We start from the raw sequence: 72,089 nt of genomic DNA on the forward strand, positions 1-72,089 counted from the left end.
CCTCCAGTGGTCCTGCTCTTCGTCCCTGACGCCCACCACCACCACACTCTTCTTCAGCACGCTCTCCTCTTCTTCCGTCGCCCTCCGCCGTTCGCTCACCTCCGGTAGGATCTGGAAGGTCCTCTTGTCCTGTCAGGACCAACCATTGGGGGCCAGATTGATGAATGTGTATTGTGGTGGCAGAAATGTATAGCTTACCAACTATATGTATCATGTACTTGTTTGAACAAACTGCCTTTTGGCTCAGAGGCTTTCAGCCTTCAGGAAGTAACCAAAAATACACACATATTTACACAAATGTGCACATTTGGGGGTCTCTTATAGTAATGTTAACTCCATAGACACATACAAAAAAAATCACACCCAATGTGAAGTGAGCGGTGGTTGTGCTTGCATAACGTCTTCAGACTAGGATTTGAGTCTAGGATGTACAGGCTATGCTACACACACACACACACACACACACACACACACACACGTTTTGCTATGGCAAAACGCTGAGGAAAAAGGCTACAGACACACACCCTGCCACTCTATGGAGCGGTTTACCACCGCTCAAAAAGTACAAAACTATGGCACCACATCTTTAATGAGTCAGTCGTGTAGGGCAAAAGAAAATAAGAAAACTACCGTGCAAAAGAGGGGCACGGCACGTCTACTCCTGAGTTTTAGCCTTCATCTTCTTCTTCTTCTTTCGTGTAGCCATGGTTCTCAGTTCCCACCTGAGGTCGTGTGGGAGCTCCGACTGCTCCAGACCGTACTGAATAACTGCCAGCTTGCATAACGTCTTCAGACTAGGATTTAAGTCTAGGATGAACAGGTCATAAGTGAGTGTGTGGGTGGTCGTGTGCTGTCCATCAAATGTCGGGTTGGTCCCTCCAACAATGATGATACGATCTCCCACCATGCAACAGCACATGGAATACGTCTGAGGTGGGCATTTCCCCTTGGTCTCAACCTTATTCCAAGAGAAGGTCTCCGGATTGAATTTCCACATATCAAATGTCAGGTTAATGTTGTCACCGCCAAATATGTACAGCTCTCCATTATAGGCAAAGGCTGAATGACCTCCGCGTCGTACTGGACCAAGCTGTGAAGAAGGTGTGCTCAGCCAGCAGTTGGTCTCTGTGTCAAATACTCTGACGCTGTTGTTCCCCTGGTTACCAGAGCCCCCAAATACAAACATCTTTTTCCCGATGATGGTGGAAGAATGACGTCCTGAAAGAGGTGGCTGAGGGCCTCTGCTGTTAATTAGAGACCAGACCATTGTGCTGGTGTCTAACTTGTAGATGTCGTTAGTCCATCTGGTTTGGGTCCATCCTCCATGGATGAACATGACCTTCACAAGGACACAGGCTGAGTGCTCATCCCTTGCTTCTGGTACAGTCCCAGAAACCTTGGGTTTGAACCATCTGTGAGCGTCGACATCAAATGCATGAAGCACATTGTAGTATTGACGTAGCGAGTATTGGTCGCTATACCCTCCCCAGATGTAAACGACATCTTCTATCAGCACAGCTGTGTAGTCCATGAGCCTGTTGGGAATCTCAGTGTCCCCACTGGTCACCGGGGACACCTTCCTCCAAAGCAAAGACACTGTGTTGAAGATGTACACTTCAATATGATCACTGCTGGGGTACCCGCACCCTGTGAAGGCGTACAACTTGTTTTCAACTACCACAGCAGAGTTGTAATTCCTACGTCTCCCTTTCAGATGTACTGTCCAACGAAACATTATTAGAATGCCGATCTCTTGCTCCAAACCGCTAAATGCTGTTTAGTTTCTTGTACAGTCCTTTTTAAGGACAACGACATGGTTTTGGTGATGTTGTGATGTCGTTACGTGACTGTGTCATTGTGTAGAGCTAGGACGCTCCCCAAGTCAGGCCTCTTCGGTCATTGACCATGTTGTAGAAACGCCTGGAAAAGCACTTTGATCTAGCCAATAAGCTTAGCTTAGCTAATAATAAATAATAAATAGAAATACCGTTCCTATGAAACAGTGTGGGCTCGCAAGCCTCACATGTAATACCATGTATGGGCACAAAGATCTACCCTTTGGCTGCACCTCATTGGCTAAGGGCCTGTGTACAGTCGGTACAAAGGCAGTGTCTTACGTAATTTTTGAGGAGAACTTGACTGATAGATTACATCATTTTTGAGGAGAACTTGATAGTATAGATAAATAATGAAGATAACATACGTGTACTTGCTTTCAGCGAGCCCACAATAAACCAACAGCACACACGTGGCACCAAGCACATTAACATTATATGATCTCTTCCAAATGGAGCCTGCGGTAGTTCTTTTATTTGTGGAAGGCAGGATGTGTTGTTGCTATCTCCCTGGACCCAGTCTTCATTAAGCAGTCAATTCATTCACACCCCCACAGAGCAGTCCGTCCCCTCATGTTCATTCTCATTGGCTACAAGCTTAATTCTCATACGCCCTCTTACCCACAATGCAATGCACAATGCATCACATTCTATTTAAGTAACTTCCTGTTCTATGTTCATTCTAGAATGTTTAGCTGTACTACTGGTTGTGCAGCTGTGTGTGTTAAAAAATCCCTCCACCTCCCCGTCCTCCTCCCTGTATATGTAGTTACTCATGTTATATGTATGGTTTACAGATTGTTCTGTGTTTTATGGATTATGTATAATCTCAGTACTGTGTTCTATGGATTATGATGTGATCTCAAAACATGTTATGGATTATGATGTGATCTCTTGAATCATGTAAATGTAGTCATGTTATATGTATCGTTACAGATAGTACTGTGTTCTATGGATTATGTATAATCTCAGTACTGTGTTCTATGGATTATGATGTGTAATCTCTTAAATCATGCAACTGAAGGTTCAATGTTATGTGCATGTTATCTGTATATCATGCTTTGCTCTGGGGGAGTTTGATATATCAGATTATGGCTCATGTTCGAGCAGATAATTTGATTATCACAGCAGAGCTACATCGCCAAACTAAGGTGCAATATCATTGCATAACTGGTTATATCATTGCAATAAATGGTATGGTTAATATTAACTTGTGTTGTTCATCCTGAGCTGAAACATATAAAAGAACTTCTAATTAGGTCTCTTCCCTAACGCCTGGCACAAATGTCACACAAACCCCGGCATCACTCAAGGTGTCTGGTAGACCAGACTACCAGAGGAAGAGATGCCTCCACCCCAGACTTGTGTTTCATATCCTGTGCGTCCTCCTCAGTCCCTCTTTTTGAGCTGTGATAACCGCTCCTACATCTGGCTTTGTCTGTACGTACGTACCTACCAGTCAAACGTTTGGAAACAGCTTCTCACACACGTTGAACAGAAGCTGTGTCCAAACTTTCGACTGGTAGGTATGTCCCACCCTATCCCACATTGGCCAAGCCTCACAGACGCTTTATGAAATGCACTCATAAATAACACCGCTCACTTCACTCTGTGTGTGATTTTTCTTTCTTCTAGTTCATAAAATTATAGTGAAATTCTGCACTTTCAACCTGGCATCCGTTTTGTGTGCACGACACGTCGTAGGTAAACAAAGCAGACCTGCAAGGTCACATGCACCACGTCACAACGTGACCTTGTAAAATGTAGATCTGCTATACTGTATATCTCTGCTGTCGGGCCGAAACCTCCTAACTCCAAAATGTTCCTTTTTGGGAAAATGGAGTTAGCATGTTTTGACCGGAGGGCTTTTTATTACTTTTCATTGGTTCAATATAATTGGTTATGTAATACAGGCTACAGACACACGCACATTGCTATGGCAAAACGCTGAGGAAAAGTGGCTACAGATAGTGGTTACAGATAATTGGTGATGTAATATGGCTACGCACACACACATATTGCTATGGCAAAACGCTGAGGAAAACACATTGCTATGGCAAAACGCTGAGGAAAAGTGGCTACAGACACACGCACAGCCACTTAGGAGCGGTTTACCACCGCTCAAAAAGAGAGGGCCAATCAGGTGGAGCTGGTTTGGCAGAAAGGGTGGAGTTAGGAGGTTTTGTCCCAAGCACTTTTTACTACTTTCCATTGGTTCAATATTATTTTAACCAACACTCAGATGTAAAGGGTGTTCAATAGCCCTGATTTATGCCAAAAAAATCAAAAACCTCAAAACTGGAGTTAACACATCTGTTGCCATGGCTTATTTCTGTCTGTACTGTGCTCTTGCCATGTTTTTGACCAACTTCGAAGACAGCCTCAGCATTCAGTTTTATCGTGACAAAATCACACAACACACCGAATGAAAGAGGAGATTCTCTAGTTTCACCCGGTCCAAGAACCATGTTTCTACGATGTTCGCTTCTGTATTTATAGGCCAGACAAAAAAAAAAAAGCGGCCAAAAATGACCCCTTTTTAGACCTTGTTTTGAGAAAAACAGCTTTTAGTGAATGATACTGTATCAGGCTGAAAACTCACTTGATCTTTTTAGCTTTGACTTCAATGACTTCAATATTGTATTTACAGTATTTTTCCTTCAAAGAAATACAAAAGAATAAGACAAATAAGTGTTTTTTATTTTGTTTCTTTACCGTTTTCAATCAAGTGTATTCTTGCTAGTTCAGTGTTTCTCTGGCTTGTTCACATTGTTTCTCACATTGTGCGTGTGCGCGCGTGCATGCGTGCGCCTGTATGTGTGCACGTTCACAGTTCAGAGTCTGCATGCGTGCTTGTGTGCGTGTGCATGTTCACAGTTCAGAGGCTGCGTGCGTGTTCACAGTTCCTCCAAAGGGAAGTCAGTAGGCTCCTCTGCACGAACCACTACCTATAAATATAGAAAAATAAAATCCATTTACAATACAATGTGTCTCACACGCACGCGCGCGCACACACACACACACACACACACACACACACACACACACAGACACACACACACAGACACACACACACACACACACACACACACACACACACACACACACACACACACACACACACACACACACACACAACAATACATGTTCTCTATCCCTCTCTCTCTCTCACACAATAAAATACATTTCCTCTATCCCACACACACACACACACACACACACACACACACACACACACACACACACACACACACACACACACACACACACACACACACAATACATTTTCTTTCTATCCCTCCCTCCCTCCCTCTCCTTCATTTATCTCCTCCCTCCCTCTTTCTCTCTCTCTCACACACACACACACACACACACACACACACACACACACACACACACACACACACACACACACCCCAAGAGAAAACATTTTCTCTCTCTCTTCCTCCCCCCTCCTCTCTCTCTCTCTCACACACACACAAACCACAATAACCGTTTTACTAAACAATAATCTTACCTTCAGGGGCATCACGTGACACATGATGGTCATCATCATTATCTCCAACAGTATCGTCTGATTCTGAGTCTAAATAAATAACAGATGGGAGGGGGAGAAAAGCACAAATCAATTTACACCTTTAGCCTAAAAGTTTTAGGGGTTTAGAAGACACATTTATCCTACCCAGAGCAACTTAGATTATAAAACATACATTGATTCATCTGACGATTATATATAGGCTATATATATATATATATATATATATATATATATATATATATTCTGAGAGCTGAATGGACTCTCCGACATCTGTGAATGATTGAATAGATACATTCTAAATGTAATCGTGGATCACTACTATACCGGCAGTTCGCGATACAAATACAACTTCAGAAACAGAAGGGGGGGGGGAGAAAGAAAGAAACATTTACCTAACGAGCTGCTGGTTTGGCACGTTCACGACGGGGCCTGTGTGTGGGCTGCGGGCCGTCCCCGCAGCCAGCTGGGGAGAAGCGACCGGGTCCGCCTCTGGTGGTTCTGGCTCCGGTTCTGGCTCACAGAAACCTCCGACTCAGTGTCAGGCCTCGGAGCAGAATGCTGTATTGGCTGTATAGGGCTCTCTCATAGGGCTCGATCATCATGTCCACTCGTCCAGGGCTCAGTGGGTCAACCCGCGGTCGCGGTGTTGCGCTGTTGCGCTGAGTCGGATTACCTCCGTAGTTGAAGTTGGAACCAGACAAGAACGCGATCCACAGTGAGGAGAGGCCGCCGTCCGATGGCTCCACTATGGACGCGTACATATTGCATTCTGCTCCGAGGTCTCTCGCTCTCTCTCTCTCTGTGACAAATGTCCGACTACAACTCGCTCAAACAGGTATGTTTTAGACTCCATTATATAGGTTCAGGCGATGGATTCTTCCTTTGATCGTGGCTGTTTGTTTTGTATTCCAGGGTCGAAGGAACGCAAAAGTAGATTGTCTAGCTGCTGCTGTAGCGCCACCGTCTTTTGACATTGTTGTGATGACTGATGAAGTAGAAAATGTTTGTCACAGTGACCCACTAATGCCAGGACATTCACAGCAGCCCGTGATAGCACTAGAGTTAGTTGTGATGACGATGATTATGAGGAAGAATATGTTGTTTGTCACCGCGACCGACTAATTCCAGGGCTGCATAGCAGCCCGTGATCTAGAGTTATTGTTTTGACCTGGGGGAAACACCCTGGCTCCAATCCATTGGTTTCACACAACAGGGCTTCCACTAATCTGACAATAGCGCCATCGTGTGTAATAAAGGTGCAATTGACTAGCCTAATGCACGGAAAGCAGTTCAAAGCAGTGAAATGCATTTCTGGTTTAGAGTGAGTAATGAAGTTAGATATTTGAGCCATTTGAGCCATAGTTTAGCAATATTGTGGTTCATGGGAAGCATTTGTATTTGTTTTTGCTCACATCACTTGTTGAATATGTGATTTCTGACTTTTTTTTTATCACAGAAGCACCAAACTTTGTAACAAGATGGGGGAGAGTGTAATTAACCTAATTAAGTAATTAAACCCAAACTCGGGAAACTCGGGGTTGGCACAGCGGTCTATTTGAAATCAAACTCGGGAAACTCGGGGTTGGCACCATATGTGTTAAGAGGTTTTGGCCAGACATTAACAATACGCTATGTTTAAACGGTTTAAACTGCTCTGCATCTGCACTGCTATGACACAAACGTCTAATCTCTCTTTTGGGTCTCGAGCTAAAACGTTTGGGAACCACTGATTTAAAGTTATTTTCAGTCAGTTCTAAACAAAATGGCTGTTATCTCAACGTTTTCCTCACAACATAATCACTAAAATATGCTATAAATATAAGGTGCTGGGAGTGAAAATTATGAATATCGTCGCTGTCAGGCAAAAACCTTGTATCTCCAAGTTTCAAATGTGTATGTATTTTTTTGGTAAAGTAAAAGCCCTACTTCATCATACAAAAGTGTCACACAAGTAGTGAAAATAGCCGATCTACAAGCACACCGCGAGGTGTGCTTGTTTTCACTATTTTAAATTGTTTTTAAAAATAATAACACAAAAAGAGAAGACATACAAGGTTTCCACCCGACAACGACGATATAATGTAGTCGTGCCTCGGATTTAAAAATATATATATTCATGGGGTGCCCTGAGACAAAAAAAGTTTGGGAACCCCTGATCTATTGTGTATGTTTAATCATTTAACTGAATTCACTACTCTGTGAATTAAATTGATTTCACAGCAGCTGATGTAAGTAATGTCTGTCTGTCTGTCTGATCACCTTATCAGAGTTGACAGTCTTCATCACGGGGTGATGATGATGATGAGGCAGAGAGTTAGAGATCACCACATGCTGGAGTCTTCTCTGGGACGTTTGGTTTTTGTTGTCCTAAAAAACACAAACACACACACACACACACACACACACACACACACACACACACACACACACACACACACACACACACACACACAGTAGTGAAAACAGCAGATCTACAAGCACAACGCCTCGCGGTTCGAGGCATTGTGTGCTTGTAGATCGTCCGTTTTCACTAGTTCAAATCATTTTTAAAATGATAAATACAATACTGGCTTTCAAGCAGTTTCAAGGGGCACACTTGACCCTTCTCAGGGGCACACCAAAGGTCCCCAGGCACAGTGGTTGAGAAACACTGATCTAAATGACAATACTTGTTTCTGATATTTAAACATGACATTACTTGATACACAGATGTTTCTATCAAAACCAGATTACATTATGTAATAGAATTAACACTATGTACAGATGTTATTATCTAAACATTACCTGATGAACAGATGTTATCATCTAAACATTACCTGATGAACAGATGTTATCATCTAAACATTACCTGATGAACAGATGTTATCATCTAAACATTACCTGATGAACAGATGTTATTATCTAAACATTACCTGATGAACAGATGTTATTATCTAAACATTACCTGATGAACAGATGTTATTATCTAAACATTACCTGATGAACAGATGTTATTATCTAAACATTACCTGATGAACAGATGTTATCATCTAAACATTACCTGATGAACAGATGTTATCATCTAAACATTACCTGATGAACAGATGTTATCATCTAAACATTACCTGATGAACAGATGTTATTATCTAAACATTACCTGATGAACAGATGTTAACATTACCTGATGAACAGATGTTATTATCTAAACATTACCTGATGAACAGATGTTAACATTACCTGATGTACAGATGTTAACATTACCTGATGAACAGATGTTATTATCTAAACATTACCTGATGAACAGATGTTAACATTACCTGATGAACAGATGTTAACATTACCTGATGAACAGATGTTAACATTACCTGATGTACAGATGTTAACATTACCTGATGAACAGATGTTAACATTACCTGATGTACAGATGTTATTATCTAAACATTACCTGATGAACAGATGTTATCATCTAAACATTACCTGATGAACAGATGTTATCATCTAAACATTACCTGATGAACAGATGTTATCATCTAAACATTACCTGATGAACAGATGTTATTATCTAAACATTACCTGATGAACAGATGTTATCATCTAAACATTACCTGATGAACAGATGTTATCATCTAAACATTACCTGATGAACAGATGTTATCATCTAAACATTACCTGATGAACAGATGTTATCATCTAAACATTACCTGATGAACAGATGTTATCATCTAAACATTACCTGATGAACAGATGTTATCATCTAAACATTACCGGATGAACAGATGTTATTATCTAAACATTACCTGATGAACAGATGTTATTATCTAAACATTACCTGATGAACAGATGTTATTATCTAAACATTACCTGATGAACAGATGTTATTATCTAAACATTACCTGATGAACAGATGTTATCATCTAAACATTACCTGATGAACAGATGTTATTATCTAAACATTACCTGATGAACAGATGTTATTATCTAAACATTACCTGATGAACAGATGTTATCATCTAAACATTACCTGATGAACAGATGTTATTATCTAAACATTACCTGATGAACAGATGTTATTATCTAAACATTACCTGATGAACAGATGTTATCATCTAAACATTACCTGATGAACAGATGTTATTATCTAAACATTACCTGATGAACAGATGTTATTATCTAAACATTACCTGATGAACAGATGTTATTATCTAAACATTACCTGATGAACAGATGTTATTATCTAAACATTACCTGATGAACAGATGTTATCATCTAAACATTACCTGATGAACAGATGTTATCATCTAAACATTACCTGATGAACAGATGTTATCATCTAAACATTACCTGATGAACAGATGTTATTATCTAAACATTACCTGATGAACAGATGTTAACATTACCTGATGAACAGATGTTATTATCTAAACATTACCTGATGAACAGATGTTAACATTACCTGATGTACAGATGTTAACATTACCTGATGAACAGATGTTATTATCTAAACATTACCTGATGAACAGATGTTAACATTACCTGATGAACAGATGTTAACATTACCTGATGAACAGATGTTAACATTACCTGATGTACAGATGTTAACATTACCTGATGAACAGATGTTAACATTACCTGATGTACAGATGTTATTATCTAAACATTACCTGATGAACAGATGTTATCATCTAAACATTACCTGATGAACAGATGTTATCATCTAAACATTACCTGATGAACAGATGTTATCATCTAAACATTACCTGATGAACAGATGTTATTATCTAAACATTACCTGATGAACAGATGTTATCATCTAAACATTACCTGATGAACAGATGTTATCATCTAAACATTACCTGATGAACAGATGTTATCATCTAAACATTACCTGATGAACAGATGTTATCATCTAAACATTACCTGATGAACAGATGTTATTATCTAAACATTACCTGATGAACAGATGTTATCATCTAAACATTACCGGATGAACAGATGTTATTATCTAAACATTACCTGATGAACAGATGTTATTATCTAAACATTACCTGATGAACAGATGTTATTATCTAAACATTACCTGATGAACAGATGTTATTATCTAAACATTACCTGATGAACAGATGTTATCATCTAAACATTACCTGATGAACAGATGTTATTATCTAAACATTACCTGATGAACAGAAGTTATTATCTAAACATTACCTGATGAACAGATGTTATCATCTAAACATTACCTGATGAACAGATGTTATTATCTAAACATTACCTGATGAACAGATGTTATTATCTAAACATTACCTGATGAACAGATGTTATCATCTAAACATTACCTGATGAACAGATGTTATTATCTAAACATTACCTGATGAACAGATGTTATTATCTAAACATTACCTGATGAACAGATGTTATCATCTAAACATTACCTGATGAACAGATGTTATTATCTAAACATTACCTGATGAACAGATGTTATTATCTAAACATTACCTGATGAACAGATGTTATCATCTAAACATTACCTGATGAACAGATGTCGGCCCACGGGGGATGGCAGGGAGTGTCACTGCCTCTCTGTCAACCTGAAATATGATTTTTAATGATCGATAAAAGAAATGCCACAGTGAAGTATTGATATTCTAGAGAAAGAGCTAGAGATACTTCACTTCACTATTGCACTTCTAATGATACAATGTTTCGTAATTTAGTCTCAAAGGACAACTTTGTTGGGTTCATATTTTAGATTGCAATTAGAGAAAAGAAAAAGTGAGTGTTAAAATGTTTTCATTTGAATTGTTCTATTGTTTTATCGCGTTTACCGTGCTAAAATGTGGGGCATGCTTACGCATGGGGGCATGCAAGTTTTAGACACAATAAGCTAGCAGTTTCTTTATTGCTATTTACAGTAACACTTCTAGCCCCCATAAGTCACATCCAACCATGAAAGGTTGCGTTGTATCTTGGGAATGGGTTTATTCTGTGTAAAATGACATATTTAGACACTTGTACGAATGCCCCCAAACACTGAAATAAGAATCTCTAAAACAATAGAAAGAAGTAAATGAAATCATTTTAACACTCATCTTTTATATTCTTTAATTACAATCTAAAATATGAACCCTTGTTGTAAAAAACTAAAGTTGTCCTTTAAGACCAGTAATTCAGGCTTTTGCAAATCCCGCCCCATTCTGCCCTGTTACTATGGTGGGACATTAACCCTGGGCAGATTGTTTTTATAGTGGCAGTGAATGGGATTTTTTTTTTCATAGCCTCATTATTGCAATTTAAAGTACCAAAGGAAAAACATCTAGGTGATATTAATAAAAAGGGAAGATAAAGGTACAGTAGTTACATTGCAAAACAGGGGGTTTCCCCGAAAATATATGTTTTAATTTGTTTAATCCCAGTGGGACAGAATCACTATTGCAGATTATGTTATAGTGGAAGTGGATGGGATTTTTTTTTCCCTTCATAGCCTCATTACAGCTATATAAAGTACCAAAAAAACACATCTACGTGATATTAATAAAAAGGGAAGAAAAAGGTACAGTAATTACATAGCAAAACAGTAATTTTCCCCCGAAAATATATGTTTTAATTAGTTTAATCCTCTGGATCAGAGAGAGAATAGAAATAGAAGGAGAAAGCGCATTGCATCTTGGGTAGGAAGAGGAGAACTATAATCTGTTCTCCTCACATAATAGGCTGGCTTTTCGTAATTCTGCCCATTTAAAATATATGTACCCAATCGTAACAAGTTAGACCATTGATAAGGTCCATGTGAACTAGTCTGTTGAAGCTTATTCATTACAATGATCGCAAACGCTATGGTCGCGAGCGGCCTGGCCGTGCTCCGCAGTGCGGACAGCCGGTGAAAGACGGCTGCCACTTTCTCCGACTGCAGAACTCCACCCCCGCTTGCAAAAAGTGAATGTATTTTTCTGGTTGGCCAGTCAGGGAGTCTCAGGGACCAATCAGAAGGCTGACAAACAGTGAATTCCCAACTTAAATTCACAATAACCTAACTGACCTGTGCTGGCTAGAGCTTCCGAGTCTGATAGCACGCAAGTGTGTGTGTGAGTGTATAGGCCGCACGCACGCACGCACGCACGCACGCACGCACGCACGCACGCACGCACGCACGCACACACACACACACACACACACACACACACACACACACACACACACACACACACACGCTTCCGAGATGTAGTGGAGTAGAAGTAAAAGTATTGGAAATTGGGTAAAGTAATGTGCAAATTCCTCAAAATTGTACTTAAGTACAATAAGTAAATGTACTTAGTTACTTTAGACCACTGCTGAGTAGCATAGGCTACTATCAGAATATAGTTTTAAATATTTCCCCCAAAAAAGGTAAAAAAAAAAAAACTTATCACTTGACTTTGTCCACCTATAACATACCTTCAATATTTACATGAACATAAAATGCAGTGATGCTTTCTCTTACCTTCTTCTTCCTCTTGGGAACATTTCCAGCTCTATTATAATGGGTCCACATCTCGCTGTTCAACCTCAACGCACAGCTGCAGCCCTGCGGGCGCTACTGACACTGACACACGCACGCCGGTGACCTATAGTATTCTGTGACTCATGAAAAATACACGGAGGAAAAGCCCACGAGAGGCTTAAAGGGACATTCCCCCCCCCCCACCACCACCACCAAGCCAATAATTAATGACCAGCAGTTAGTGGTTCCCTATGGAGACACAAAAGACTCTGGGTGTCTCCCAGGGGTGAAAAAAGATACTCACATAGGACTACTCTGTATAAAAGAGTACTAGCAGTCACTTCTACGTGTGAAATAATCTGTCACAAGTAGAGTCCAGTACGAGTCTAAATTTACTTGAGTAAAAGTACAAAAGTATTGGTATCCAAAATATACTTAAAGTACCAAAAGTAAAAAGTAAAAGTAGTCATTATGCAGAATGTCCCACTTCAAGTTTTCAAACGTGTAAAATCTTTAGACTGCCATTTGAACATAGCAGATCTACAAGCTCACAACGTGTCACACGTGGAGCGATGTGTTGTGAGCTTGTAGATCTGCTATTTTCAAATGGCCAAAACATAATATAGGGGCTGAAGCGGTTAATGCATGATTTGTAATCTACAAAGTTACAGGTAACTAAAGTTTTCAAATAAATGTAGTGGAGTAAAAGTACAACGTTTGCCTCTGAGATGTAGTGGAGTAGAAGAATAAGTATCTGGAAATACTCCAGTACAATAAGTACAGTACTTAAAGGGCCAGTTCACCTCTGGGACAACCAGATCTTATTTTATTGTTGTTTGGGACACAATCAACACAATCCTTTAGTTATTTTTTTGTGTTCAATCTGTGTTTTCAGATATATTTCAGCATGCTACAACTGGTCAAATGATGCTTTGTAGCATGATATTGCATCATCTAATGCATCATATGGTGCAAAATGCATCATATGATGCTTTGTACCATGCTGAAATACTAAAATATCTAAAAAACACAGATTGAACACAAAAAAATAACTCAGGATTGTGTTGATCGTGTCCCAAACAACAATAAAATAAGATCTGGTTGTCCCAGAGGTGAAATGGGCCTTTAAGTAGGCCTAATGTACTTAGTTACTTTACACCACTGGTGTAGCCATCGGGAACCACGGCTGGTCATCAAATTGGCTTATAGGAATAACAAATAAATGAATAAAAATACAATTAAATAAAATAAGTCCTGCAATGCAGTATCTATCTTAGCTGCAATCAGCATGACGTTCTTGTTATCACCATGAAACATTGATTCTATCAACAAAATATATATATTATAACTTGCATAGACCTATTAAAGGACAACTTTGTTTTTTTACAAGGGTTCATATTTTAGATTGTAATTGGAGAAAAGAAAAAGTGAGTGTTAAAATGTTTTCATTTGCTTCGTTCTATTGTTTTTTGCGTTTACCGTGCTAAAATGTGGGGCATGCGTACGCATGGGGGCATGCGTACAAGTGGCTAAATATGTATTTTTAGACACAATAAGCCAGCAGTTTCTTTATTGCTATTTACACTAACACTTCTAGTCCCCATAAGTCACATCCAACCATGAAAGGTTGCGTTGTATCTTGGGATACTTATTCTGTGTAAGATGACATATTTTGCCACTTGTACGCATGCCCCCAACCACTGAAATAAGAATCTCTAAAACAATAGAGAGAAGTAAATCAAATCATTTTAACACTCATCTTTTATCCACGGCTTTCCAACGCCCCATAGTGCATTGCGCAGACGTTGTACCGAGCTTCCGGCGCCGCAGCCGAGTGTGATTTACAAGCTCACAACGGGTTGCATCTGCGACGTGACGTGAGCTTGTATGTCTGCTGTTAAACCGGAAGTGGGGTCCAAATAATCTCCAGTAAACTCCCGCGGAAAGAGGTGGATATTCTTTAATTAAAATCTGAAATATGAACCCTTGTTGTAAAAAAAATAAAGTTGTCCTATAAATGGTATCAGATCAGGCCCAACTTTAGAATTCATTTTAAAACTAAATCAGCCAGTAAAACTGGACATGTTACACATGACCCAGTTGGCCTTTAGGATAAAGTGACCTGAACGCAATCAACGTTTACGACAACCTCAACAATAATGCAATTCTACAGGTCACCAATGCTGGTGTAACACAAGAGGTCAAACGTGTAATTTTTCTGCTTTAGATAGACATCAGGCATATGATCAGATACAATCAAATCAAACATTTGTATTAATTTATAGTTTATATAAAAACTGTTTCTGGGCTCACAGGGAAGAACAAGTTGTGTTTTTTCTTAAATAAGAAATTAATGTCAAAAGTAAGATAATCGTGTTGTGTTATTTAAGGGATATTTCACTGAAATAAAATAAACATGAAAAAAGGTAACAGAGAAATCACAGCCCACTCGTGCATTGGGGAGGCGTGAGGGGCGCTTTTTTTTTTTAAATGTGTTTTGTTTACAGTATATTTCTTTAATGTTTATTTTACTTGCAAGTGAAATATCCCATTAATATATAAGAAAAAGAAGGTGCGCATCAGCAATGGTTTTCTCAGTGGAGTGCTAGACCTAAAGTCAAATTTACATAAAAAATAGGAATTAAATTCCAAAAAGGTAGCACATCCCTAATGTTTAAATCAGGAGGACAAAGTACTCACATTTCCACTTATTTATTGGCACACACCAAAAAGGAACGCTTACGCGTTTCGGCTAAGAGCCTTCGTCAGAGCAAGTTAATCCCATTCATATATTTAGTATCCGTAATATCCATTAAAACCGTTTTACATACCTCACACTTATTTTCTTTATTGCCCTCCCCCCCTCCCTTACAATGGCAGTGACAATTTGTGTACGTTGAAGTTACAATGGGGGAGAAGACGACAGCCTTCACGTGGTCTCTCCTGTGAGTAGTGAGAAATGGTGCGAGACCAACTCACGAAACTAATGTCGCCAAAGAATCATCGAGCTGGCAGACCAAGGTACAAGCCAAGGACAAGACCAAGGCAGAGAACGTCCTCTTTCGTCCCCACTGTCGAAAAACCAAGGTCTGTCGGTGCTCCAACTCAATGTCGAGGGCCTTAGCATCGCCAAACTCAAAGTCAGCAGAGCCTGAACAGACTGCCGAGCACATAATCATAAATACATAAATGTCCCATACAGCCACCCTCAGAAGCTGCTCTTTTCCACTTACGACCAGAGACGAGGGCGTGGCTTCAGGACACTGAGTTGGCCATCAAGTAGTTACAATCCGTAAATTGTTTTAATTATTAAGAGCATGAATAACTTACATAATATTATTTAAGTGATTCATGCTCGTAATAATTAAAACAATTTATACTTAAAGGGGTATTTCACTTTAAAAAAAACTTTTGGTAATTTTATCATCTAATCAGGCTTTTATGAACACCCTGAACAGTTTTTAATTAGCTTGATTGAATATTTAGATATTTGATGTAAATGTTACCAGGCCCTCCAGGCCCAGGGCCTCTCCCCACACACACCCATTGTAACTTCAAACTTCATTTCAACCATGATAGATTCATTAAAAACACACATTTTTTGGTCATTGGTAATTTTTTTCTGGTGACTCATACTACCCTCCTAATATGTGAGCAGGCCGTGTTTTTTCGATAACATTTTTTATTTATTTTTAATAATTATTTTTTTGTACTTAAATAAATGAAAAAAGTTATCGAAAAATCACGGCCTGCTCACGTATTAGGAAGGTAAAATGAGTCTCCAGAAAAAAATAACTGGTGTTTTTAATGAATCTATCATGGTTAAAATGGAGTTTGAAGTTACAATGGGTTTGTATGTGGAGAGAGGCCCTACCACTGCTCCCTTTTGAAAGTGGAATATCCCTTTAATGTGCTGGAGTCGCCCTCTCCACTATAAGCAAAAATAGCTGATCTACAAACTCTGCCAACTATAGCACATATTCTGTCAGGTGGTTTGGGAGTGTAGCAGCCAATCATACCAAACAATTGAATCGATAAGAAAATTAACAATAATCAATTCTAATATTATCTTTTAATAGGTAACTCATCATTGCTCTTTCATTGAGACATTTACATTGTCTAGTAGTCTGGTAGGACCCCTTGTGGTTGGCTAGTGGTACTGCCTGGGTAATGTCTGCCCTGGTCCCAGCAAGCTTGTAGATCTGCTATTTTTGGCTAAAGTTCTCCTCAGAATAGGGATGTGAGGGTTCAAGTTGTTCATTTAAGTTGTTCAAGTTGTCCCCTGTAGCAACTCTGAGGACCCCTTAGGGGTCCCGCACCCCCTGTTGAAGACCCTGGACCTATGGTATAGTGAGGACCAACTATACAAAAAAGAAGGGCTCTTCCCACAGGGAGCGACTGATACAATAGTAATTCCTTTTTACCACTGCTTTGAGCACCATAGTTTTGCCATAACTAAAATAGATTTACTGCCAAGGCTTTCTTCCAATTGTATTTACCTGATTTCCGGGGGTCTCGCACCAACACCAAGCATGGTAGGTAGACTCACACTTAGGGATGGGACCATATGAAAATGTCATGTCACGATTATTGTGACCAAAGAAATCGCCATTTACGATATTATCGTGATAATCAAAACATCCCCAACATCCATTATCCTGGGGCAGAACATTTGCCCAAAAAATAGCCGATCTACAAGCTCACAACGCGCCACAACGCGACCTGTATCAAGTACGTATAATATGAGTACCTTTTTACCAATTATAGAGGGTTTAAGTGGTACCGGATATGCAGCTCAGCAAACAAAAGATGAATTGATCCCAGTGCATGACGGAGGACGATATCACGATAAATTAAATCTCCACGATACGATTATTGTGAGTGTTTTTTTTATCACAATAATGTCACTCATCGTCCTATCCCTACTCACAGGTCAAAAAAGAAAAAATGTGTGTCCACATCCACATACAGTCGGTTATTTATTTATTTTAAATTCATCACATCTACCACAAATCACCTGTGGCCACAAAGCAATCACAAAATGGCAGCCGGTCCACAAGAGAGAGAGAGAGAGAGAGAGAGAGACCAGACCGTGTTGTAGAACCGTGGCGTGGTTGTGTGTCCACTTGATCCAAGGAGGCGGCCATCTTTAAGCAGAGAGCAGACCTCCGGATCGGCCAATCTAAACCTTTTGTTTTCGTTGTTCAAAGACCCCTCTGTTTGATGTGCATTTTACGGACCCTGATATAAAAAAAAATATGCACTTATCTCTGAGAGTGTGAACCAGAACCAAAACGGACACGTCAAGTTACAGACCCTTTGAGGGTCCATTCGGTTCCTCTACCTCAGTGGTTCTCAACCTTTTCAGGCCGCGACCCCCAAAATAATCATATTTTAACTGGGGACCCCCCCCCCCCCCCCCAACCCACCCCACCCTGACGAGTGCATTTTGTAGAACATGGTTCTATTGTGAAAATAGCAGATCTAGATCATGAAGATCGGCCATTTTCACAATTTCTGCCATTGGTCAAACTGGGTCAATTAAACATTGACCAATGTTTAATTTGTCATTTTAGAGGTATTAAAAAGTCCTTAAATTGTCACTTTAGAAATGTGCAGATACCCTCTATACACTTAAACTCTATGTTGGTTTGTTTACTGTTGAGGGAGAAAACAATGCTGCACATTAAGTTAATCATCCGTTAGCCCCCAAAATCATTTCCCGACCCACAGGTTGAGAGACCACTGTTTTAACTATCAGTCATTTAGCTTGCCAGCCGGGGGGACCCTCAGAAACACCCCCTCAAGGACCACCCACCCCCCCTCGGGGTGTGTGAGTGCGGGACCCTCTCTTCGGGGGGCCCGTTGTGAGGGTCGTGAGCCGCAGGTTGAGAAGCGTTGGTTTGAAGGGGACAGCGGGAGCGCGGACTGGAGAGGTTGGTGGGGGTCTTTTTTTGGTTCATGGCGGGAGGGGGAGGGGGGGTGGGGGGTTCACTTCGAGTCCTCGGGGGAACGGCGACCGAACCTCCGCACTTCTTCTTCTTCTTCTCTTTGCCTTAGTTGTCATCTTTTCCTCCCGTTTTGCTCAACTAAAAAACAACGGAGAAGGAAGAGAAGGGGATTAGAGCTGAGCTCCAAGAGGTCTTCTAAATCCTGATGGTTTTCGGAAATGGTTTTCGATCATCGGTGGTGCTCAAACTTCTTTATGTCAAGGAATTATTGTATGTATTTGGCTGCGGACCGCCATCTCAAAATGTTTAGTTCCAGGGACCCAGAGAAAGAAACATTGGAGTTGTAATTGGCAGTGTATTTTTTTTCTTTTTTATATATAAGATCAATCTCAGAAAATCTGAATATTGTGTAAAAAAGCATTGCAGATGCCATAGCAGCCCAAATCATAACTACCTGTGGAAACTTCCCACTGGACTTCAAACAATCATTTCTCTATTATAAATCCTTGTTTTGAGTGGACTCCTGTAATATTGGAATATTTTGAAATATGGACTTTTGATATTCATGAGATGTATGCCATACAAGAAAAATCTACATTTTAACAAAAAAAGTTTTGGAATAATTCACTGCATAATGTATCTAGGGCTGTCACAATTATGACATAATTGTCTAATCGTGATTTTTGGACATAATCGTGATTATTTTTCATAATCGTCATTATTTTTCATAATCGTCATAATAGTTTCCATGTTGAAAAATGTTCATATATTTAAATATGGTCAAAAATAGTGGAAATAGCAGATCTACAAGCTCACAACAAGCTTGTAGATTGGCTATTTCCACTATCAATGTTCTTTTTTAAGTATAAAGTTGTCAAATATGTCAGTAATTATGTGTCATATCTACCATTTGCAACTTAAAAGCAGAAATGTAATTGTCAACGACAAAAACACAATTAAATCGTTAATCGCAATTATTTGAGTGACAAATAATCGTCATGTAAAATGTCATATCGTGACAGCCCTAAATGTATCTAGATTCTAGAATACATGAATGTTACAAGAATATTTACTTTTACAAAATATTCTAACTTTCTGAGATTGATCTATATATACAGTACCTTTTGCACAAATGTTCACGATTTAAAAAAAATAGCCGATCAACAAGCTCATAGCGCAGCACTTGGTGCCGAGCTATGAGCTTGTATATCTGCTATTTCTTAATAGCTAAAGTATAAAATAATGGTTAAAAGTGGTTCAAATCTTCCCAGGTCTAAATGGGTTACGGGAAAAATGCTGCTTTTTGGCCCAAATGACTGCAAAAGATTGAGGCTGTTTGTCTCCAAAAGCTTTATACTTTATGTATATATTATATAACATGAATAAAACAATGCAATGTGACATACATGTAGGTCTGTTTACACAATGATCCAACTGTACTGTATATACAGTATGTTCCCCATTTTTTTTCTCTTCTTTTTTTAAATATTTTGACAATTCCGTTGGCAAAGGTTTGTTTTCTCATGCCAATAAAGCCCCTTAGAATCAGTGTTGATTCCGTCGACTACCTTTTTTCACTAACGAAAACTAAATAAAAACGTTATGGTGACTAAAACTAAGTACCTAAGTAACTAAATACAATGACCATTTTAGGGGCAGTTCTCCATTCGTGGATTACAACGCTGCGAGCTTGTAGATCTGCTTTTTTTTTTAAAGCGAACATTTGTAAAAAAAAAAAAGAAATTTGCTTCTGTGTCCCTGTTGCATAATATTTTGAGATGGGGTTCGGCGGCCAATTACATTCTCTGGGTCCTTGACACGAAAAGGTTTGAGAACCAATGACATAAAAACATTTTTTTTTTTATCTTTTTCAAAAACCTTAGAAGGATTTAGAAAACATTGGGGTCAAAATATTCAAAGAATGTTCACGATTTCTCAAAAATAGCAGATCTACAAGCTCACAGCGCTGCACTCGGTGCCACGCTGTGAGCTTGTAGATCTGCTATTTTTCAATAGTTAAGTCTATGACTAAAACAAAATCTGCTTTGTAGTGAATTGTGTATTATTTTAACGCCAACATGCTATCCTATCCCACTATAGAATAAGCCTATTACATCCAACATGCTATCCTATCCCACTATAGACCAATTATTTGTTTACAAACATTGAGACTGAATGCACAGGTGACTGTATCATGTAATCAATAGACCGTTTGTCAGCCTTCTGATTGGTCCCTGAGACTCCCTGACTGGCCAACCAGAAAAAAACATTCACTTTTTGCTATCGGGGGTGGAGTTTGTGCAGTGGAGAATGTTGCTTCAGCCTTTCAAAAACTGTCCGCAGTGCGCGACACGGAGATCGGCCGGTACGGTGATAGCGACGGCAAGCGTCAAGCGATCTCGCTCATCATAACGAATAAGCTTCAACAAACTAGTTCACATGTACCTTATCAATGGTCTAAGAGTCACGATTGGGTACATATAATTTAAATGGGCAGAATTACGAAAAGCCAGCCTATTATGTGAGGAGAAACATTCTCTCTGTCCTCTTCCTAGTACCCAAGATGCAATGCGCTTCTCTTTCTATCTCTTATCCAGAGGATTAAACTAATTAAAACATTTATTTTTCGGGGGAAAACTACTGTTTTGCTATGTAATTACTGTACCTTTTTCTTCCCTTTTTATTAATATCACGTAGATGTGTTTTTTGTGGTACTTTATATAGCTGTAATGAGGCTATGAAGGGGAAAAAAATCGCATCCACTACCACTATAAAAGAATCTGCAAAGAGGATTCTGTCCCACTGGGATTAAACAAATTAAAACATATATTTTCGGGTAAATCCCCTGTTTTGCAATGTAACTACTGTACCTTTGTCTTCCCTTTTTATTAATATCACCTAGGTGTTTTTCCTTTGGTACTTTATATAGCTGTAATGAGGCTATGAAGGGAAAAAAAATCCCATCCACTTCCACTATAAAAACAATCTGCCCAGGGTTAATGTCCCATCATAGTAACAGGGCAGAATGGGGCGGGATTTGCAAAAGGGTTTATTCCCAACAGATCCCCAAACCTGTTGCTTTGGGGTGCACTGGTTATTCAACCTCCTCTTGTGTGCTAGTGAGGTGCTCCCATGGGAGCGCCCTTATCGAGACATATATACTTCATTGCGCAACGGTGTTCCACGTCAAGAGTAGCTGATATACAAGCTCACATCGCGTCACCAATGCAACCCTTCTGAGCTTGGAGGTCTGCGGCTCTGCGCGCGACACCGTCGCAGGACGGAGCATAATTAGGCTTCATGGACTGCAGCTGGGCGAGCAGTAGACGCTCTGGTGATCCAGTGGATCGGGTGGGTGATCATGAGCGCTCCCTCTGTTCTGATGACGGTGAATAGAGGTGGGGTTTGAAGGACAACTGTTTTTAATCGCTATTATTGTTTACAATCAACAGAAACTAAGGATTATATATTTCAAGAGTGAGAATTTACAGTAAAAATCCTAAGCATTCTTCCTCCACACTGGGAGAAAAACGGCATCTGAAAGTTTGATGGAATGCATTTTTAAACACGAGTGCCATCCATTGCATCCTATGAACGGTGGGGTTCATTTGGTGCCGACCGGCGTGCGCATACTGGTTTATATCAGTGTGACGTGGACCATTAAGGCGTCTATAGAATAAGCCTATTACATCCAACATGCTATCCTATCCCACTATAGAATAAGCCTATTACATCCAACATGCTATCCTATCCCACTATAGAATAAGCCTATTACATCCAACATGCTATCCTATCCCACTATAGAATAAGCCTATTACATCCAACATGCTATCCTATCCCACTATAGAATAAGCCTATTACATCCAACATGCTATCCTATCCCACTATAGAATAAGCCTATTACATCCAACATGCTATCCTATCCCACTATAGAATAAGCCTATTACATCCAACATGCTATCCTATCCCACTATAGAATAAGCCTATTACATCCAACATGCTATCCTATCCCACTATAGAATAAGCCTATTACATCCAACATGCTATCCTATCCCACTATAGAATAAGCCTATTACATCCAACATGCTATCCTATCCCACTATAGAATAAGCCTATTACATCCAACATGCTATCCTATCCCACTATAGAATAAGCCTATTACATCCAACATGCTATCCTATCCCACTATAGAATAAGCCTATTACATCCAACATGCTATCCTATCCCACTATAGAATAAGCCTATTACATCCAACATGCTATCCTATCCCACTATAGAATAAGCCTATTACATCCAACATGCTATCCTATCCCACTATAGAATAAGCCTATTACATCCAACATGCTATCCTATCCCACTATAGAATAAGCCTATTACATCCAACATGCTATCCTATCCCACTATAGAATAAGCCTATTACATCCAACATGCTATCCTATCCCACTATAGAATAAGCCTATTACATCCAACATGCTATCCTATCCCACTATAGAATAAGCCTATTACATCCAACATGCTATCCTATCCCACTATAGAATAAGCCTATTACATCCAACATGCTATCCTATCCCACTATAGAATAAGCCTATTACATCCAACATGCTATCCTATCCCACTATAGAATAAGCCTATTACATCCAACATGCTATCCTATCCCACTATAGAATAAGCCTATTACATCCAACATGCTATCCTATCCCACTATAGAATAAGCCTATTACATCCAGTATTTGTCATCTTGGCACCACTGGAAAAGATGCTCTCAACCATCAGTGTTTTTTTTTCCAGAGAATTAAATTAAAGTTGATTGACTTACGTGCTGGACAGCCATGAAGAGTTGTTGGAGAGAGAGAGAGAGAGAGAGAGAGAGAGAGAGAGAGAGAGAATCAAGGACATTTAATGCACTTCTCAACGACCTTACAGGTTTAAAGGACTAATCTATTGCATGGAGACTTGAGTTCAATAATATATATATATATATTTTTTGTATTTGTCGTATTCCTAAGACAAAAATGTGATTTTAGTAAATTTACCCCCATTGATTCCGGATGGGGACCCAAATGCATGGCCCTGGATGGGGACCCAAATGCATGGCAGTGAATGGGGAAACCGACAAAAATATATATATATTTTTGTCAAAAAAACAGTATTGAACTCAAGTCTCTATGGCGTAAGTAATCAATAGAAGAAGAGTCATTTTGGGGGTGAACTACTCCTTTAAGCAAAGGCTAAAATGTAATCTAGACAGCATTTCTACATACAGACTGATGCCAAATGACTTGGCACTCTATCTATCACACATCAAAGCTACAGTGTGTAGGGTGGTATAGCAGGGTTTTCCCAAACTGGTTTGACTCAGGTTCACCCTGTAAAAAACCTTTTCATCCAGGGCAGCCTAAATTATTTATAGTTATTTATTAGAATCTTACATCATTACGCTACGGAACTATACACATCTTTCCATAGAACTGACCGAAAAGAACTTACTAAGCACTTGAACCCCCAGCATTACAAATATGGTTCCCCAAAAATAGCAGATCTACAAGCTCAAAAAGTGTCGTGAGCTTGTTCCTGGTCTATTTCTATGCATTTGATGCATTACCTTGTGCTGTCTTGCCTATTGTATATCGCTCCGGATTAAGAGCGTCTGCTCGATGCCTAAATTGGGAAACTTCTTGAAATGAGCTTCATGTCTGCCACCTTGTGGGGGAAAAAGGGAAGTGCAGGAACAAGAAGACACCATACCTTGACCACGTCCACCCAGTCCCATCCTCTGGGGAGCTCCCCTTTGTTGTCTGAAAGCACAGATGAATACATGAATACCTGAATACCTGAATACATGAATACATGAATACCATGAATACATGAATACCATGAATACCTGAATACATGAATACCTGAATACCTGAATACATGAATACCTGAATACATGATGAATACATGAATACATGAATACATGAATACATGAATACCATGAATACATGAATACATGAATACATGAATACCTGAATACATGAATACCTGAATACATGAACACATGAATACCTGAATACCTGAATACATGAATACATGAATACATGATGAATACATGAATACATGAATACCTGAATACATGAATACATGATGAATACATGAACACATGAATACATGAATACATGAATACATGATGAATACATGAATACATGAATACATGATGAATACATGAATACATGATGAATACATGAATACATGAATACCATGTATACATGAATACATGATGAATACATGAATACATGAATACATGAATACATGATGAATACATGAACACATGAATACATGAATACATGAATACATGATGAATACATGAATACATGAATACATGATGAATACATGAATACATGATGAATACATGAATACATGAATACATGAATACATGATGAATACATGAATACCTGAATACATGAATACATGAATACCTGAATACATGAATACATGAATACATGAACACATGAATACATGATGAATACATGAATACATGAACACATGAATACATGAATACATGATGAATACATGAATACCTGAATACATGAATACATGAATACATGAATACCTGAATACATGAATACATGATGAATACATGAATACCTGAATACCTGAATACATGAATACATGAATACATGAACACATGAATACATGAATACATGATGAATACATGAATACATGAACACATGAATACATGAATACATGATGAATACATGAATACATGAATACATGAATACATGAATACATGAACACATGAGTAACATGAATACATGAACACATGAATACATGAATACATGATGAATACATGAATACATGAATACATGAATACCTGAATACATGAATACATGAATACATGAATGCCTGAATACATGAATACATGAATACATGAATACATGATGAATACATGAATACATGAACACATGAATACATGAATACATGATGAATACATGAATACATGAATACATGAATACATGAATGCCTGAATACATGAATACATGAATAACTGAATACATGAATACATGAATACCTGAATACATGAATACATGAATACCTGAATACATGAATACCTGAATAACTGAATACATGAATACATGAATACCTGGGAGTTTTGCATCTCGCTTTTTCAAACGCACATCATTTGGACAACGAGCACTAAGAGTTGAGGAATTTTGTATAACACGGTTCTATTGTGAAAATAGCAGATCTATATGCTCACAATTTCTGCCTCTAATATTTGACAATTTGGCCCATGTTAACAAAATCAATAACCAAAGACATGATGCATAGCTATTTTTTTTCCAGGACCTTCCAGGACCCTTGATAAATTCCAAAACTTTTCCAGTACTGGAATTTTTTTTTTTCTAATTTCAAAATGTTTCCAGGAATTTCATGACCGTGGGAACCCTGTATTAAGTAAGCAAGAGGCAAACATTGTGAAAATAGCAGATCTACATGCTCACAACGCATGTTCTAAATCAATGGGAATCAATGGGAGTGGGAATCAATAGGAAATCAATTGGTGGAGCCTCACATGACAGTTAGCTTACTGTAGAATATAGTCATGTCAGCAACCACATCTTTTCTAGTTTTAGGTAGGCTACAAATGTAGGGCGTTTAGCCAATGAGGGAGCAGACGTGCAACCTGATATAAATAACAAATCGCAAGTTAGCACCAGAGTGCCAACACATTCCCACCCACACACACACCCACACACACACCCACACACCCACACACACACACACACACACACACACACACACACAGCACTCCTCACCCATCACAGTACTGGTAGTTGCATGCTTTACTGGCGCAGTAGGCCATATAAGGCCACAGTTGCACAAGAACAAGTTGGCACCTCGAAAGAGTGCAGTCTAGTTGCTTGTACTTTTTTTTAAGCGGTGAAAACCGCTTCCAATGAGTGGCTTTGTGTGTATCACGCCCATATATGGTCATTTCAGTCCAGAATGAACAGGCTTTTTCAAAAACAGAATGTCCGTTTAATTACCATATATGGTGATCTCAGTCCAGAATGAACAGGGTTTTTCAAAAACACAATGTATGTCACCTTATGTCCATATATGGTCACTCCAGTCCAGAATGAATAGGTTTTTTCTGTCCCGTACGTCCAGAATATCAGTCCAGAATGAATAGGCTTTTTAAAAAAGTCCCATGTCCATATATGGCCATTTCAGTTCAGAATGAACAGGTTTTATCTGTCCTGTACGTCCAGAATATGTGTGTAGTGTCCCTCCCGGTCTGATGAATGGATACTTTGAGGATTGGTCAAGCTTCACATGATGAATTTGGCCCACCATTCTTTATATATTCATTCAGAATATATAAAGAATGTAGAATTCAGAATATATAAAGAATGAATAGATCACAGAGTCCATAACTGTATAGATGTATAGATCACAGAGTTCATAACTCTAGAACACATAGAATAAAGGTTCACCGCTTCACTTCGAACCGAGGTTTGATTTTTTTTTTAAATGTATAGGATTTTCAAGTATGAAGAAATACAACCAAAATTGGTGTTGGATGAACCCAGATACAGGACGATCGATTGGCTGTTGGACCTTTACCGCTAAAAGGTCTCTTCTCTCCTGCCTTCTAAATGTCTGCTGTTTACGTTACCTCGTCCTTCCTTTTGAAGGACATGATTGTGGTTTGGGTCCATTCACTTACTATACAGGAAAAAAAGACCCCCCAAATAATCTTCTTTCAGTAGCATGTGAGGGGTCTAACTAGGGATTTTTCATGATTCAGAATCCATTGCAAGCATTTATTTTGCACGAAAAACATTTATTGGGCAAGAAATAGACCCCACATAACTGTTAAAAAGTGATGACTCATCAATAAACCATCGTTTTGTAAGTGAATGGACCCAAACTCGAACCCCCTGAATTTACCTTGATCCACTAAATATATCATTCGCAACTTTTAAGATGTTATTTGGATGACCAAAAGGATCATAGAAAACCCTGAATGATTACTATTGCAATTTCTTTTGGGTTGGGCCTTTTTTTTTGGCTTAGATTGACTGGCCTACTAACCCAGATAATGAACAGCATATCCATGCATGCACACAGCACAGTACACATGGAATAAAGACATGAAATGGCTTATTTTCATTTTCCAACAGTGTTTTTATTGAAATAACCACACCTGGTTACAGATGGACTGCTTTTTTGCATGTGCTACGTGCATGCATAGTGTGTCTGTTAGTTAATTTGACACGTGCACAAATACCTCATTTCAAACAGTCTTTGTCGATATGTATACCTTGCATGTTGATACCTCGGGATCGATACATTTTCCGATATATTGCCCAGCCTTAATTGAAATCGTATTTAAACCATTCAAAGCTTTATATTTTGAAATGGATTTTTTAACCTTACAGGGAGCCAGTGTAAGGATTTAAGAACTGCAGTAATGAGCTCCACTTTCGTGGTATTAGTAAATATATATTAGATAGAAATACTGTGTGGGCTCGCATGTAACACCATGTATGGGCACAAAGATCTACCCTTTGGCTGCACCTCATTGGCTAAGGGCCCTGCCATTGTACTGTCAAGGAGAACTTGACTGATAGATAAATAATGAAGAGGACACATACGCATGCTCGCTTTCAGCGAACCCACAATTAGTGACAGGGTTCCCACGCATTTTTACCAAATAATTTCCAAAACTTTTCCAGAATATATAACCCAATTTCCGGGCTATATAACAATAATTCAGCTCAATAACAAGTCGCTTACTCCTATGCGCAATGCCCAAAGACAGGTAGTGTATGCCAGTGGTTCTCAACCTTTTCAGGCTGTGACCCCCAAAATAATCATGTTTTAACTGGGGACCCCCCACCCTGACGAGCACTAAGAGTTGAGGAATTTTGTATGACACGGTTTTATTGTGAAAATAGCAGATCTACATGCTCACAACGCCTCGCAACGGCAATTTTCAAAATTTCTGCCTCTAATGTTTGACATTTTGGCCCATGTTTAATTTGTCATTTCAGAGGTATTAACAAAATCAATAACCAAAGACAATGCATAGCTATTTTTTCCAGGACCTTCCAGGACCCTTGATCAATTCCCAAACTTCTCCAGTACTGGAAAAATATTTTTCTAATTTCAAAATATTTCCAGGAATTTCATGACCGTGGGAACCCTGTAGTGAGTCGAGCAGCAGTGGTCCTGAATCAACTGCAGTTGTCTGTTTTCTTTTTTTTTAGGGAGACCAGTAACACCAGCCACCGTTACATTAGTACCGGTAAGTCTACTGCGAAGACACAATTCTTTTTACATAGACTTTTAACCCGTGCTGTGCTTTTGAGGTGACAGTAGGCTGACTTTGTGATGGCGTTAAAGTGGCTGTTAGGTCTGACAACTTAAAGGAGAGAACACGCCCCCTGCGTCCCCCGGCGGGAATCGGGACCCAGGACCTTCTAGCTGTGTAAGATCACATCGATAACAGTAATCAGGCGGCAGTGGCTCAGGGGTAGAGAAACCGTCATTAGAACACGGAGGGTTCCCAAAACTAATGTTTAGTGATTAAAAAGTGATGAGTCATCACTTTTCACAGTTTTGTGGGGGATATTTTAGCCCAAGGAATGTTTTTTGTCCAAAACAAATGCTTGCAATGGCTTCAGGATTATGAAAAACTCCTAGTTTGATCCCTCATATGCTACTTAAACCAGATTTTTTTTTTTTTTTGCTTTTTCCCCCCTGTATAGTAAAGTGAATTAATGGGACACCAACTCTAGCGGCTGATAACACCAATTATCTGTGTCTCAGAAAGGGCCATTATACCAACATATAATCTACAGATACAGAGCTTTTCAAAAATGCATGGCAACCTTTGCCACCTTTTGGAGAGCGACATCTCGTATGGCCCATGGACTAGTAGCACCATTTACACTTAATCATGACTTCCAGAAGGCCGAGCTAAGCTGGCCTTTGGGCAGTACCATACGCCTGCTCGCGAGCGCCGCCTCCACCAGCTCCCGGAGCCTGGCGACGGGCGCCGCCTGGCCCGCGCCGCCGCCACCACCCCGCGCCACCGCCTCCACCCGGGGCAGGAAGTCGTCCCTGAGCAGCTGCATGAGCTTCCAGAACTGGCCCTGGTACTGCCGGGCCAGCGCGTGGCCGCACACCTCCAGGAAGTCGAACAGCAGCGTGGCCGTGACGTCAGCCAGCGGCTCGCCGTTGAGCGTCTGCGCCAGCCAGCGCCAGGCGTGGTTCAGGCCGTGCGGGTGAGGGGCCGCGGCGGGGGCGAAGGGGCCTCCCCTCTGCTGCATGACGGCGGCGTACAGACGCATCATCCCAGACATCCTCTTCAGGAAGGCGTCCTGGCCCTCGTCGCGGTCCATGCGGTAGCCCAGGAGCCTCCGGCGCTCCTCGGCCGAGGTGGCGTCGGTGGCCGCGGGCACTATGGGCACGGCGTACGGGCACCTCTTGTGCAGGTGGGCGAGGAAGAGCTCCCCCACCCTGGGGTGCGTCTCCCAGAGGCCCAGGGCCACGGCGGCGATGGGGAAGGCGGCCTCGTGGTGCGACGCCACCTCCACCTCCCCTTGGCTCACCAGCTTCTCCGCCAGCTTGTAGGCCACGTACTCCGGCCCCCCGGGGTGCTGCGAGGCGGAGAAGGAGGCGCCCGTGGCCACGGCCCCGCCGCGCAGCAGCTCGCTCAGCCTGCCGTGGATCTCGCGGAGCCGCGAGCCCGACTCGCAGGAGATCTGACTGACCGGGATGGTGGCCGCCTTTTGGAGCTCCCTCCTCAGCGTCTTGGTCTGCAGGTCCTGGGGTTCGTTCAGGTCCTGGAAGGAGCGTGCGCAGCGGGCCGCGGCGTCCTGAAGCTCACGGTACCACCTCAGGGTGCCGTCTTCGGCCTGGGCCTGCTGTAGGTCTCCGGCCCGCGCTGCTTCTTCCTCCGTGGCGATAACGCACACCTTTTTCTTCCTCTTCTGCTCCTGCTCTGCCTGCTTCCGCCACCGCGCCTCCTCTTCCTCCTTCCTCTTCGTCTCCCCGGCCTCCTGCGTCATCCTGACGAGGCCCCGCATCTCCTGCCGGGCCAGTGTTGCCGTCGTCACCTCATTCTCGGAGGGGAACTCGCCGGCATCGGTCGCGCGGCGCAGCGCCTCGGACACCTGGGAGCAGAGCTGCTCGCCGCTGGTGCCGTGGGACGGAACGTCGGCGGCCGTTTTTGGTTCTACGAGCCGGTTGAGTTGCAGGATCTCTTCCTGGATGACCTCGAGTCTCCGCAACCTCTCTCTGCCCTTCTCGTCCGCCTGCCTCCGCCTCTCCGCATCGGCCTCCTCCTGCAGGCGCTGCTCCGCCTCCCGCTGGCGGTGTTCGATCCTGAGTTTCTGCTCTTCCATCAGCTTGTTGTGGCGGCCGACGGCGCTCTCTTCCTCCGCTTCTCTTTTGTCTTGCGGCGCGTCCATCTCGCTCTGCCGCTCCTGGCACCGCTTCAGCTCCCGCAGTTCCTCGAAGCGCTTGAGCTGCTCCGCCGCGTCGTCCGCCGCCGAGGCCGACAGCTGCCGCTGCGTCTCCTGCCTCAGATCGAGCTCGGCGCGTGCCGCGACCCGCCGCTTCTCTTCGCAAACGCGGAGGCGGCCCGCCGCTCGCGTCGCCTTGGGAGACAACAGGGAAAGGACGTCTCTCCGCTGGACGGAACCGAGAGCCTCTCCTGGAGCATTCTTCCCGACACCGTCGTGGTCTTCGGTCTTTGTGGAAGGGGTCACGAGTGAAGTCGAAAAGCCATTTTCTTGAGGGGTGGTAGACGATAACGAGCTCACGGAGAGCGGAGACAGGACCGAGTTGCGAGAGACCGATCCGAGGGAGCAGGACTTCTGGCGAGATCGGGGGCCGAGTCGGCTCAGGACAAGCCGGGAGAGGGGAAACAAACCGGGGGCGTCGTCGTAACCCGCCAAAACGTCCTCGCCCCTTTCCAGCCAGCCCGCGTCATACTTGAGTCGTCCTTTTGACGAGCCTCTCAAGGCGTCCAGCGTTGGCATATCCTGCCTCGGAGGCGGCAGAGGAGCGGCTGGCACGGGGCCGCGCCCGCCGTCCGTCCGGTGGGCGGAAATGTCCTCACCCCTTTCGGGCTCTTCTGTGTTATTATATCTGAGTTTTCCTTCCGGGGAGATTCTCAAGGCCTCCGTCTTCCACCTTAAGTGGTCCTTAGGGAAGGCGGCATCCTCTTGATATTGGCATCTTGTTAATAGCTGTCCCATTATTTTAAGTTAACAATAATAAAGGATCAAATGACCGTGTCCATTTGTTACAAAATGTAACCAAACCAACCGAATGGACCCCGTTAGATTTGTACAAGCTGCTAAAAGAAAAAAATGTCGGGGAATTCAATTCCCAGCACTCACGAGGTGAGGAGAACAATAATGCATTGTGGCGTTGAACCGCGTTCCTGTCATTCTCTACGAAATGCTGACATCACAGTACTTGTCAGTACGTCATCACATGACCACATGGGGTGGCAACACAGCCAATCAGAAGCTGTCGGGTAAGGCGGAGGCTTCTGGTTGGCTGCGTTGCCCACCCCATGTGGTCATGTGATCCAAGATGGCCGTGGTTTGAATATGGTCAATGACTTGAAAAAGCACGTATGACATCACGTCGCGATGATGTCATACTTCAACATTATTATTTTTTGAAGCGGTGAAAACCGCTTCCAATGAATGGCTTTGTGTGTATCACGCCCATATATGGTCATTTCAGTCCAGAATGAACAGGCTTTTTCAAAAACAGAATGTCCGTTTAATTACCATATATGGTGATCTCAGTCCAGAATTAACAGGGTTTTTCAAAAACACAAAGTATGTTACCTTATGTCCATATATGGTCACTCCAGGCCAGAATGAACAGGTTTTTCCTGTCCCACAGAATGTCCGTTTAATTACCATATATGGTGATCTCAGTCCAGAATGAACAGGGTTTTTCAAAAACACAAAGTAAGTTACCTTATGTCCATATATGGTCACTCCAGGCCAGAATGAACAGGTTTTTCCTGTCCCGTACGTGTAAAATATCAGTCCAGAATGAATAGGCTTTTTCAAAAAGCAAAATGTCGATGTCCCTCCCGGTTAGATGAATGGATACTTTGAGGATTGGTCAAGCTTCACATGATAATTTGGCCTTCAGGGTTTAAAATATGTAGTAAGCCACAAATACATTCAGAATAGAGGTTTTATCTGTCCACCGCTTCACTTCGAACCGAGGTTTGATTTTTTTCTTTTAGCGGTGCTAACCGCTCCTATGTCTGGCTTTGTGTGTATGTATGAGTGTCCGTACAAGCACGTAACTCCATGTATGGAGATAAGCGACATCACGGACAGAACGGCCCATACAAGGAGATATGCACGTGTGTCGCGTTTGAGAAATTTTCTCTCAATTCAGAATTCCCAAAGACCCTTTTTGAGCGGTGCAAACGGTTCCTAACGTGTATGGGTGTGATTTTTAGATTGTCTCAAATAAGGACTGTGTTCTAAAACTAAAGGTTCTACACCATGCATTTAAAAATAATTTAAATAACATTGTTTGTGTCCCAAAAACATTTTTCAAAAGGTTTGAGGCTAAATTACCACTCCTGAATACAGAGCCCCTGTCATTTCTGCCTGGCTTTCAGAGCATTTTCAGCTGCAGTACCACCTTGTCCTGAGTGGGAGGACTGCACTATTGAGCCAGTTTTGGCCACACACTTCTCCCCACCTCCAGCTCAGCAGGCCTGCCCACCCCTCCCCAACCCTCTCCCAGCTCCTCCTGCCTCCTTCTCAGGCCTGCCCTCCCCTCCCCAACCCCCACTCACAGCACAGCAGTAGCAGTAGGTCCCGATTGTGACGTCGCAATCGGACCTAAAATCAGACAGCCCGTTCTGAGACCTGCTCACATAGATCTGCCCATAAACTGAGAAAGACACAATGGTCAGAAATAGGACTTTGTGAGGATAGAACGTGCTGGTGGGACACCCAAAAAATACATAAAGATTGGCAAAATGAAAATTCATCCTGACACTAAGCGTGGAAAGGCTTACAATGGGAGTCAACGTAAGTGTCATTACTTTCTCTCTCTAGGGGTCTGGTTGTTTCCGCAACTCCTTAGTGAACAGAAAATAAATTGGTAATTTAGTTTTATCCAATCAGTAGACAGGCCTCGTATACAGTACACAGGATAAACAAGTGAAATTGGAAGTGTTTAGAAATGAGTAGGGATGGGACAATATGAAAGTTTACATATCACGATTATGGTTTGCTGATTATTGCTTGCTGCAGTCTTTGCAGACATCTTCAATCTGTCACTTAAGCAAGCGACTGTTCCGACCTGTCTCAAAGAAACACTATCATCCTATATCTACTATCAGAATCATAACGGCTTCCAAATAAAAAAATCTGTGTGAAAAAAGACCATGCTATGGCCGTGCAGACCAATGCAAACCTATGGGAGCGGAGCTATGATTGGGCCTTAGACGGGATACGGAAACCTAGATCCGGTCAAAACAGGAAATATGGGACGTCAAAGATTATGTTGTGTGGAAATGATGACACGCTTCATTCACCTGTTCTGCTGGTGATCTTCTTCTTCTGAGACTTGGACAGCTGTTCTTTCTTCTCCTTCTTCTTGCCTGCCGGGACGTTGCTGCTGGAGTTGTTGTTGTCAGAGATGGAGGTCTGTGGAGAGTAGAGCACAGGGGTTAAAGCCAAAAAGAATCACAAGACTGAAATTATTTTCAGACCATGTCCCAATATGTGATTTCTTGAAACATGCCATGTGCAGCGCACACATGTATATATAATTATATTATTATATTATTTGTATTTATTTTTCTCCTGAAGTTCTGAACTGCTTTCACTGAATGTATGTGTGCCAAAGATGCTTTATTTTATAGAAATATCTTCTGAAGTCCTGTTGTATTCTATTGCTTGGCTGGCCAATTCAAATACTCATATCTTGAAATTATAACTGCTTTTTAGTTTGGAGATCACTAGACTTTTTGACAACTTTGTCATTCACGCCGTGGCCATCGCTACACCTCCTCCTTATTTTATTTATTCCTGTTTTTGCAGATCTGCACTATCTCAGAAACAGACCCTATTTTATTTATTCATGTTTTTGCAGATCTGCACTGATCTCAGAAACAGACCCTATTTTATTTATTCATGTTTTTGCAGATCTGCACTGATCTCAGAAACAGACCCTATTTTATTTATTCATGTTTTTGCAGATCTGCACTGATCTCAGAAACAGACCCTATTTTATTTATTCATGTTTTTGCAGATCTGCACTGATCTCAGAAACAGACCCTATTTTATTTATTCATGTTTTTGCAGATCTGCACTGATCTCAGAAACAGACCCTATTTTATTTATTCATGTTTTTGCAGATCTGCACTGATCTCAGAAACAGACCCTATTTTATTTATTCATGTTTTTGCAGATCTGCACTGATCTCAGAAACAGACCCTATTTTATTTATTCATGTTTTTGCAGATCTGCACTGATCTCAGAAACAGACCCTATTTTATTTATTCATGTTTTTGCAGATCTGCACTGATCTCAGAAACAGACCCTATTTTATTTATTCATGTTTTTGCAGATCTGCACTGATCTCAGAAACAGACCCTATTTTATTTATTCATGTTTTTGCAGATCTGCACTGATCTCAGAAACAGACCCTATTTTATTTATTCATGTTTTTGCAGATCTGCACTGATCTCAGAAACAGACCCTATTTTATTTATTCATGTTTTTGCAGATCTGCACTGATCTCAGAAACAGACCCTATTTTATTTATTCATGTTTTTGCAGATCTGCACTGATCTCAGAAACAGACCCTATTTTATTTATTCATGTTTTTGCAGATCTGCACTGATCTCAGAAACAGACCCTATTTTATTTATTCATGTTTTTGCAGATCTGCACTGATCTCAGAAACAGACCCTATTTTATTTATTCATGTTTTTGCAGATCTGCACTGATCTCAGAAACAGACCCTATTTTATTTATTCATGTTTTTGCAGATCTGCACTGATCTCAGAAACAGACCCTATTTTATTTATTCATGTTTTTGCAGATCTGCACTGATCTCAGAAACAGACCCTATTTTATTTATTCATGTTTTTGCAGATCTGCACTGATCTCAGAAACAGACCCTATGGAATCCTCAAGACTGAAATCAGTCCCCGGTCACCGGGTCAGCAGGCTGGCCGAGCGCCCCACGTTCTATGACCCAGAAGGGCGGGGATACGAGCCGCTGAATCCCAGCGGCCAATAGCATTTGTTCACCCATCTCTGTGCCTGCCTCCCTGTGGGTCGGGACCCCCAGGCGGGTCCCCAAATTATTTTGGGGGGGGGGGGGTCCTTAGAAGATTAAAGTAATGTGAAACATTGTTTTGTCACTCAAAAGTAAACGGACCAACATAAAGTTTAAGTGTATAGAGGGTATCTGCACATTTCTAAAGTGACAATTTGAGGACTTTTTAATACCTCTAAAATGGCAAATTAAACATAGGTCAAATTGTCAAATATTAGAGGCAGAAATTGTGAAAATAGCAGATCTACATGCTCACAACGCCTCGCAACAATAGAACCGTGTCATACAAAATGAAAAGCCTCAACTCTTAGTGCTCGTCAGGGGTGGGGGGTCCCCAGTTAAAATATGATTATTTTGGGGGGTGTGGCCTGAAAAGGTTGAGAACCACTGCTATAGATCACATGCAGTACGTACCACGTTGGTGACAGGCTGGTGGTTCTATAGATCACATCCAGTACGTACCACGTTGGTGACAGGCTGGTGGTTTTCCATCAGGTCCAGCTGGTTCTCCTTGGCCCACTCAAACAGAGTGTACATCATGGCAGTGCCCAGGTTGCCCTCTGCCTGCTCTTCCAGCCGGGACAGGATCAGCTGCTTGGTCTCCGGGGCTCTGGAGGAGAGAACACACACGTAATCAATCAATCAATCGATAAGCCTGTCACGATTTTACATGACAATTAATTGTCACTCAAATAATTGGCGATTAACGATTTAATTGTGTTTTTGTCGTTGATAATTACATTTCTGTTTGGCTTTTAGGTTTTGAAGTTGTACATGGTAGATATGAGACATGACCTAAATATACAAAGAAATTACTGACATATTTGACAACTTACTATTAAAAAATAACTTTGATAGTGGAAATAGCCGATCTACAAGCTCAACGCGCCGCGATGCGACGCGTTGTGAGCTTGTAGATCTGCTATTTCCACTAATCGTGAATGTTTTCAACATTCACGATTATGACGATTATGACAAAAGAATTGCGATAATGTCAAATAATCATGATTAGACGATTATGTAATAATTGTGACAGCCATAAACACACACGTAATCAATCAATCAATCAATCAATCAATCAATCAATCAATCAACTTTATGTATGTAGACTCAGAGGTCCAGTAACACATTTAGACCTACGCTATGGGCTAATGTTGAGCTAATGTTTTGGGGCGAGCGTTCGACACAACTGCCCATCAAAATGACTTGGCCAATCACAGTGTGTCTTTTCCGGGTCTTGGCAAAACACATTTGTTTATCAGACTGTGGGTGGCTGGTGTGGGACAACCAAGGCATGGATGTGTGTACAATGACGAACTAAAAACAGATTCATGAAAAAGAAGAAAAAATTAAGAAGAAGAAGAAGAATCAATAAAGCAATAAATTGTTTAAGTAGTCAGGGGGAGGCACTTGCCCCTTTCAAACTTTCACCTGCCCGAAGGTTTTATTTACCTGCCGGGGGCAGGTGGGCAAGCCTTAGTGGCAATAGGCTTATTGGGCTCCACTCTATGCTATGAGGTCTGCTGGGGAAACTGGACAACGGGGGAATTTCTGCCTAATAGGCCCCCATGAACAGTCATTAAGCAGTAAAATGCAACAATACTGTATGTTTTTTAGTGCAGAGTTGTCCTTGTAAAACACTTACATTCTGTTGTTAAAGAAGGCGTCCAGGGACATCTGAGGCACAGATTCAGGATACGTCTCTGGCCAGGACACGTCCAGCATGAAGGCTCTGGAGTCTTCCAGCTCCCCTATCTGTTAACAGAACACTCACTGAGTCACTGCTAGAACTATCTGCAATCAGAACACTGAGTCACTGCTAGAACTATCTGCAACCAGAACACTGAGTCACTGCTAGAACTATCTGCAACCAGAACACTGAGTCAATGCAGGACACGTCCAGCATGAAGGCTCTGGAGTCTTCCAGCTCCCCTATCTGTTAACAGAACACTCAGAGTCACTGCTAGAACCTTGGTTCGTTCTTGTAAACCGTCTTGCGTTTCCACCAGAATTAACCATGATTGAACCAGAGGAACCAAGGATTTTGTGGTTCCTGTTCAGAACCAACTTTTACGGTTCGGAACCAACTTAGGTTCTCGGTGGAAAAGCTCACCTCTGGTTCATCCCATAGGCGGGAGAAAGAACCAGAACCGGTTCTTTGCCGGTGGAAAAGGCCCTACTGAGTCACTGCAAGAACACTCTCTTTTTGTAAAAGCCCACCCCACAAATGATGTGTTTGGGCCTCCTGGTGGCGCTATAAAAGGCATTATGTGGAAAAATTGCAGGGCAAAGGTTTTTCCTCGGCCTCTAGGGAGTGTGCCTACAACGTTTTATTTACACTGATTGGTGGTGTTTAAAGGGTGTACTCACTGTGTACTTTGCAATACAAACCCCAAAATCAATCCTCCAGTTCTAGGCAACACAGAATTTATTTCCTCACAACTTCTCTAAGGTATATTAATGACATGGTTCAATGTTGAAAATGTGTGGTTCTCTCCTTTAATGTGCAACATTGTTTTCTCACTCAACAGTAATCAAACCAACATAAAGTTTAAGTGTATAGAGGGTATATGCACATTTCTAAAGTGACAATTTAAGGACCTTTTAATATCTCTAAAATGACAAATTAAACATTGGCCAAATTGTTAAATATTTTCACAATAGAACTGTGTTATACAAAATGTAACGCCTCAACTCTTAATGCTCGTCAGGGTGGGGAGTCCCCAGTTAAAATATGATTGTTTTGGGGGTCGCGGCCTGAAAAGATAATATAAAATGTGCATTAACCCATTTAGGCCTAGGATTATTGACTGCTTTAACTATTGAAAAATAGCAGATATACAAGCTCACAGCGTGGTGCCTGTAGATCTGCTATTTTCTGAAAAATCTTGAAAATGTGTGCACATTTTTCAATATATATTTTTCAAAACAGACTTTTGTAACTCAAATCTCTGCTTCTGGGGGGTCCCTGGAACAACATATTTTGAGATGGGAGTCTGCGTCCAAATAAATATTTTTAAATACATTTTGGGGGTCCTTGACATGAAATGTTTTAGTACCACTGATTTAGAGGAAGGATTTAGAAGTCGGGTCAAAGATCGGGTCAAAGATATTCAAAGACTCATTTTCACGATTTTTCAAAAATAGCAGATCTACAAGCTTGCAGCGCGACACTCGGTGCCGCTCTGTGAGCTTGTATATCTGCTGTTTTTCAATAGTTAAGGCATAAAATAATGGTTAAAGTGGTCAAAATCTAACGCGACTCGGGCGCGTTCCAGGTATTTGAGAGTTACGTGATGATAAAGGTGTAATAGGTGATAAGGTGATGTCCTCCTCACCCTGAACTGAAAGGACACAGCGGTGATCTCCTTGAAACACTCGTCTCCCTCGTAGATGGAGCGTAGAGCCTCCAGCTCCATCTGAGACACACACGCACACGCACACGCACACACACACACACACACACACACAGAAAATGTTTATGTCCACATAAGCAGAAGTACAAGAATGCCTTGTACAAAGGACACAACCAATACCAGTGCAGTCAGATAATTAGGAAAACAGTCAGTTACAAAGTGCATGCAGGGCAGAACATTGTTACATACAATACTGTTGGCATACATGTCAAACACAGCAGACAACAGTCATGGGTAAAGGAAACAACGCCTCCTCACACACACACGCACGCACGCACGCACGCACGCACGCACGCACGCACGCACGCACGCACGCACGCACGCACACACGCACGCACGCACGCACGCAGGTACTAGCGATGGGACGACAATCATTATTATCGTTTATCGTGATACAAAACACTCACAATAATCGTATCGTGGAGATTTAAATTTATCGTGAAATTATCCTCCGTCATGGACTGGGATCAATTCACCTTTTATTTGATGAGCTGCATATCCGGTACCACTATAAAATTGGTCAAACGTACTTCATACAGTCTTTTTTTTTTCAGCCTACCAAATCAGATCTGTAGATCTGTTATTTTTGGTGAAGAGATATGCGGTGGAAGGAAAAAGAAGTACAGTGCAAATCAGGTCTGTTTTACTAAGCATAGAGAATCTAAGTGATTAAACTTACTAAAGTGATCAATTACAAATATTATCAAAGTATTCTGCGGCAACGCTGGAAATTCCCTCTCAAACAACATTTGTGTCAAATGTAGGCATTTAGGCAACGCTCTTAATCCAGAGCGACTTACAGTAAGTAAGGTAATACATCAATATCAATCCATCAAATGCATAGAAATAGTAATCTAAGTATATATAGCAGGGGTCTTCAATGTTTTCAGGCCAAGGACCCCTTAGTTGAGAGTGAAATGAGAGAGAGAGAGAGACATTTTCATAGATTCCGTATAGTTTCATCGTATCGGCATAAAAGTCACTCGTCCGGATATAAATTTGCAGTCATTCACAGTCATTTCTAAGTTTTTTATATTTATTTAATTTGACAAATAAATAAGAACCCCCTTGCCCCCCTCCACAGTCTGCATACAGCAAAAAGCTGCTAGGAGCGTCACAGAAAAGGTGAAACCAAGTGCCAGTACTTGTCCAACGGACAAGTACATTTTTAATGAACATGTCCATAAAGATGTGTTAGTTGTCCCAGATAACAGGACAAGCCTTAATCATGTCATGCCCTGATGTATAAGCTATAATTTCTTCAGTTATCACCTAATGCACAGTGTATATTCCCAGAAAAGGGGTGCTAAATGGATTTATATGGTAAGTCTTTCTCAAAGTGGATTCCAGAGACTCTGTGGGTTCCTTTAAGGGGGTCTAAATTGACTCATACAGGTCTGTAACTCTGACAGTGTACACACATGGAACCAAATGGACCCATGTGTGTAGTACACTGTCAGAGTTAAGGGGGAGACCTTGACATTTTGAGAAACACTGATATAGTTGGTGGTGGATAATAGCAGATCAAATCTAGCTGTTGTCAGCCTGTCTCTAGCCTACTATTAGCTCTGGTCCTCTGCTATCTAACCATCCACTGTGCCTGTGTCATGCCTGCGCACCCTCTTGACTGGTCGTAAAAATAACAACACTTTCGCCACTCACTCACCAGAACAAAGACGGTGAAAGCCTACTTTCCTTAGTGGCAACACTCGGAGCACCCCACCTCACGTCTAAAATACACCTTTTAGCCAGAAAAGACAATATTTCACCGGACATCTCTAATCAGCAGATCTTGTCAATAGAAATGTCCGTTGATCAGATTTTCTTTTCTGGACAAAAAGTGTATTTTAGACGTGAGGTGGGGGCTCAGAGTGTTGCCACTAAGGACAGCAGGCTTCCAGCTCCATAAAGCCGTCTTTGTTTTGGTGAGCAGCGAAACTGTATTTTATATTTTTACAACAGACGAGAAGGTGCGCAGGCTTTCTGCCGGCACAGCCTCTATCAGAGTCCAGGGTGAAGAGCTATTCACTTCACCGCGCTGTAGTTTTCTAGCTATCACCTAAAAATACATAACAAAGCCTAGGTGATAGCTAGGAAACTACAACACAGTGAAGTGAATAGCTCTTCACCCTGGACTCGGATAGAGGCTTTAGTGTTGGATAGTGACATATAAATACCACACGAAGCACATACTTCCCACAGATTACACACACCCAAAGTGAGTTTGAAAACATGACCAACGACAAAAAAAAAAAACTCCCATACCTACTGGAAGAAATACAACAATGTGCGAACACAGCAGCAAGATGTGTGAACTGTTGTGATAAAAGAAGGCTGGAGAATGGAATACAACAACCACCCTAAAGGCCCATTCCCACTGGGCCAGATAACAGATAAAGAAATCTCTTTTACAGATAAAAAAAAATATTTGCCACAGATATTTCTTTTATCTGTGGCAGATATTTTTTTTTTATCTGTATCTACCATCCACTTTGAATGGAAAAATATCTGGAGAAAGAGATTTTTTTTGTCTGTTATCTGGCCCAGTGGGAATGGACCCTAAGGACTGCACACTATGTAATGTCATCTAGATCTACTGCACGTACAGTATGAAACAGAGCTGATACCTTTAAATGCATTTCAAATCTGTTTTTTTTTTCTCTTATACTATTTAAATTGTATTGAGAAAAATAAACAATGCTGCTATAATGATGACACAATGTGACATTTATGTTTACACAATGCTGTACCCCCTAAAATTGTATATTATGTTCCCCATTTTCAGCTGTTTTTATGTTGGCAATGTACACGTATGTTTTCTCGCGCCAATAAAGCTCCTTTGAATTGAATTGACATAGCGTTTAAGGACAGGGGTCTTCAACGTTTTCAGGTCGAGGACCCCCTAGTTGAGAGAGAGATGAAGCAGGGACCCCCACAACCTGTTCATAGATTCCATAGTTTGACAGCACAATCATCAGTGTATTTTGGATTCATGTCGATTTGTGTTTTCAGATATTTAACCACGCTTTTACTTGAACCATCAATACTCAATAAACCTTTCACTCTGTACTTGGTCTGCTCTTTTCCCCCCTCTACACCAAAGCTCTTTTCGCCGAAAATAGCCGATCTACAAGCTGACAACAAAATGTGCTTGGCTAAAGTTCTCCCAATATTATGGGCACTAGGGTTCAAGTGGTTAATATAAACAAGGAGAAAAGAAAAGTTTCTATCACGGCCAGAATGTCTGAGGACCCCCTAGGCCTAGGGGTCCCGGACCCCCTGTTGAAGACCCCTGGTTTAGGAGAACTCCTGCTAACGCTATGGACCAGAGCTACCAGCCAACCGGTATTCAAGTAGTTTATTATTATTGGTGGTTTTTGTGTCAGTTTCTCCTCTTAAGAGTCTTACCTCCTGATCCTCGTTGGCTGTCATTGGTCCTGTGTTGTTGTGTTGTTGTGTCAGAGTGTCTAGGCGCTCATTGCGACTCAAAACGTTTAATTAATGATCCGTTAAGTTTAATTAAACCATCATAAATAATAACCAACGCGGCTCAACATCAAACACACAGCCTCCATGCCGTCACGCGCATGCGTAGTGGGTACTACCGGTCAACGCAACGGCACTTCCGCCGCATCCGGTTCAGCCAATCACAAGCTTCAAAAATGAGTGAGGGGCGGGGTTTTGCCTTAGCTCTCCCAGAGTGTATATAAGAGAGTTACGTCACTTACGTCGACTCCCATAGTAAGCGTGGAAAGCCTATTTACTCTATGGTGGGAAGCTTACGCATGCGCACTTGCGCACGCATGGAGCCTGTTCTCAAACTTTGAAGTGAGCCAGAGCCATGGCTCTGGCTCACTTGAAAGAGCCGTTCAAAAGAATGGCTCATTTGGCTCATTGCATATTTATATATTTTTGTTGAAACATCCACAAGGTGGCACGGTCTGGCACCACATTCCTCTGCTGACAGTTGAGATCACAATTTTGTATTTACCCTTTTTATAAAACATGTGTGTGTAAATTAAGCTACCTTGACTAATGTTATTCATGCAACACCTTAAAAAAACCAAGCAGGCAACCATGAACTCGCTCCTCCCTAGCGGCATATATAGCCAGGATTTACCAACTGGCTAGGCCTGGCACAATGTGAGCTTGTACATCGGCTATTTTAAAATAGCAAACATTTAAATATTTACAGGGACATAATACAGTCATTTGTCATGGAAGTGGACTTCCCAAGCAATATGGAGACGTTTTAATTATAGAAATCGCTTAATAATTGTCTAAACTATGATCAAATCAAACTGTAGTGTCTTAATTTGCTTCCTAGATAGCTGCACATTGCCGCGCCGCACCGCGCATCGCGGCGCCGCACCGCGTCGCGAGCCAATTCAGCCAAATGAACGGCTCCCTACTCCGCGAACCGGATCCCATCGTTCAAAGAGCCGTTCAAAAGATTCGATTCGTTCGCGAACGTTGCATCTCTAGTTCTCATTCCTAGCTAGCCTCTGCTGCTCTTCAGCCCGTCCGCCCCCACTAGCCGAGGTATTTTCAATCACTGGTAAGTAGACGAAATCACGTATTTTTCACCCTTTTAACGCATTCACGCATTCACACATTCACGAGAGGCCCGTGAATGCGTTAAAAGGGTGAAAAAGACGTGATTTCGTCTACTTACCAGTGATTGAAAATACCTCGGCTATAGTGGGGGCGGACGGGCAGGAGAGCAGCAGAGCCTCGATAAGAATGAGAACAGGCTCCATGCGACGCCACTTCCGGTCTGCGGCGAGTTCAAAGCGTGACGTAACTCTCTTATATACACTCTGAGCTCTCCTAGAATTTAGATAGCGGAAAGCCTGGTGATGCGAGGTTAGAATTTAGAAACTCGCGGTCGGTAGGGTACCATAGCCAGCCAGATACCTACCGCCACCTACTGGACAGGGGGTTATGTATGTGGTATGTATTAATATTAGGGGTGTAACGATACATTTTAATAGTGATTCGATACACATCACGATACATGGTTGACGATACGATACATGAACGATATTGGTTCATTCCTGGCGATACGATACAATTCGATTCAATGATTTAAAATCGATAGAGTAACTATTTAGCAACAAAATTAAATCTGTGTGAAAGGTGTGGATAGTGCAGGTTTTTAAGGGAAACATGTATTATTATGGATATAAATAAGTAAACACAGTGATTATCTGCCAAATACATGGACATTGTATAGGCCTATTTACAAACCTGCTCCTTTACATGAACCCAAAGATTACACACATTTATCGATAGACCAGTGTAGCTACAGTATATGGAAAGGTCAAGGAAAAGTAATTAAACCCCTTCTTTTCATTTTTTCTTCTTAAAAATGCTAAATACAATGCACAAGTAGGTAGGTATTGATACATTCGATTCTTTGCACTGCCGATTCGATACGATACAATATAAAACGATACGATTCGATTTTATCTGTTTTCATTTCGATATAGGGCCTACTTTGTTTTTTTTTTACGTTTAAAACGATATTTCGATACAGTTACTATCGTTACACGCCTAATTAATATGTCAGGCCAGGGGTCTTCAACGTTTTCAACGGAGAGAGAGATGAAGCAGGGACCCCCCACTACATATTGTATAAATAAGTGATGCAGATTTTCATCGATTTCATATATAGATTCATAGGCGTGTTTGACAGCACTGTCATCAGTCTATGTTGGATTCATGTTAATGTGTTTTTCAGACATTTCATCACTTAAATCGTTGATACTTTTAGTACATTTGATCTTTCACTCTGTACTTGGTAGGCCTATGCTATTTTTTACCTCAACAACAAACCTATCTTGCCAAAAATAGCAGATCTACAAAAACATGAGTCCTGGATCATTTCAGTCCCTGGATTATTTCACTGCATCTGGCAAAATAGAGGAATAACTTTGTATACATTTAAGTATAATTTATATGGACTTATATCGTTTCACTTTTTACAGGGGCCAGTTTTGTCCATAGGGTGAATTAGGGTGTCATCTTTCAATATGGCGGTTTTGAAGGAGAGGAGGGATTTACATTCATAGACATAGAAAGGTAGAAAGTAAACCGCTCTGGAAATACACTTACAGGCAGCTATAACTCAAAAGTGTTATTTAAAAAAAAGCATAGGCCTATCCCTTTCTACTGTGTGTGTGTGGTTTCTTTTTTACTAGTTTTACGATATTTTCAGCACAGTAGCCTGTGTTTTATTCGTCTGTCATTCCATGTCAAAAAGGGAGTTTAAAAGGGATCCCAATTGAAACAAGCCGAACGGCTTATTTTGTGGCGTTCATCCTTTTAGGCCTGTACCTTTATGTACCGTCATGTACCTTTTCCTATGCAAACCTCTAATTAAAAAGAAAAAAAAATCTATAAATCAATCATTAAGAGTTGACAAAACAGTTTTCTAATCAAGTGTGACCAACAAAAAGGTGTTAACCCTTCCATTGTGTTTAGCGCAATTTTTGACCAGTTTAAATATGCAAAAAAATATGTTTTACATTTCTTTATTGGAACAAGGCGTCATGATATACTCAGAAACAATTATTTCAACGCGACATTGATTATTACCATCGTAGTTCATTCTGGCTGTGACATCTGTGGTGTTACATGTCAAATATGACCTGGCAGATGTGGCTTAATTCCTCCAAAATTCTGAGTACCAGTAAGACTCCCTAATCGGGAGATACGCGATCGTCAGGTCACATGTATACACCGCTTTGCGTGATTTTAGGCCAAAATCTGTAGGAGCAGTGTCCAAAAATGTGTTTGAAAAAATCGGCCTGATGGTGGCGCTAAATGGGACAGATCCATGTTGATGCCAGGACTCTAGACATGCTGTGTACCGCTTTGCGTGATTTTAGGGCAAAATCCGTAGGAGCAGTGTCCAAAAATGTGTTTTGCAAGAATCTGCCTCATGGTGACACTAGAAGAGGGCCATGTGATAAATTAGGGTTGTGGTTTGGCAGGCAAGGAGTGTGTGTGCAAAGTTTGGCATGGATAGGGGCAACGGTGGCGGAGATGAGTAGAGGAAAAGTGTGACGTGTGACGTGACTGACAGACAGACAGAGTGACTGACAGCCGGCGTAGGTTTTGATAGAAACTGCGACCTAATGGTCGCAATTAAATGTTATGTTTGACTGAGAGAGACCCTAGTCCTCAATTTTCATTGGCTAGGCATAAAATAAAGTTTGGGTTTATGAAAATGAATTACTTCAACTTCTTTACTGTATATGGGTCCATCTTTACCTATGGATGGCATAGGTAAAGATGGCATTGGATTCTCGCTAAAATAGTACAAGCTGAAAAGGCATCACAGATGTATTTGTCAGTAAACATAAAAAAAAAAACATCACTAACATAGCATCACTGTCCATTGTCTTCATTAAAGGACATGTAATGAGTTTTATCATTTTTAGCCAAATTGAAAGATGAAAGATGACACCCGAGTTCTTACCCAAAATAATATTTGAATCGTGTTTGCATGGATATGAATGCATAACAAGTCAGCAATGAGGTGGGGGAGGGACAAAAAAGTATAGATAATAATCTTTGGAGTATTTTGGGCTGAGTTAAATCAAGGGTCATTGGTGTCACCAGGTTTCTGACACAATGCAAGGGTTAAGCTGGATTGGTAACAGTCCATTTAGGCTATTTCTCTCAAAGTTGAATTTAAAGACGGTTTATGGACTAACATAGTGGTTTGATAGATATATAGAAGATGGGAGGCCAATCAGAGACAAGTGGGAGCAGGACTTTTCGTACGAAGCCACGCAACATCAGAACTGGATGGAAACATGGTCAATAAAGCTCTGTTGAATTGAATTGATAAGTTCTGGAAAAGACGCACTATGATTGACCAATCACAGCTCATCATTTCCAGAGCTTATCAATTCACCCTTTGTCAAGTCCCGCCCATAAGTCCCGCCCCTCTGTCTTGGTGGGACACTCGATGGGACACTCCATCCACTACCATTTTAATTCCGTTGCTTCGTATTGTTATTCTGTGTGTTCAATTCTATTCTCAAACTTGATTTCAGTAAAATGGAGCTGCTCAGTGGCAGTATAGTGACGCATGTTTTTAAATGTTTTTATTTCTCCAAAAATTATGTTTTAGCAAATTCAACATAAAAAAAGGAGGAACCAGGGCGGGACAAGGCAGATAGAGCCTGCTGGTTGGTCAGTCGGAAGGCTAACAAAGGCTGAATTCAATAAGAAACCGAGGGACCTTCGGTTTTCGCGGATGTCCGGCCTCCAGTTGTTGCATGTCGCTCCAATGATCTGCTTTTCGTATCCATGGTCCCAGCAGCGCTGCAGTGTTCCTCCAGGCTGCTACTGTACCTCAATCTGACGCAGGGACACCGAGGAGTCGGACCAAGAGTACGGCCTGAACCCAAAGCCCGCGTAGAGCGGCTCGGTGAACCTGCACCGGAAGGTGTACAGGTGCGTCCGCGCGTCAGCCCAGACTCCATAGAAGGACAGCGTTCCGGCGGGCCAGTCCAGGTACACCCCTACTCTGCCGGGGCAGGAGGGGCGGACGGAGGAGGAGGAGGAGGAGTCCTGCTGAGTCCAGAGGATGGTCGGCTTCCCGTCGTGGCACACCTTCAGACAGTCGGGTACTTTGCACCCGCTGCCCGGGGGGACCTGGTAGCAGTCCAGGCTCCAGGACTTGTTGTAGTGTCCGAACAGGCCGTTGTCGCCCCGCCCCCGCCTGCTGATCCCGCTGTACGTCACCGCCACGGAAACGGAGCCGCTCCAGTCGACCTCCCAGTAGCAGCGTCCGGTCAGGGCCTCCGTGCACAGCACCTGTCTGCAGAAGTCGAACCTGTCCGGGTGGTCGGGGTTAGGGCACGACGGGCGGAGGCTCCCGTCCACGCGCGTCGCCGTCCTGTTGTCCTCGGACAGCGAGAGGTTCCTGTGCGCCGTGTTGGGGTCCAGCGTGAGCTCGCAGTAGCGAGTCGCCCAGTCGTCGGGCGCCGCCGGCCGAACGCTCTCGGTGCTGTCCTCCGTCGAGGACGGACAGAGGAGGACCCCGTCCGCCCTCGTCTCGTTGGCGGCGTCAGCAGCATCGGCGACGTCGGCAGCATCGGCGACATCGGCAGCATCGGCGACGTTGTCGCATCCTGCAGAGATCAGAAGGAGCTGCTTCTCCTTCTCCTCCTCCTCCAGGCGTTTGGTCTTCTCCTCCGTCTCCAGGCGTCTGCTCTTCTCCTCTGTCTCCAGCGCGCGGCTCTGCGTCTGCCGCTGGGCGTAGAGGAAGCGCTCCACCAGAGCCTCCTGCTCTCCCACCAGCCGGAGCCTCTCCTCCTCCCACTCCTCCGCCAGGGCCTCCCTCTCCCGGAGCAGGCGGAGTCTCTCCTCCCGCTTCTCCTCCCTCTCCCTCCTCAGCTCCTCCTGGAGGGCGGCGATCGTCGACTCGTTGGTCTCCTCCTCCGCCCTCCTCTCCTCCTCCCGGCAGCTCCTCCTCTTCTCCTCGGCCGCCTCCAGCTCCCCCAGCCTCCTCTCCATCCCCAGGAGCCGGTCGTCCCTGGCCCTCCTCTCCTCCTCCATGTCCTTGACCTTCTCCTCCTGCGAGAGGAGCCTCTCCACCACCTTGTCCTTGGTCTCCTCCCACTGGCTCCTCTCCCTGGTGAAGACCTGGTTGATGTCCTCCATGGCCTTCAGCAGGGCCTTCTGTCTGCCCTCTCTCTTCCGCAGGTAACAGTAGCCGACCGCGACGGCCGACGCCAGCGAGGCCACGCCCACGCCCACCTCTTTCACGTTAAACATGGTTACCATGACTGGAGTGACTTGGGTAGCGGCGGGAATGGTTCGGCGCAGCGCTGACGCGTGTCTTTATGTCCCACTCCCAAGCCCACGTTTTCCTTTTCTTTTACGACATCGCGGTTGCTAGGGTAATGGAGATCAAACGTACTCTGTTATGTATCTCTATCTCGTTTTGTTCCCGATGTTTCTCTGCGTTAGGTCCCAGGGCCTTCAGGGGTCCAAATAGACTCTGCGACCCCCAAAATAATCATGTTTGAACTGGGGAGAGAGAAAGTGAGAGAGAGAGAGAGAGAAAGTGAGAGACAGACAGACAGACAGACAGACAGACAGAGAGACAGACAGAAAGAGGGACAGAGAGGGAGCAATAACAATAGTAACAATAGTAACAAATATAACATCACTGTCCAGCAGAAACCTTGTATCTCCAAATTTCAAATTTGTATGTTTTTTCCCTGCTTCATCATACAGGACTGCCGAACAAAACTAGTGAAAATAGCAGATCTACAAGCACACAATGCATCGCGGCACGAGGCAGTGCATTCTTGTAGATCGGCTATTCTGACTAGTTTAAATCATGTTTACAATGATAAATACAAAACAAACAGATTTGGACATAGGAGGTTTCCACCTGACAACGACGATAATAGTGTTAATGCTAGATAAGATATAAAGAATAAAGATCCCATGCATGACACTTTTTTGGCACCTTATTTTTTCCACAAGAGCTACAGATTTCCTTCAAATTTCAACTTATTCAGCTTTACACACTTGTGTCAGTGAGTGCTTGTATTTTTCTGGTTACTTTTTTTTTTTTTTTTTTTTTTTTTTTTTTTCCAGTGAATTCCTATGGGAAATGAATCATGTCTTACTATCTATATTACTGAAGTTCAATGCTGGACCTTTTCCAGTAGCTTTTCTGTAACCACAAAACCACAAAGGGCCATTGAGTTCAAAGGAGGAGTGGTGCGAGCTTGAGGATCGGTTAAGCTTGCCTGCTGTGCTTACTCTCTCTCTTACTCTCTTGAGGAGGGATGTGTACATCTTCCACTGCACATAATATACTTTGGACTGAATGGATCCAATGAATGGATCCAATCTATTCACAGGCGCTTGGTAATACTTTATTGGTTAATTATTTTTTAAACCGACAGACTTCTTACACTTTCAACATTTTCCGAGAAATAGCCGATCTACAGACCCTAGATCAGATATTCTTGCTACTTTAATGTTCTATGAAAAGGCTCACCTATAGTGTGAAGTGAGTGGTGCTATTAATGAGTTGATTATGGGCTCACTTAGTTGTCCGATCCAAATTTCTTGGAACCCGTCTTTCGTTTTTGAGCTGCAAATTTCGTTCAAACTTCAACTCGTTCAGCTTTACACAGTTATCATAGCTTGTATTTTCCTCGTTACTAATTGTTATACTTTTTGAGATTTCTGGGGAAAAAGCAGTTTTCCCATGGAAATTAATTTTATCTTACCATTATATTACTGCCATCCATATTTTTTTGGCACCTACAATTGTGCACATTCTTTGAGCTACAAATTTCGTTCAAACTTCAACTTGTTCAGCTTTACACAGCTATCTCTACTCTACTCTGTTTCTTATTACCAATATTATATACCATTCGTGTTGGAATGGTATAATGCTATATATATATATATATACAGTATATTCTACACCTGTGCATGTTGTCACAGAATTTGGATGTGTACTTTTTTCCTGCCCATAATATACTTTGAGCCCACACAGTTCTTCTAGGAAGTGCATTTCTAGTTTCACTAGAAATACTGTTCCTACGAAACAGTGCAGGCTTGCATGGAACACCATGTATGGGCACAAATATCTACGCTTTGACTGCTCCTCGTTGGCTAAGGGCCCTGCCTTTGTACTCTTGTCATTTATTGAGGAGAATAAACTTGACCTATAAAGATTTGGTATAACATACTGGTATAACATACTGGTATAACATACTGGTATAACATACTGGTCTAACTGGTATAACATACTGGTATAACATACTGGTATAACATACTGGTCTAACTGGTATAACATACTGGTATAACATACTGGTATAACATACTGGTATAACATACTGGTCTAACTGGTATAACATACTGGTATAACATACTGGTATAACATACTGGTATAACATACTGGTCTCGCCTTTCAGCGAGCCCACAATTAAGCGTCCCGCGAGGCTTGGCCAGTGTGACCAGTGTGTTTTTCTGCCCGACAGCAACGATACAAGATATATTTAAAAGTAATTATATTCAATGGAGAATGTTGGGAGTGGTGGGGCGGCACCCTAGCGCCCTCTATTGACCAGACACCGCTGACATATCAGATAATTTGACAGGGAAATCTTGATATTCCTACGTTTCATTATTTTTCGACTAAGGGTTAGGGTTAGGCATAGTTTTACTGAGGTTAGGGTTAGGCATAGTGGTTAACATTCACCAGGTTAGTATTCACCAGATTTACATTCACCCGCGTCGAACAAATGGGACGCCGAACAAATGTTATTTCGGAATATCAACACGCTCCCAATTTGGCAATGAATAAAAAAAATCTTGTTTTTGCAAATATCTTCCTCATTAGTGATGGGGGGAAATCCTGTTCATTTCAGTGAACGAATCATTTTGTTCACGCTCACGGTAATGATCCGTTCCAACCATTCGTTCACTCACGTTGACTGTTCCTAGCGCGATCGTCGCGGGAGCGGTTTTATTACGTCGCGCAAACAGCCCGCCTTCCCGTCCTGTGTACCGGGGGCTAACGAAAAGCGCAAACGACATTTGAACAAATCATTCACAAGTCTTGCTAATGATTTGATTCTTATGAACGACACATCACTATTCCTCATGGGCGGCTGGGCCGACCTTGGCACGCACCCAGGGTCGATGGTACCAAGGACCGCACCTTCTACAATAGGCCTGTAAAAACCGGAAGCCAGCTATAGCCGAGCAGTATGCGACATGAAAAAGTCTGCATCACCCGGGAGCGTGTCGCTATTACTACATGTCATCATTTCGACACCCGACTCTAACCCTCACCCTAACCTCCGTGGAGTGAGTCACTAACCCTCCGGTCGAAATGATGGTCGCTCGAAAGAGCGCGATTTTACCCATCACCCGCGGAATCCAGGGGAAAAAGAAATTTAACGTTCTCATCACCCACTGCACAGTAGAGTTCAGGATAGAGGCCGACATGTAAAGTGGGCCGGTACAGTGCAGTCCCCATGATGCCCATTTGGAAAAGTCTTGGGAGGAGTGAATTCCTTGGCCTGGCCTGTTTTGTGACTATAGACCCGTATTCACCACCACCGGACGTACATATTTGCATTCTGCACTGGAAAACCGGGGGTGGCAACGGAGCAGCCTTTCGTTAACTTAATGGCAAGATGCCCACGTGTGAATACGGTCTATAGGGAGGAGGGGGGAGGCCCAGGTACAAAGGTCTTTGTGGAAGAGATAACAAATAAACGCAATGCTGACCGTATACAGGCCCATTCAACATAACTAAGAAGGAATATACTAAGACCTATTTGATTCCTGTGTGTGTGTGGGGCAGTTCGGGGGTTAAGCGTCTTGTTCAGGGGCACCTCGACACATTGCCCGGGGGAGGGGATATCAAACCTGGGAACTTCCACTTCCCAGGGTGGCTCTCTATTCTGCTATGGCCACCGGTATAGTTTTGTCAGCGGAGGTTGACCATTATATCGTTTCTAATCTGACTCGATGCTCTTTGTTGCATTTCACGCCCCCCACTTTTCCTTTCGTATACTGTATATCTCACATGGCCACACGATCAAAGGTAAAGCCGGAATGCAAAAATACCATATATATTATATTAAACAAAGGAGAAAAAAAAGAAGAAAGAAAACTAGAAAACGAGAACATTGCATACAACAAAGCTGTATTTGGATACCACACTGAACTAAGCATAATCAAGTGAATACTGGAGATGTGACGTATGGCATGTATTTCTACATAAGATGCTGCATTCAGGAGAGGAAAGTTCAGGCGAGTTTGGACAGGGCAATTCTCTTGAATGGCTGCCTTCAGGTATGGCATGGAAAGAGGGCATTTGCATTTCTTTCACCATAGTGAAAACTACAAGTAAAAGCCCCCTGGATGTTCCACACAGCATTGGCTGAACTTCAAGTCTGTCTTTCCACTTCCTTCTCCACGTCTGCGCCGAGTCAGGCTTGGCTTGGCTTGAGTCTGTCCAGGTCTTGGACCGCGGCCCAGTCAAAACCCATCCCATCTTCGTCCGGGATGCTACTGACGGCCACAAACTTCAGGCTCTCGGCAAGCTGATAGAAGTGTAGCTGACCGCGAGGAGGTCTGAATTCAAATGGCTGCCTAAGTATCTGGCAGATAGAACCCGTTTGTATGCATCGATTTAACATGCCTTTGCAATAATCGCATTTAAAGCAAGTTTCCCCCAGTGTTGCATCTCTTCCGGGTGTTGCATCTCTTCCGGAGGGTATGAGAGAGACAGTGTGCGTGTGCGTGAATGAATGCTTGTGTAAACAATTCAAGCATTTCCAGAGCACACTGTTACTTCAGCAACCGTGTGTTCCAAGAGGACACAAGATGCTACCTGATGTCTTCTCTCCGACACAGTGTCACTGAGGAGTCTAACATCGGGCACCAGAACGCAGCATAGAGAGGTTCTGTGAACCTGGTCTGGAAGGTGTGCAGGTGTGTCCGTGTGTCCGAGCAGACAGTGTAGAAGGACAGAGTGCCAGCGGGATAGTCCAGGTACACTCCCACTCTGTTGGTGCCCGTGGGAAGGATAGGGAGTTGAGTTTTGATCCTGTTGTGACGGACAATGTACCTGGCACCCTGGAGACCGTACACAGACGTCGGGACATTGTAGCCCTCCAGACTCCAGGAGTTGGGGTTGTGCCCAAACAGACAGCCGTCGCTGAGACCTCTACGGGTGATTCCGCTGTACGCCACCGCTATGGACACCTGCTTTCTCCAGTCTATCTCCCAGTAACAGCGTCCAGTCAGACCCTCCCGGCACACAACCTGTGACCAGTAGTCAAACCTGTCTGGATGATCAACATACGGCTGCTTCTCTTTCACGCGCGTCGCCATCGTGTTGTTCTCAGACAGGAAGAGGTGTTTGTTTGCAGTGTTTGGGTCCAGCGTGAGTGGACAGTAATGACTGAAGATGGCCCTCGTCTGGTTGTGGCTCAGGACCTCTGTTTGCCCCCCCTCCTCCGATGTCCTCCTCTCCCCCACGATCTCCGCCTCCAAGACTTTGAGGTGTTGTTTCTCCTTCTCCCACTTTTGCTCCTCCTCTTTCCTCTCTTGCTTAATGGTCTTCATCTTCTGTTCCATTTGCCTGTGTTTGTCCTGTGTTATTGTCATTTCGTCCCTCATGCGCCTGAGGTTCTCCTCCTTTCCTTGGATCTGCTTTTCCACGGCTTGCTCGTCCCTAAACAGGCTCACCACGCTGCTAATGGGGGGCCTTGGGGAGGGTGACCTCGGTCTTGGGGAGGGTGACCTCGGTCTTGGGGAAGGTGACCGTGGCCTTGGCGAAGGTGATCTTGACCTCGGGGGAGTTGACCGTGGCCTTGGGGACGTTGGCGTCAACCTCGGGGAAGGTGACCTTGACGTCGGGGAAGTTGACCATGGCCTTGGGGAAGTTGGTGTTGACGTTGGGGAAGCTGACGTGTCCTCCTCATATCCCTCTTCATCATCCTCTTCACTGTCTAGGTCCTCCTCTTCCTCCCCGTGCCTGTCCACCTCCCACTTATACATCTCCTCCTTCCTCTCGTCCTTGATCTCCTTGACCTGGTCCTCCATCGTCTTGACGTCCAGCTCTGTCTGTGCGATGGCCTGTTCGAGAGCCTTGACCGTCTGCTCCGCGTGATCCGTCTCCTGCTTCATGTCCTCCTCCTCCTTCATCAGCTCCTCCATGTGAGCCATGGTCTCCTTCAAGGTCTCCTCCATCTCCTTCACGTCCACGGGTGAAGCCGCGGGGGACCTCGGCGAGTCCTCCCCCTCGGACATCGACGAGCCGGGTGTCTGCGAGCGGTCAGTCGGCGAGCGGACGCGCGGTGTGCGGTTCATAGGCGAGCCGCGTATGTACGCCGTTCTCCTCAGCAGCCTTAGCATTTCTCTGTGCTTCTCTTCGGCGGCGAGCACCTGTTGCCACGCCTCCTCCCTCTTTTGAATCATGAGTCTCACGTTGACCATGGGCGTCAAGTCTTCTCGCTCCGTCGTCCTCGTCGGCCACACAGGTCTCCTAGGTCTCTTAATGTATTGCAGTTTCTTTTCTTCAGTCAGGAGGTACCGCTTGGCGTTCGTCTTGTCCGTGACGTCTTCAACCTCCGCGCCCTTGCCTTCCGGTGTCTTTATCCTGTTTGTGTCTTCATTCTGCCCTGGAGAGACCCGTGGGGGTCTCTCCTCCCCTGCCGTCCCCGCCTGCTCCTCCCCCCTCTGCTCTTGCTCAGGTCTCCCCCTAGAACACGGACGCTGGGAATTAACGTTAGCTTCAGGCTGGTGGTCATGGCCATTGTACTGAATGCTTTGAATGTTGTCTTCCGATTGGTAGGCACTGTTGTTGTACCTTGTGTCTTGAAGGTTCTCTTCAGGTTGGCTGACGTTGTAACTGTTCTCCACTTTAACGTTGTTTTCAGGCGGATAGACATTGTCATGGCATAGCATGCCTTGAAAGTCGTCTTCTCCCGGTCGGTGGACTGGATAGTAATTGTCTGCACCTCCTAGTAAAGGATCACACTCTGTTTCATTAGGGTCAGTGGATAACGGTCCTTTCATCGCCTCCCTTTGTCTTATCAGCTGTCTCACGTTCACCATCATCTTCATTTCCTCTTCAATTCTCTGCGTCATCTTGTACAAGTCCCTGTCCCACTTGTACCCCTCCTCCTTATCCCTAAAGTCTAAAATCCTATCCCCATGGTCCTCCCGTTCTTTGACCAGCTTCTTCACATTCATCTTCATCTCGTCTTCCGTCTCTAGCAAAACGCGGCTGTAGCGTGTCGTCCTTGTGTTCTCGATGGGGAGCGGCCGTTCCTCGGCCGGAACCTCCGGCGTGGGCCTTGCGTGGCTCCTCGAGCGCTCGTCGTCGGCTCGCTTGTCATGGGCCAGCTGTTGTGGCGACGCCGCCGGTGTTTTCCATGTGTGCTCGGCGTAGCGCGGCTGTTCCGACGACTCCTTGACGTACCGCTGTTCTGCAAACTCCTCCTGCATCGCCGTCGTCGTCGTCGTCGTCCTCCGGTGGTTCTTTGTGTGCCTGATGCTCTCCTTCCCCTCGACGAGCTGTTCCGTCAATGCCTTCTCCTCATTCCTGATGAGCTGGTTCAGATGGTCCATCTCCTCTTCCATCTGCATCACGTTCTGCTCCGCGGTCTTCATCTTCTTCATGATGTCCTCGATGGTGTCCTCCATCTGCAGGACATGGTTCTCCGTCGATAGCATGTCGTCGGTCTGCTCCGCGCAGATGCGCTGTATCATGTCGTCCGTCTGCTCGGCGCAGATGCACTGTATGTGCTCCTCCTCCTCCAGCCGCCTGTGATCCTCCTCCAGCCTCCTGTGGTCCTCCTCAAGCCTCCTGTGGTCCTCCTCCAGCCTCCGGTTGTCCTCCTCAAAACGCCTCTCCTCCATCATCATGTCCTCCATCTCCATCCTCCGATCCGCCTTCATGTCTGTCATCAGGTCCTCCATCCTCCTCTCCAGCCTGTCCGCCAGTTCGATTTCCGGAATGTTCTTCATCTCCTTCATGCTTTGACTCTTCAAAGCGAGGTACTTCTTGGTAGCGGCCTCTCTCAGTCTAACCTCTTGTTTGACATTCACCATAGCTTATTTACCTATGAGCTATCATTACAGGTGACACCTAATAATGCTTGGTAGCACTGTTGACACACGTGTTAAATATCCACAAGCGCTCCCGAGCTGGTGGTGCGTCCCAGCTGCTCTCTGATTGGGCACAGTAATTACACGACATCGCTGTGGCTATAAATGGTAAACGGTGCATTTATATAGCGCCGTTATCCAAGGCGCTTTACAGAGAGTGTGCATCACATTCACCCGTTCACACACACACACACACACACACACACACACACACATTCATATACTGATGGCGGAGGAAACCATCAACCTGCTCACCGGGAGCAACTAGGGGTTCCCTTTGGAAACTCTCTGTGAACACTCCGTGTTCCAAGACGGTAACTCTACCCGTGAGCCACTGCCGCCGGTCTTTGTTGTCTAGCGGTTCTCAACATGGGGTCCGAGGACAGGCAGAGGGGTCAAGGACCCCAATAGGGAACAGCAGCGTCGGCCATTTTGACGTTCCACCAAAAAAATCTAAACCTGTGTGAAGTAAGCGGTGCAAACGCGACTCATGTGCATATCTCCTGGTTCCATCTGTGACGTCAGCTACTTTATGTGTACGAGCTACAGTCACTTTAGATGGGCTCATGGGAAATGCACAACTAACGAGTGGTAATTAGCTTATAATAATAAATAATTCATTGAGTAAAACGTAAATATATGAACAAATCTATTAAACAATTACATTAATTCCTCCAAGACTTGACAAAGGACGATCAATCAACATTTTGGGGGAAGAATATATGCTGTATTTATCAACTATGCAATTAATCGGTGTAAGCACATTTTTAGACATCAGTTGAGAACCCATCTCTTCAACCTAGCTTTTCTATTACTTTATGAAATTATGTTTTAGGTTTTAGGTATTATTCCTTTGTTATTTTGCACTGTACTGCACAGAACCGTAAGGGAACCTGGGTACGTCTGTGTGCGCACAACAACCGCCCAGAAATATTATCTATGACCCAGTAGGATCACAACCTATATGGACAACCCGGTCAATTTGTACAACAAAGTCCAATATGGCCGCCTCAATATTAGCCCCTATTAGTTTTAATGGGGGGTGAATAGGGCAAAATTTTAAACTGAGGAATATTTCCACGAAACTTCACAGGTTGATCAATGGTATAAATACGATTTTTTTTTGTATTGCAAGTTTCCATGAAATCCAATATGGCCGCCACAACATGGCCATAATATAAGCGCCCAGAAAATAGGTTTGGCTCTAACTTCTGAACCAGATGAGCTAGAAATGCAAACTTGGTGTCTATTTCATGGTGTCTGACCATGGGAGACTCAATGGAATAGCTAATTTTATTATTGGGTGTGTCTGGACCTTTATTGTGCATATTTTCAAGATGGTGGACTCCCAAAATAGAGCTTTAACATAATTTCTACCATGATTGTTGACTGCTTTTGCAAATACAAGCAATATGAATCCATTTGCTAAGATTTATGGCACAGAAGGGACTTATTATTCTTGAGTTTGCATGTTGTCAAAATGGCTGTAAACGAGATATTATATTTCCTGTCCGATTCTACTGTATGTAGTTGTAGCAATGACTTCAGATAAAATCAGAGACCAAAACAATGTATCTTAGAAATTATTTTTTAATTAAAAGAAAAGAAAAAAAGAGAGAGATTATCTCAATGAAATGAATGCAACTGGCCTTTTTGGGTCTTTCACACATAGACATGTACATGCTTTCCAACAACTTCAGCTTCAGGGAAATTATAATGAACACATGATTAAAACAGGCTGCATTATAATGCAAATAATTGCTAGTCACTATCACTGTCATGTGTACCTATCCTGCTGCATCTTGTCTCCAGTCCTTGGCAACGACACCCCAAGTAGCATGCAATTCCCTTCTTCGCACATGAACAGGTTTTCTGGCAGCCTTTGATACAGCTACATGATATTGCCTTGTCCATTGATATAGGCCAGGCTGGCTCTGTAGATGGACAGGGGACTGCCTTCCCATCACTGAGAGACCATCCATATTCAGTGAAGCAAGGGCTGTCTGGCTTCGCGATGTGTGCAGTTTTGTCTATTATGGCTGCTAGAGCAGCTCTTTTCAGGTGCAGGCCAAAGGCATTTTCTGTAGGTGGCAGCAGCTTCAACAGGGTTGATCGGTTATTTAGGAACTTGTACACTCTCAGCTTTGCCAGGTCAAAGTCCTCCGAATGGTCAGCTTTTGATGCATATACAGCTATTGTGAGGTCTCTAGCCTGATTCTTGACATCCTCTGAGAGGGAATAAGAGGAATTGTCACGTGTGAGGTGTGAGGTGAAAAGTGTGAGGTTCCCTTTGTGGGTGGTATCCCGCAAAGGGATACCACCAGCTATCCCTTTTTCACTGGAAAGAAGGCATGGTTCAAGACCAGCATGGGTCTAGATCTCCCTGCACTTCAGGAGTTTGGTGAAAATTCCTCTTATTCCCTCTCAGAGGATGTCAAGAATCAGGCTAGACACCTCACAATAGCATCAAAACCTGACCATTCAGAGGACTTTGACCTGGCAAAGCTGAGAGTGTACAAGTTCCTAAATAACCGATCAACCCTGTTGAAGCTGCTGCCACCTACACAAAATGCCTTTGGCCTGCACCTGAAAAGAGCTGCTCTAGCAGCCATAATAGATAAAACTGCACACATCGCGAAGCCAGACAGCTCTTGCTTCACTGAATATGGATGGTCTCTCAGTGATGGGAAGGCAGTCCCCTGTCCATCTACAGAGCCAGCCTGGCCTATATCAATGGACAAGGCAATATCATGTAGCTGTATCAAAGGCTGCCAGAAAACCTGTTCATGTGCGAAGAAGGGAATTGCATGCTACTTGGGGTGTCGTTGCCAAGGACTGGAGACAAGATGCAGCAGGATAGGTACACATGACAGTGATAGTGACTAGCAATTATTTGCATTATAATGCAGCCTGTTTTAATCATGTGTTCATTATAATTTCCCTGAAGCTGAAGTTGTTGGAAAGCATGTGCATGTCTATGTGTGAAAGACCCAAAAAGGCCAGTTGCATTCATTTCATTGAGATAATCTCTCTCTTTTTTTCTTTTCTTTAAAAAATAATTTCTAAGATACATTGTTTTGGTCTCTGATTGTATCTGAAGTCATTGCTACAACTACATACAGTAGAATCGGACAGGAAATATAATATCTCGTTTACAGCCATTTTGACAACATGCAAACTCAAGAATAATACAGGTATAAGTCCCTTCTGTGCCATAAATCTTAGCAAATGGATTCATATTGCTTGTATTTGCAAAAGCAGTCAACAATCATGGTAGAAATTATGTTAAAGCTCTATTTTGGGAGTCCACCATCTTGCAAATATGCACAATAAAGGTCCAGACACACCCAATAATATAGCTATTCCATTGAGTCTCCCATGGTCAGACACCATGAAATAGACACCAAGTTTGCGTTTCTAGCTCATCTGGTTCAGAAGTTAGAGGCAAAACCTATTTTCTGGGTCCTTACATTATGGCGGCCATATTGTGGCGGCCATATTGGATTTCATGGAAACTTGCAATACAAAAAATGTTCATATGTATACCATTGATCAACCTGTGAAGTTTCGTGGAAATATCCCTCAGTTTAAAATTTTGCCCTATCCACCCCCCATTAAAACTAATAGGGGCTAATATTGAGGCGGCCATATTGGACTTTGTTGTACAAATTGACCGGGTTGTCCATATAGGTTGTGATCCTACTGGGTCATAGATAATATTTCTGGTGGACAACTTTGTATGTCGGGGCAAATGCAGCACACCTTCCTTTGCCCCCTGGGTACACAGCGACATTTACAACTAAACATTGCTCTCAAGAATATTTTTAAAAATATTTTAAGAGAGAAATAGACAACGTAGTATCAGAAAATGGATTTCTATCTAATCAGCACTTCCTTGTTTTCCAAGTCAACACGTGTGGAACACTTCCAGCCGTCTGTAAACAAGGAAATACTTTGTTTTGTTTTTAGTTTTGAGTCAAATTATTAATTTGATTTAGTAGCCTGGTAATAAGCCTAATTACATAGTTCCCATACATTATTTACAAAGATTTTCTTTAACCATATATTGTTATTAAATTAGGTAGTTATTGCCAGACCCATGAAATTGGTAGGCCTACATAAGCAAATGTCTGTCCGGGTTTTCTATATAAAGGGTATATATGATGATGACATAATGATGACATGCCTACAAAAGGCATGATGTCATAAACGGGGTCTGGCACAACCAGGTTGACCTGGTCTAGTTTCCAAGGTATTCATATACATCTCCCACATCTGTTAAAAATCCCTCAGTCTACCCCAAACCTTATATGTCAACCTCTCCAGCCCGATAGAGTTCATGAGCTCCCTATGCCACATCCTCGATGTTGGGGCTTCCAGACTTTTCCAGCATAATGCCACAGCTCGTCTAGCTTGGAGAAGTCCAAAGTCAAAGATTTTAGTTTGCTTTGCTGAATGTATAAAGTTCCTTGGGTGAATTCCAAGTATACAGAGCTTAGCACTTAGTGGAACGGTAATTTGAAAGATTCCTGACATACACTTTATGACTTCATTCCAAAATATTTGCATCTTAGGACACTCCCACATACAGTGAAATAAGGTACCTTTCTCAATTGAACACTTGGTACAGATATCTGGAATGTTGGCGGACATATGGTCGCTGTAATTTAGTCCCGCAGGTTAAAAAAAACATGGAACACAACAGTGACGTGACATTTTGTCCTCCGTCAGAACGGAACGGTCCGATTTTCTCAAAAAGCTATTTCTGCCTGGTCATGTCAACCGGGATCATGGCTACATTCCCTCGACCTTATGTTCCCTCAGCCCCACTGAGGTTAGGGTGAGGGTTTGGGTTAGGTTTAGGCATAGTGGTTAACATTCACCAGCGTCGGCAGGTTAGCATTTCACCAGGTTGACTAACATTCAACCGCGTCGCTGAGGGAACATTGGGCTGAGGGAACTTGAGCATGGACCCGTCCAACCCAGATCAGTGACCTTACAGTTAAGAGTTTCCGCCCTAGATTGGGAGGCAATCCCGACGGGGGGCCACACTAAATACTATCGTGCCAATAGAGCTCAGTCAGCCCTACTGGAATCGTGTCGGTCTGAAGAGTGGGAGAAACCCAGCTCAGCGCGAATCACTACACTGAAAAAAAGAACAGGCATAGGACCAGTGAAGTAAAGAGAAGCTCATATGCTCTACTCTAGGGCAGCCCTGTGTAGCTGCAGTATTGTCCAATGTCTTTACTCTTCGCCTCCATCGTCTGCATCTTTTTCTTTGTGTCTTTCCTCCTTCCTGGGCTCAGGAGTAATCACCGGCTCTGTCATAGACTCCCTGAACCTAATGAGTTTCTTAACGTTGCCGATCGTTTTCATCTCCTCTTCTATTTTCATCACCTTTAGCTTCATGTCATTCTTCATGTCTTTGTCCTGCTGCTTGGCAAGATGTTCTGGCATCGTCTCTCTGTTTCTTATGAGCCGGTCCATGTAGACGGTTGCCATTTCCTCTTCCATTTGGAGGTTCTGTGGCGACTTTGTCCTGTCGGCCAACAGCGGCTCGTTCATAGCCTCCCTGCTATCGATCAGCCGGTCCATGTGAACCGTTGCCATCTCCTCTTGTATCTTCTGTACCTTTAGCTTCATGTCATCCTTCATGTCTTCGTCCTGCTGCTTGGCAAGCTGTTCTCCCAGTGTCTCCCTGTTTTTAATGAGCCGGTCCATGTGTACCGTTGCCAATTCCTCTTCTATTTTCTGTACCTTTAGCTTCATGTCATTCTTCAGGTCTTTGTCCTGCTGCTTGGCAAGCTGTTCTCCCAGTGTCTCCCTGTTTTTAATGAGCCGGTCCATGTGTACCGTTGCCAATTCCTCTTCTATTTTCTGTACCTTTAGCTTCATGTCATTCTTCAGGTCTTTGTCCTGCTGCTTGGCAAGCTGCTCTCCCAGCGTCTCCCTGTTTTTAATGAGCCGGTCCATGTGTACCGTTGCCAAATCCTCTTCCATTTGGAGGTTCTGTGGCGACTTTATCCTTTCCTCGAACGGCGGTTCTTTCATGGCCTCCCTGTTATGGATCAGATGGTCCATGTGAACCATTTTCATCTCCTCTTCTATTTTCTGTACCTTTAGCTTCATGTCATTCTTCAGGTCTTTGTCCTGCTGCTTGGCAAGCTGTTCTCCCAGTGTCTCTCTGTTTCTAATGAGCCGGTCCATGTGTATTGTTGCCAATTCCTCTTCTATTTTCTGTACCTTTAGCTTCCTGTCATTCTTCATGTCTTTGTCCTGCTGCTTGGCAAGATGTTCTGGCATCGCCTCCCTGTTTCTAATGAGACGGTCCATTTGAACGGTTGCCATTTCATCTTCCATTTGGAGGTTCTGTGGAGACTTTGTCCTTTTGGCGATCGGCGGTTCTTTCATAGCCTCCCTGTTATTGATCAGGCGGTCCATGCGAACCGTTGCCATTTCCTCTTCCATTTTCAGATTCTCTGGAGACTTTGTCTTGTTCAACAACAGTTTTTCTCTCATAGCCTCCCTATTAAACGTTGTCATTGCCTCTTCCACTTTCAGGTTCCGTGGTGACTCTGTTTTGTCCGAGAACAGTTTCTCCCTCATATCCTCCCTGTTTCCAATGAGCCGGTCCATGTTAAACTTAATTGCCTTTCCCTCTTCCTTTTTCAGGGTCTCCGGAGTCTTTGTCTCGTTCGCGTCATCATTCTGCCCCACAGGCAGTCGGAGTCTCCTCACCGGCCTTTTGTTCCCCTCCTCCCTCTGCACTTCCTTAGCGTCTTTAATCTTGTCTCCCATTAGGTTATTTGTCTTGTTCGTGACATCATTGTTCTCTACAGTGACCTGCTGGGGTCTTTGCTCCCATTTACTCCGCTGGTCCTCTCGTTCTCCCTTGATGCCTTTGATTTTGTCCTCCATTTTCTTGTTCTTGTCTTTACTCTTCTGCTTGGCAGAGGTCAACAGTTTGGTCTCCTGCAACCTGATCAGTTGATTCACGTTAAAAATGCTCTTTGTTTCTTCCATTTTCTTGGTCTGTTTCCCCGTTGACTGCATCCTGTTCATGTCATCATTGTACTTTTCTGAGAGCCGTTGGAACGTGTCCTCCCACATCTTCCTCCTCCCTTCTTTAAAGTCTTTCAGCTTTTCAATTTCCAGGACATTGTTCTGTGGCCTCTGCATCTTCCTCAGGAGTTTATTCTTCTGATCATCAGTCATATCCTTCTCTGTGATCTGTTGGAGTTTCTGCTCCAAAGCGGTCCTCTGTTTGCTCCGTTCGTTCTTAATACTTTTAATTCTGTCATCGAATTTAATCTTCTTCTGTATTGCATTCATCCTCTTGCTCTGCTCTGCGTTGAGCTTTTGGAGCCTCTCCTCCCATTGGTTCCTTTCCTTCTGCTCCGTCGAGATCTTTTGGAGCCTCTCCTGCCATGAGTTCCTCTCCTCTCTAAGCCTGTCTTCACATACCAGGATCTCGGGCGACTTTGACTTGATGAGCTCGGGTGACTTCGGCTTAATGTCTTTAACCCTCTCTTCCATTTCCAGGTTCTCTGGTGTTGCCGTCTTAATGTCCTTAACCCGCTCTTTCATGTCCAGGTCCTGCTTCTCTGGTGTCACTGTCCTAATGTCCATAACCTCCTTAACCTCCTCTTTCATTCCCAGGTCCTGCTTCCCTGATGTCTGCGTCCTAATGTCCTTAACCCTCTCTTCCATTTCCAGGTCATGGGTCTCTGGTGTCCTCGTCCGGTTCCTGTCCATACTCTGTTCTGGACACAACAGTTGGGGATTCTCATCCTGCTTCCTCTCTTCCTCAATGACCACCACATTCTTGGCTTCCACTGTCGGGTCACTCTTCTGTGCCGCCTTCGTCTTGGTCTCAATGTCCTTCTTTTTTAGCGCTAAAGCAAACAACTTTTCCGCCATGGCCCTCTTCTCCTTACTCAGTTTTCGCACATCAGAGATCTTTGTCCTCTCTGGGCCTCTCAGGGGCCTGTTCTCCGTTGTCTCCTGCTCCCTCCTGTCTTCCACAATGTCTTTCATTTTCACGACGTTGCCTTTTGTTAAGGCAACCTTATTGTTCGGATATTTAGGAGCCTTCTTTTCTTTGATCATATTAGGGTGTTTAGCGTTAGCAATCGCCTTCGGCATCGTCTTCACAGGTGGCCTTCGTCGAAGTTCCTCCTTCCTCCCTTCCATTTCCTTCCGTAACCTAACCTGTTCTTTCACGCTAGTTACCGGTGTCAAATCTGTCATTTCCAAGTTCTCTTTCTCTGTCATCTTTGCTTTGTCGATATTCTGCTCAGCAGGGCTCACTAGGGGTCTCTCCTCCCATTTGTTTCCCTTCTCCCTCCTGCCTCGCTCACTGTGTTTTGAGCGCTCATCCATCGTCGGGATGGGAGAATGGACACATACGGCTCTTGATGTATTCACTGAGACACCAAGACCCAATGGCGAATGACGAGGTGAAGTCATTGGCGAGGAACATGGTGTAGGTGACGTCACCAAGATTGGCGAGCGTGAGCGTGAGCGTGAACGTGAGCGACGCGGCGAGGGTGTCCTCACTAAGACACCATGATCCGTTGGTGAATGAGTAGGTGAAGACTCCGGTGACCACTGGTACCTCACGCCTTTATCCCTCTGTTTATTCTTATGTCTTACTATTTTTCTTACGTTAACTAACTGCTTTGCCCCTTCCAGGGGCCCTGCAGGGATCTCGTCCAACTTGGCCCCGTCCTCCTCTTTCCTCTGCTCTTTAATGGTTCGTATTTTTTCTTCCATTTTCATCACATCATGCTTTGTTGACCACAAATCGGTTCTCAGGTCTTTAATCTTCCGCTCGGCCGTGAGCAACTGTTCCATCATACCCTCCCTTAACATGATCAGTTGTTTCACGTTAACCGCCAAAGGAAGATCCTCGTCCACCTTCGCGACACCTCTCTGCTCTGCGGACGCCCGCCGGCGTCTACGTTCTGGCCTCTGTACCGTCCCATCTCCTTTGCTACTCCTCTCTCCTTTGATACCTTTGATCAGCTCTTCCATGCAATGGACATTGTTCTCTATTTTCACCACCTTGTTCTTCAGGCTTTTCAACTTGATCTCTGCCAACATCAGTTTGTTTTCTCGTAACATTTTTTTCATGTTGACCTTATGTGCAATCTTGTTCATTTCCCCCGGCGTGTTGTCCAGTTTCCTCTTCAGCTCCTCAGGGTCTTTCAGGTCTCCACGTACCTTAATGTGTTCACGGCGCAACTGCTCTTTTATGACCGCCATTCCTCTCTCCTGCTCTAATATAGTTTCCCTTTCTAGGATCTTTTTCAGGAAACTGTCTCCTGTCCCCTCCTCTTCCTTGTTTGTTGGCATCCTCCCGGTCATTTCCTTTTTAATCAGTTCATGTAGATCATCCTTCCACTGCGTCGTAGTGCGCATAGGCTGTGGTTCCGGCTTTATTTGAAACGTCTCTGTCTTAGTCTTGGCCGTGGGAGATGTCACATCATTCTTCCGTGTGCTCCCATCATCCCTCCTCTGTTCCTTAACAGGTTTAAGTTGTGCATCTATCTTGTGTTGTTTCTTTTCTTTGTGAATGAAATTATTTACCTCCCTTTCTCGAATTAGTTCTTTCATGCTTCGCTTGGATGTCGTCTCCTCCTCTTCCTTTCCGGGGACCATCGCTGTCTTCGTCCCCTTAGTTTTACTCCTCTCCTCCTCATCTCTAATCAGTTGCATGACACTAGAAATCTCCTCTTTCATCTTTGTGATGTTGTTTTCAGTTTTTTTCACCTCGCTTCTCAGTTCCTTAATCCTCTGCTCGCTATGGCGCAACTGCTCCGTCAGAGTTTCCCTTAAGGCAATTAGTCGTTGCATCGTTGAGCTTTTCTCTTCCACTTCCTCTTCCATTTGCACCACCTTGCACTTTGTCGTCTTCATTCTGTTCCTCTCAATATTCTGCTCTGCAACGATATATGCTTTGTCGTCTATCCTCTTTTCTTTACCGTCATTAATCCTCTCTGTCATCTTTGTTGTCTTCCTGTTGTCATTCCTCTGCCCAGGATTGGGACGCAACCGTCCCTTACCTATGATGAGTTGTTTCACGTTAATCGTCGGCGTTGTCCTCTTCTCCGGCTCCTGGGCCTTGTGCTCTGTTGTCGTCCTCATCTTGCTCGGCTGAAGTCTCTCCTGCTCCCTCTTCTCTCTCTCAAGTTCTTGGATCTTCCATTCTATGACGTTGTTCATTGGATTCCCCTTCCTCTTGTTATTCCTGTTGTTCCGCTCAGCAGAGAGCTTCTGTCCTTCTGTCATAGCCTCTCTTTCTCTTATCAGTTCTTGTACGTTTACCATCTTTGCTAAATTGTCGTGGCAAAGCTATGATTAGTGGCACGAGTTTACTGGATGGTTCGCTGCAGCACTGGCACATTTATGTAACATCCCACGCTCTCACAGTTTAGTGCATCACAGCTGTGCGTTGATTGGACAGAGTATTTTCACATGATCATAGTTGCTATGGTAGCAGAGGTAAAAAAAACAACTAAAACGATACAAGGTAGTAAATGAAAACATGTCAACACTCATCTAAAATATGAACCCAAATTGTATTCTTGCTTGCATAATGGGAAAACCTTAGGGTTGTCATAGCCCTGAAACAGTCACAAAGGGCTATGGGAACCCCCCCTTCCCTGACGAGCACTACTTGGGAGTTGGAGGAGTTAGAACGTTACATTTTGTATAACGGGTAGTTTTTACTTTTGGGGAGTTTTGTGTACTTTTGGGTAGTTTGGGGTAGTTTTGTGAACTTTTTGGGTACACAAAACGTATTTTTCTTTTTCATAAATTAATGTCCTACTTGATCATACCACAGCGTCACACAAAACTATCAAAAGTAGCAGATCTGCAAGCTTGAAACGTGGTGCGAAGCGGTACGGTTTGAGTTTGTATGACGCGGCGCGTCAAAACATACGGCCCCATTATTTTCAATGAACTAACCCACACCGGCGCCGTCAGACGCGTGCATCCGCGGGTCTGCCGCCTCGTCTGCCGTGTCGATACGCCGCTGTTCTATTTTTCCAGCGTTGCCGCGCGGTGAACATGTTCTCCCATGGTTCTCCCCACCGGGGGAAATGGATGTGCTATGTGGCAGCGCGCCGCATCCAGTTGGGGTTACCGCGCGGCACTTAACGTGCGTCGATACAGCGACGCTGCGCAGCCGTCCGCGTTCAATGTGTGCTCCCCTTAAGTCAGCCTTTACTTGGAAGATGTGTTACTATTACAATGCCATTGGCGACAATATTTGCATATGAATACCCCCCCACAGAGGCTGATATTCACACAACTTCAAGATCTCTGGAGTCCAGAGTCTCACTTTTTCACTGAAGCTATTCCTCACAAAAACATAAGTAAAATGCCTGTTTTGGTGATCATTAGAATGTCTAGAACATGTACATGTTAATATTGTGAAAAATATCCCCAAATTGTAAATTAGAGCATGATTTGACTTTCCTCTGAATAGGACTCCTACAACACCATCTGATTTTTTTTGCAAGTAGAAATTAATTCGGGTCTTGCAGGGTTAATTAAATTAACTCAGAAATAGCACCACTCACTTCACACTGGGCGTGTTTTTGTTTTAAAGTTGTTGGTGCACGTTTTATTTTTGTTAAATAAACAATGTATACCTGACCAAAAGTTACTTTCATGAAGATAATAAGTGTATTTATATTAAAACAAAAATGTTTTTATGTTTTTACCGAAAAAAATTGGCCAGCCAGGCATACGCAGTTATGAAAATATGTTTTTCATAAGGATATCTGGTCGCTCTTTGATGACGTTACATGGGGGTCACACCAGAGGGCGCCGAGGCGGCTTTGTAGAACAAGCAACAAGTCCTGTAGTCATGTTGTCTAAACAAGTTGATATGTCCGGCCACACGTTGACTTTTCACTGTCTGTGCACACGAGCCCCGTCTCCCTTGAGACAGAATAGCGTCTTCGGTCGAGTTGTTTTGTCAGATTCAATCGTGGTTTGGGTGAGGCTAATTCAGGAGCTGCTGTGCCTACAGTGGTAAACAACATGTCTTTCCTGCCTGGGTAAGTGTCTCTCAACTATACAATTGACGTTAGCATGCTATCGCTAGCAGGATGTACTATTCAATGCCAGTGTCAGCTTGCTGGACTAGCTGTGTGTCAATTTACTGGATTGAGGATTCAATACCCCCTCAAAAGCGACATGCACATCTCAGGGGGTTATTCAATCATCATGATGACTGATGAGTACAATGAATGAGATGTCAAACTATAGTGAAAATCAAGCAGGTGAAAGCAGTCGTGTATGTACATGATGCCAAAACACGGGGGGAGGGGGCGAAGCTATATCTGCTTTCCTGAAGACCATCATAATCACCAATATTTTAGACGTTGGCCTATACTGTTCATTTATAAGTCCCCCAGACACTGAGCAGCTGTAGGCTATAAAATGTGTGATCTGCTATACAATTAGTCTCTCTCTAGTCTACTGAAGTGTTTTACTTTCTTCACATAATAAAAACGTAGCACGCTCAATCTACCAACAAGTAGGCTGTTGGCATGCATTGGACAACACCGTGAATACGTCAACAATAAATAGCCTACAACTATTGCATCGTAGTCTATAGCTGATTTTGGGATTGAATAATATCTTGTTAATGGAAACATCCTCATAGTCATGGCCAGTTTATTTTGTGAAGTGCTAATATCATTATAAAAACATTGCCACATCCATTCATCTCTTCTAAATGTTCAGCAAACAAATCACATTGCATATTATGTACATCATCATAACAACGTTGCCACACCTATTTATTTTAACATTTATTCACCACTGACATTTTGCTAAAATACAGAAAACACATGGAGAGGTAATGTCACTTTCTGCTGAAGCTGTTAACACTGACTGAAATGAGAGCAAAATGTGTTATTTTCAATCACAGGCCTCCATGCTTTCGATCCAACCATTTGATTACATTTTAGTGGAACTAATTGTTGAGTTTTGACTACCAACATTTTGACACTGTGTTTCTCTTCTAGGTCTTTGTCACATGGGCTTCTTCAGATGGACAGACACACCGCACAACAAATGACTTTCCCATGGGTTGAGTAAAGGCTCTAACAGAGTCCAGGGTGAAGAGCTATTCACTCCACCATGTTGTAGTTTCCTAGCTATCACCTAGGCTTTGTTATGTATTTTTAGGTGATAGCTAGAAAACTACACCGCGGTGAAGTGAATAGCTCTTCACCCTGGACTCTGATAGAGGCTTAAACTCTAGTCTAGAAGACAATAATGTACCTGTATGTAAATAAAAGTTATTTTTTCTTTTCATCATGGATTGATTGCTTCCTTGACCAGGTCATCAGAAGGTTTAAAAAATGTTTAAGGCCAGGTGTAAATCAATGTTTTTATTAGAAATAATGTGCAAAGATTTGTCCACTGCTTGACATCGTCCTGGAGGGTGCAGTCGCTGTAAGCCTGGAGGGAGATCTGCTCTGCTTCATCCATCACAAGTCCTCCATCTCTTCATCAGCCTCTTCACACCACTGGATTGAATCATCTCCTGACTAAAGACAAAACATACACAAAGGGTCATCAACATATGTCTGTGGCAAAGACCTGATTTTTAGAGTTTCTGTTTTACACACCTTTATACTGTAATGTTGTCATATATAATAATAATAATAGCTTGGATTTATATGTTGTCATATATAATAATAATAATAATAGCTTGGATGTATATGTTGTCATATATAATAATAATAATAATAATAGCTTGGATTTATATAGTGCTTTTCTAGATACACAAAGCGCTTAACAAAGGAAAAAAAAAACTATTAGAATAAAAACAGTAAATTCAACAATTAAAAGATAAAAATCAGCCAGGGACTGGAGGCATAATTTCCAGACCTCAGCTGGGATAGGCTATCCTGAAGAGGCATAGAGATGTTTAATACCCAATCACTGAATGTCAAGTCTACAGGTTTTATCCTGAATATGTGTGACACTGATTTACTATAACACTAAGCTAGCTTGTTGTGTTTCACATAATATTAGTCCTCATTTTGCTTGTTTGTCATTCGACAGAAGTATAGCCTGGCTAACAGAACATTATTTACTATGACATGAGTCCTACTAGTACTGGTTATCAAATGTTTTATTTGCAAATACATCCATAGCTCTGTATCAAGGGTGAAGGGTCCATTTGGTTCCATTTGTAAACTGAATTAGACATTCTGGTTATTCAGGGCTATAGTCTTCCTGTGTTTCTGTTAGCTTTGTCCACTCATTTTGTGTGTCAGACCGTGAAGATTTTAGGACGGATAAAGGCTATGTCCATGACACTAGCTATAGACACTGTAGCCCTGAAACATTACGGTAGCTGATAACATGACATTCTCAGTGACCGTCATGATTCAGGGCTATACTGCACCCCCTAGGCTATATTGTAGTTCTACAAAGGAAACGGCATGACGTTGCATGGCCTACTGTATTTAGCCAAGTTGTAAAAGTGTTTTATTTCATGGCAGCCAGTATGATCACTCATTATTGATTGAATACTTTATTAGAAGTTCGCATAGGAAAAGCACAACACAGTACAGTTCAGGTAAGGTCTACTAATAGGATTCAAACCCAATGGCAGTATGGCACAATGGTTTGTTTACATTGATGTGGGAGAGCTAGTTTGATATATCCCTTTTGTTACAGCAGGCAAATACTAAACGTTAGAGCCAGGTACAAGAGGACACCAATGTAAACAATGATCATACTGGCTGCCACTAACCCTAAACCTAAGCCTCCATCACCTGGCGACATTGGGTACATGTCTGTCGTTGTCCAAAAGATCAAAAT

General features: G+C 42.9%; 2 protein-coding genes across 2 annotated transcripts; both read right to left on the minus strand.

Annotated features, from left to right (window-relative positions):
- Nucleotides 1-18,882: 18,882 nt before the first annotated feature.
- rwdd (RWD domain containing 4) lies at nt 18,883-43,115 on the minus strand (the record flags this gene model as incomplete). Its single annotated transcript, XM_080742328.1, has 7 exons — nt 42,945-43,115; nt 39,459-39,539; nt 37,766-37,875; nt 36,583-36,730; nt 34,367-34,478; nt 24,523-24,572; nt 18,883-18,915 (listed from the first exon to the last, which is right to left on the minus strand). Exons 1-7 carry the CDS (start codon nt 42,966-42,968, stop codon nt 18,883-18,885), a joined length of 558 nt encoding a protein of 185 aa, XP_080598454.1. The 5' UTR covers nt 42,969-43,115.
- LOC308298574 (mRNA export factor GLE1-like) lies at nt 29,724-32,033 on the minus strand (the record flags this gene model as incomplete). Its single annotated transcript, XM_080742219.1, has 1 exon — nt 29,724-32,033. The coding sequence occupies one exon, from the start codon at nt 32,031-32,033 to the stop codon at nt 29,724-29,726; it is 2,310 nt and encodes a 769-aa protein (XP_080598345.1).
- Nucleotides 43,116-72,089: the final 28,974 nt, after the last annotated feature.

The sequence above is a fragment of the Nannobrachium achirus genome (assembly GCF_963921795.1).
Source record: "Nannobrachium achirus genome assembly, chromosome: 14".
Lineage (NCBI taxonomy): Eukaryota > Metazoa > Chordata > Actinopteri > Myctophiformes > Myctophidae > Nannobrachium > Nannobrachium achirus.